Source organism: Rutidosis leptorrhynchoides, chromosome 10, assembly GCF_046630445.1.
Source record: "Rutidosis leptorrhynchoides isolate AG116_Rl617_1_P2 chromosome 10, CSIRO_AGI_Rlap_v1, whole genome shotgun sequence".
Classification (NCBI taxonomy): domain Eukaryota; kingdom Viridiplantae; phylum Streptophyta; class Magnoliopsida; order Asterales; family Asteraceae; genus Rutidosis; species Rutidosis leptorrhynchoides.
Window position 1 is genome coordinate 318008929 of NC_092342.1, and position 72089 is coordinate 318081017.

The 72089-nt window shown below is 32.9% G+C and overlaps 3 protein-coding genes across 5 annotated transcripts; 1 reads left to right on the forward strand and 2 right to left on the reverse strand.

Moving 5' to 3' along the window:
* Nucleotides 1–43259: 43259 nt before the first annotated feature.
* On the forward strand, nt 43260–45331 carry LOC139872084 (hydroxyphenylpyruvate reductase-like). Of its 3 annotated transcripts, none has more exons than XM_071859890.1 (4): nt 43293–43379; nt 43648–43851; nt 43964–44406; nt 44715–45331. In XM_071859890.1, the coding sequence occupies exons 2-4, from the start codon at nt 43713–43715 to the stop codon at nt 45231–45233; spliced, it is 1101 nt and encodes a 366-aa protein (XP_071715991.1). In that variant the 5' UTR covers nt 43293–43379; nt 43648–43712; the 3' UTR covers nt 45234–45331. The 3 variants fall into 3 exon arrangements, with proteins under 3 accessions (XP_071715994.1, XP_071715991.1, XP_071715993.1); XM_071859892.1 differs by having other exon boundaries at nt 43334–43379; nt 43691–43851; XM_071859893.1 differs by lacking the exon at nt 43648–43851 and having other exon boundaries at nt 43260–43379.
* A 597-nt stretch (nt 45332–45928) lies between these two features.
* LOC139872880 (glyoxylate/hydroxypyruvate/pyruvate reductase 2KGR-like) lies at nt 45929–48689 on the reverse strand. The gene is made up of 2 exons (XM_071860810.1): nt 48290–48689; nt 45929–46419 (listed from the first exon to the last, which is right to left on the reverse strand). The coding sequence occupies exons 1-2, from the start codon at nt 48687–48689 to the stop codon at nt 45929–45931; spliced, it is 891 nt and encodes a 296-aa protein (XP_071716911.1).
* A 1619-nt stretch (nt 48690–50308) lies between these two features.
* On the reverse strand, nt 50309–59725 carry LOC139871893 (glyoxylate/hydroxypyruvate/pyruvate reductase 2KGR-like). Its single transcript, XM_071859645.1, has 2 exons — nt 59208–59725; nt 50309–51004 (listed from the first exon to the last, which is right to left on the reverse strand). Exons 1-2 carry the CDS (start codon nt 59628–59630, stop codon nt 50486–50488), a joined length of 942 nt encoding a protein of 313 aa, XP_071715746.1. The 5' UTR covers nt 59631–59725; the 3' UTR covers nt 50309–50485.
* Between the last annotated feature and the right edge of the window lie 12364 nt (nt 59726–72089).

Sequence of the window (72089 nt, forward strand, 5' to 3'; positions counted from 1 at the left end):
CATTGAACAAGTGTAAGGTTGGCGTTGGATTCACGAACCTATATCAAGTGTATATATTAACACCTCTAATTGTAATCTAACATATTTATATATTAAAAATGTTATCTTAATAAATTATGTGTTTCATTAATAACTTAATTAAATGTGTTAGAAATTATATTAATATATATGATTATATTAAAATGTTTTTTTTTATATTATTAATACTTTACTTGGTAAAATGATATTAATAATAGGAAATTTGTAATATTTTTATAATACTAATAATAATAATAATAACTAATAGTATTGATAGTAAAAATAATGATAATGATATATAAAAATCTTGATAATGATAATATTAATAATAATAATAATAATAATAATAATAATAATAATAATAATAATAATAATAATAATAATAATAATAATAATAAGTTATTTTATAATAAAAATATAATATTGATATTAATACCTAATACTAATAATGAGTAATAATAATACTAATTATGATAAAAATAATAATTAATAATATTTTTACTAATAATGTTAATCTTAATAAAATGATAATTGTAATTAATAATAATGATAATATTAATACTTATATTCCTAATAATAATAATAAAGATAACTACCTCAAAGAATTTGGCCTAAAAATAATGCCCATGCCCGGGCTCGAACTCACGACCTCTCGCTCACCCGCAACACCTCAAGCCATCGCTCTGCTTCCCATTTTTCCATCCAAATTCGTAATTTAAACTTAACTAACATGTAGGAATCCGGTTTATCATCATCATCACAATATTATCATATAACATTATCGAATTCAATATCATACCCTTCATCACCCCCGCTATCATCATGGAATCATCTCGTCATCATAATACTTCACCATTATCATCATCTTATCTTCATAAACGTTTTCGCCATCTTATATTATATTATATCCCCATCATCATATTTACCATTATCATCACCTATCTATCTTCATCCTAACAACATCATCATCTATCATACAATCATTATCACGAAATCATTATTTCATGTATTATCATCATAACCCTTATCATCATAATCCTATGATTACGTCTACCACCCTAACCATCACCATTATCATGAATCAACACACTCATCGTCATTTACGTTCGTTTCATTTAATTAGTATAATAATTATTGAAGTCCTATCTAAAATCCAACTTCTAAGATAACCCACTGGATTATACTCGGCCCACTTAGATAAATTAATTGGCTCATGATAAAAAAAAAAATTTCGGTGTCTAGATTAACACGAAACAGAAGTGGACAACACCCAATAACATGTTTTTAATATAGATTGAACGATGGATTAAAGTTGTGGGGTTTTCTCCATCATACAGTGTCGACCAAGAGTAAAAGGGACCACAAACTTAACTTATTCTCTTGTCTTCCAATTTCCGTTATGGTTTTCAAGATAAAAGAAGCACTCGTGGCTCACTTTAGGGTGGGGTTTCGTGATTTGATCAAAAGGAGTAATACTTGAATCCGCTTTAATTGTTGGCCAAAACATAATACTTTAAGAATTACAGCTGGTTTCGAAAAGCATTATATATTATATAAGGCAAGTGAAATGTCCCGTTCTTATTGATTAAAAACGTTCCATATTAATTGATTTCGTTGCGAGGTTTTGACCTCTATATGAGACATTTTTCAAAGACTGCATTCATTTTAAAACAAACCATAACCTTTATTTCATCAATAAAGGTTTAAAAAGCTTTACATAGATTATCAAATAATGATAATCTAAAATATCATGTTTACACACGACCATTACATAATGGTTTACAATACAAATATGTTACAACAAAATAAGTTTCTTGAATGCAGTTTTTACACAATATCATACAAGCATGGACTCCAAATCTCGTCCTTATTTAAGTATGCGACAGCGAAAGCTCTTAATAATCACCTGAGAATAAACATACTTAAAACGTCAACAAAAATGTTGGTGAGTTATAGGTTTAACCTATATATATCAAATCATAATAATAGACCACAAGATTTCATATTTCAATACACATCCCATACATAGAGATAAAAATCATTCATATGGTGAACACCTGGTAACCGACATTAACAAGATGCATATATAAGAATATCCCCATCATTCCGGGACACCCTTCGGATATGATATAAATTTCGAAGTACTAAAGCATCCGGTACTTTGGATGGGGTTTGTTAGGCCCAATAGATCTATCTTTAGGATTCGCGTCAATTAGGGTGTCTGTTCCCTAATTCTTAGATTACTAGACTTAATAAAAAGGGGCATATTCGATTTCGATAATTCAACCATAGAATGTAGTTTCACTTACTTGTGTCTATTTTGTAAATCATTTATAAAACTGCATGTATTCTCATCCCAAAAATATTAGATTTTAAAAGTGGGACTATAACTCACTTTCACAGATTTTTACTTTGTCGAGAAGTAAGACTTGGCCACTGTTGATTCACGAACCTATAACAATATATACATGTATATTAAAGTATGTTCAAAATATATTTACAACACTTTTAATATATTTTGATGTTTTAAGTTTATTAAGTCAGCTGTCCTCGTTAATAACCTACAACTAGTTGTCCACAGTTAGATGTACAGAAATAAATCGATAAATATTATCTTGAATCAATCCATTACCCAGTGTATACGTATCTCAGTATTGATCACAACTCAAACTATATATATTTTGGAATCAACCTCAACCCTGTATAGCTAACTACAACATTCACATATAGAGTGTCTATGGTTGTTCCGAAATATATATAGATGTGTCGACATGATAGGTCGAAACATTGTATACGTGTCTATGGTATCTCAAGATTACATAATATACAATACAAGTTGATTAAGTTATGGTTGGAATAGATTTGTTACCAATTTTCACGTAGCTAAAATGAGAAAAATTATCCAATCATGTTTTACCCATAACTTCTTCATTTTAAATCCGTTTTGAGTGAATCAAATTGCTATGGTTTCATATTGAACTCTATTTTATGAATCTAAAAAGAAAAAGTATAGGTTTATAGTCGGAAAAATAAGTTACAAGTCATTTTTGTAAAGGTAGTCATTTCAGTCGAAAGAACGACGTCTAGATGACCATTTTAGAAAACATACTTCCACTTTTAGTTTAACCATAATTTTTGGATATAGTTTCATGTTCATAATAAAAATCATTTTCTCAGAATAACAACTTTTAAATCAAATTTTATCATAGTTTTTAATTAACTAACCCAAAACAGCCCGCGATGTTACTACGACGGCGTAAATCCGGTTTTACGGTATTTTTCGTGTTTCCAGGTTTTAAATCATTAAGTTAGCATATCATATAGATATAGAACATGTGTTTAGTTAATTTTAAAAGTCAAGTTAGAAGGATTAACTTTTGTTTGCGAACAAGTTTAGAATTAACTAAACTATGTTCTAGTGATTACGAGTTTAAACCTTCGAATAAGATAGTTTTATATATATGAATCGAATGATGTTATAAACATCATTACTACCTCAAGTTTAGTAGGTAAACCTACTGGAAGTGACAAGAAATGATCTAGCTTCAAAGGATCTTGGATGGCTTGAAAGTTCTTGAAGTAGGATCATGACACAAAAACAAGTTCAAGTAAGATTTTTACTCGAATTAAGATAGTTTATAGTTATAGAAATTGAATCAAAGTTTGAATATGAATATTACCTTGAATAAGAAAGATAACCTACTGTATATAACAAAGGTTTCTTGATCTTAGATGATTACTTGGAATGGATTAGAAAGCTTGGAAGTAAATTAGTAAACTTGAAGGGATTTTTGAAGTGTTCTTGAAGTGTTCTTCCTATGATGATTATAGCTTGGTTCTCGAAGTGATTTTTGATGAAGATGATGATTAACTACTGGAAAAATACGTTCATAATAGTGTGTGTGTTGAGAGAGAATTAGAAAGAGAATTGGAAGTGAAATGGAGTGAATGATGAGTGGTAATTGGTGAGTGGTGAGTGGGGTTAAAATGAGTTCTAGTTAGTTGACTAGCTCATGGTAGAAGTTAAAATTGATTAGTCATACATGACATAATCAAGAGTGGAATCCCATGCTAGTTCCTATTGGTATATACCCATAGTAAGTACGTTTTGAAGCTGTGTATAATACGGGTAAGAATACGACTAGAATTCTTGATGAAAGAAAAGAATGGGAAAGTAACTGTAACCATTTTCATTAAGTATGAGTGTTTTGATATATGTCTTGAAGTCTTCCAAAAGTATTTTAATACATCTAAATACACTACATGTATATACATTTTAACTGAGTCGTTAAGTCATCGTTAGTCATTACATGTAAGTGTTGTTTTGAAACCTTTAAGTTAACGATCTCAATTAATGTTGTTAACCCATTGTTTATTATATCTAATGAGATGTTAAATTATTATATTATCATGATATTATGATATATTAATATATCTTAATATGATATATATACATTTAAATGTCGTTACAACGATAATCGTTACATATATGTCTCGTTTCGAAATCCTTAAGTTAGTAGTCTTGTTTATATGTATATAACTCATTGTTAATATACTTATGGAGATACTTACTTATCATAATCTCATTTTAACCATATGTATATCCATATATATATCGTCATGTCGTTTTTACAAGTTTTAACGTTCGTGAATCGCCGGTCAACTTGGGTGGTCAATTGTCTATATGAAACATATTTCAATTAATCAAGCCTTAACAAGTTTGATTGCTTAACATGTTGGAAACATTTAATCATGTAAATATCAATCTCAATTAATATATATAAACATGGAAAAGTTCGGATCACTACAGTACCTACCCGTTAAATAAATTTCGTCCCGAAATTTTAAGCTGTTGAAGGTGTTGACGAATCTTCTGGAAATAGATTCGGGTATTTCTTCTTCATCTGATCTTCACACTCCCAGGTGAACTCGGGTCCTCTACGAGCATTCCATCGAACCTTAACAATTGGTATCTTGTTTTGCTTAAGTCTTTTAACCTCACGATCCATTATTTCGACGGGTTCTTCGATGAATTGGAGTTTTTCGTTGATTTGGATTTCATCTAACGGAATAGTGAGATCTTCTTTAGCAAAACATTTCTTCAAATTCGAGACGTGGAAAGTGTTATGTACAGCTGCGAGTTGTTGAGGTAACTCAAGTCGGTAAGCTACTGGTCCGACACGATCAATAATCTTGAATGGTCCAATATACCTTGGATTTAATTTCCCTCGTTTACCAAATCGAACAACGCCTTTCCAAGGTGCAACTTTAAGCATGACCATCTCTCCAATTTCAAATTCTATATCTTTTCTTTTAATGTCAGCGTAGCTCTTTTGTCGACTTTGGGCGGTTTTCAACCGTTGTTGAATTTGGATGATCTTCTCGGTAGTTTCTTGTATAATCTCCGGACCCGTAATCTGTCTATCCCCCACTTCACTCCAACAAATCGGAGACCTACACTTTCTACCATAAAGTGCTTCAAACGGCGCCATCTCAATGCTTGAATGGTAGCTGTTGTTGTAGGAAAATTCTGCTAACGGTAGATGTCGATCCCAACTGTTTCCGAAATCAATAACACATGCTCGTAGCATGTATTCAATCGTTTGTATCATCCTTTCGCTCTGCCCATTAGTTTGTGGATGATAGGCAGTACTCATGTCTAGACGAGTTCCTAATGCTTGCTGTAATGTCTGCCAAAATCTTGAAATAAATCTGCCATCCCTATCAGAGATAATAGAGATTGGTATTCCATGTCTGGAGACGACTTCCTTCAAATACAGTCGTGCTAACTTCTCCATCTTATCATCTTCTCTTATTAGCAGGAAGTGTACTGATTTGGTGAGACGATCAACTATTACCCAAATAGTATCAAAACCACTTGCAGTCCTTGGCAATTTAGTGATGAAATCCATGGTAATGTTTTCCCATTTCCATTCCGGGATTTCGGGTTGTTGAAGTAGACCTGATGGTTTCTGATGCTCAGCTTTGACCTTAGAACACGTCAAACATTCTCCTACGTATTTAGCAACATCGGCTTTCATACCCGGCTACCAAAAATGTTTCTTGAGATCCTTGTACATCTTCCCCGTTCTAGGATGTATTGAGTATCTGGTTTTATGAGCTTCTCTAAGTACCATTTCTCTCATATCTCCAAATTTTGGTACCCAAATCCTTTCAGCCCTATACCGGGTTCCGTCTTCCCGAATATTAAGATGCTTCTCCGATCCTTTGGGTATTTCATCCTTTAAATTTCCCTCTTTTAAAACTCCTTGTTGTGCCTCCTTTATTTGAGTAGTAATGTTATTATGAATCATTATATTCATAGATTTTACTCGAATGGGTTCTCTGTCCTTCCTGCTCAAGGCATCGGCTACCACATTTTCCTTCCCCGGGTGGTAACGAATCTCAAAGTCGTAATCATTCAATAATTCAATCCACCTACGCTGCCTCATATTCAGTTGTTTCTGATTAAATATGTGTTGAAGACTTTTGTGGTCGGTATATATAATACTTTTGACCCCATATAAGTAGTGCCTCCAAGTCTTTAATGCAAAAACAACCGCGCCTAATTCCAAATCATGCGTCGTATAATTTTGTTCATTGCATTAATACACAACTGAGACCTTGCTTTGATGCATCACAATAAATCACAAAATCATCATTCCCTTCAGGCAATGACAATATAGGTGCCGTATTTAGCTTTTTCTTCAATAACTGAAACGCTTTCTCTTGTTCATCATTCCATTCAAATTTCTTCCCTTTATGCGTTAATGCAGTCAAGGGTTTTGCTATTCTGGAAAAGTCTTGGATGAACCTTCTGTAGTAACCAGCTAGTCCTAAAAACTGGCGTATGTGTTTCGGAGTTTTTGGGGTTTCCCACTTTTCAACAGTTTCTATCTTTGCCGGATCCACCTTAATACCTTCTTTGTTCACTATGTGACCGAGGAATTGAACTTCTTCCAACCAAAATGCACACTTTGAAAACTTAGCGTACAATTCTTCCTTCCTCAATACTTCTAACACCTTTCTCAAATGTTCACCGTGTTCTTGGTCATTCTTTGAGTAAATAAGTATGTCATCAATGAAAACAATGACAAACTTGTCAAGGTATGGTCCACACACTCGGTTCATAAGGTCCATGAACACAGCTGGTGCATTAGTTAAACCAAACGGCATGACCATAAACTCGTAATGACCGTAACGTGTTCTGAAAGCAGTCTTTGGAATATCATCTTCTTTCACCCGCATTTGATGATACCCGGAACGTAAGTCAATCTTTGAATAAACAGACGAGCCTTGTAGTTGATCAAATAAGTCGTCAATTCTCGGTAGTGGGTAGCGGTTCTTGATGGTAAGTTTGTTCAACTCTCGGTAGTCGATACATAACCTGAATGTACCATCTTTCTTCTTGACAAACAAAACAGGAGCTCCCCACGGTGATGTGCTTGGTCGAATGAAACCACTCTCTAAAAGTTCTTGTAATTGGCTTTGCAGTTCTTTCATCTCGCTGGGTGCGAGTCTGTAAGGAGCACGAGCTATTGGTGCTGCTCCTGGTACAAGATCTATTTGAAATTCAACGGATCGATGTGGGGGTAATCCCGGCAATTCTTTCGGAAATACATCGGGAAATTCTTTTGCAATGGGAACATCATTGATGCTCTTTTCTTCAGTTTGTACTTTTTCGACGTGTGCTAGAACAGCATAGCAACCTTTTCTTATTAGTTTTTGTGCCTTCAAATTACTAATAAGATGTAGCTTCGTGTTGCCCTTTTCTCCGTACACCATTAAGGGTTTTCCTTTTTCTCGTATAATGCGAATTGCATTTTTGTAACAAACGATCTCTGCTTTCACTTCTTTCAACCAGTCCATACCGATTATCACATCAAAACTCCCTAACTCTACAGGTATCAAATCAATCTTAAATGTTTCGCTAACCAGTTTAATTTCTCGATTCCGACATATATTATCTGCTGAAATTAATTTACCATTTGCTAATTCGAGTAAAAATTTACTATCCAAAGGCGTCAATGGACAACTTAATTTAGCACAAAAATCTCTACTCATATAGCTTCTATCCGCACCCGAATCAAATAAAACGTAAGCAGATTTATTGTCAATAAGAAACGTACCCGTAACAAGCTCCGGGTCTTCATGTGCCTCTGCCGCATTAATATTGAAAACTCTTCCGCGGCCTTGTCCATTCGTGTTCTCCTGGTTCGGGCAATTTCTAATAATGTGGCCCGGTTTTCCACATTTATAACAAACTACATTGGCATAACTTGCTCCGACACTACTTGCTCCACCATTACTCGTTCCGACACCATTTGTTCCTTTCGTTCTATTAACCCCTGGTCCGTAGACCTCACACTTCGCCGCGCTATGACCATTTCTTTTACACTTGTTGCAAAATTTGGTGCAGAACCCCGAGTGATACTTTTCACACCTTTGGCATAGCTGCTTCTGATTATTGTTGTTGTTGCGGTTATTATTGTTGTTGGGATGATTGTTGTAGTTGCTGTTGTTGTTGTTGTTGTTGTTGTTGTTGTTGGGCCGTTTGTTGTAGTTGCGATTGATGTTGCGATTGTTGGGATAATTGTTGCGATTATTGTTGTAATTGCTGTTGTTGTTGTATTGGTGATTCTTATCACCGTTTTCCTCCCACTTTCTTTTGACTTGCTTCACATTGGCCTCTTCAGCAGTCTGTTCTTTAATTCTTTCTTCAATCTGGTTCACTAGTTTGTGAGCCATTCTACATGCCTGTTGTATGGAGGCGGGCTCGTGTAAACTTATATCTTCTTGGATTCTTTCCGGTAATCCTTTCACAAACGCGTCGATCTTCTCTTCCTCATCTTCGATTGCTCCCGGACACAATAGGCACAATTCTGTGAATCGTCTTTCGTACGTGGTAATATCAAATCCTTGGGTTCGTAACCCTCTAAGTTCTGTCTTGAGCTTATTGACCTCGGTTCTGGGACGGTACTTCTCGTTCATCAAGTGCTTGAATGCTGACCATGGTAGTGCGTACGCATCGTCATGTCCCACTTGCTCTAGATAGGTATTCCACCATGTTAACGCAGAACCTGTGAAGGTATGCGTAGCGTACTTCACTTTGTCCTCTTCAGTACACTTACTTATGGCAAACACCGATTCGACCTTCTCGGTCCACCGTTTCAATCCGATCGGTCCTTCGGTTCCATCAAATTCCAAAGGTTTGCAGGCAGTGAATTCTTTGTAGGTGCATCCTACACGATTTCCTGTACTGCTAGATCCAAGGTTATTGTTGGTATGTAGCGCAGCCTGTACTGCGGCTATGTTTGAAGCTAGAAAAGTATGAAATTCCTCTTCATTCATATTCACGGTGTGTCGAGTAGTCGGTGCCATTTCCTTCAAAATAGTCAAATGGAACAAGTTAATCATACAGAATATTAAGAGTAGTTAATAGTATTTCGTAGCATAATATGAACTCATTTATAAAAGCTTTTTCTTCATATTAGCGTTTTATAAGTTTAAATTCGGGTAGTACCTACCCGTTAAGTTCATACTTAGTAGCTAATATACAATTCAACTACTACAATTCTATATGAAAAACTGATTATAATAATATTTCGCGTTCAAACTTTTACACAATATTTTGCAAACTTACAATACCGCTTATTTTACATATAGCATGAAATATAGCACACAATAAATTTGATACAAGATGGTTGTGAAGATAATTCTAGCAAGTACACAAGTCGTTCAGCAAAGGCAATAAAGACACGTAATTCATACGTCCAGAAACAAGTCATGCATTCTGGTTTTACTAGGATTACTTCCCATCCTTGGTCTTGTGGAACATAACCGTTATGGCCGTTGATAAGACAGCGTGTTGTAACGTCGTCAAAGGGACGAGGGTTACGTAATGTCTAACAGTCCCGTAACTATCTAAAAACCTCAATTCTTACCCCAATTACCGACTTCGTCACTTGTGAGAACGTTTTGTTTAATAGTTGTAGCCCGATGTTCTTGTTCTCACTTTGGTGAGAAGCGAACATTACTAATCCGTAAGCATAACATGCTTCTTTATGTTGCATGTTAGCCGCTTTTTCTAAATCACGAAGTCCAATATTCGGATATATTGAGTCAAAATAATTTCTTAACCCATTGCGTAAAATAGCATTTGGGTTCCCCGCAATATATGCGTCAAAGTAAACACATCGTAACTTATGGATTTCCCAATGTGATATCCCCCATCTTTCGAACGAAAGCCTTTTATAAACCAAGGCATTCTTGGAACGTTCTTCGAATGTCTTACAAACTGATCTCGCCTTAAATAGTTGTGCCGAAGAATTCTGACCGACTCTAGACAAGATTTCATCAATCATGTCTCCGGGTAGGTCTCTTAAAATATTGGGTTGTCTATCCATTTTGTGTTTTTATACTGTAAAATAGACAAGAGTTAGATTCATAAAAAAAAATACTTATTAATACAAGCAATTTTTACATATATCATAAAGCATAAGCACACTATATTACTTATATTACACCACACGAATACAACTATCTTATTCCAACTCGCTTGTTTCTTCTTCTTCGGTTTTGGTTCGTTTTGCCAAGTTTCTAGGGATATATGATGTTCCCCTAATACGAGCCATCGTTATCCACATTGGTTTAGAAAAACCTGGTGGTTTAGAGGTTCCCGGGTCATTGTTACAACTTAAGGACTTCGGGGGTTGACGATACATATAAAGTTCATCGGGGTTGGAATTAGATTTCTCTATTTTTATGCCCTTTCCCTTATTATTTTCTTTTGCCTTTTTAAATTCAGTTGGGGTAATTTCTATAACATCATCGGAATTCTCGTCAAAATCCGATTCATCGGAGAATTGGTAATCCTCCCAATATTTTGCTTCCTTAGCGGAAACACCATTGACCATAATTAACCTTGGTCGGTTGGTTGAGGATTTTCTTTTACTTAACCGTTTTATTATTTCCCCCACCGGTTATGTTTCTTCATCCGGTTCCGATTCTTCTTCCGGTTCCGATTCTTCTTCTGGTTCCGACTCTTCTTCCGGTTCCTCTTCGGGAACTTGTGAATCAGTCCACGAATCATTCCAATTTACATTTGACTCTTCATTATTATTAGGTGAGTCAATGGGACTTGTTCTAGAGGTAGACATCTATCACATAATATCAAACGCGTTAAGAGATTAATATATCACATAATATTCACATGTTAAAAATATATAGTTTCCAACAAAATTTGTTAAGCAATCATTTTTCAAGTAAACACGGTCGAAGTCCAGACTCACTAATGCATCCTAACAAACTCGATAAGACACACTAATGCAAAATTTTGGTTCTCTAAGACCAACGCTCGGATACCAACTGAAATGTCCCGTTCTTATTGATTAAAAACGTTCCATATTAATTGATTTCGTTGCGAGGTTTTGACCTCTATATGAGACGTTTTTCAAAGACTGCATTCATTTTAAAACAAACCATAACCTTTATTTCATCAATAAAGGTTTAAAAAGCTTTATGTAGATTATCAAATAATGATGTCATAACCCGTCCTTAACCATAAGAACGTGTTAGATAACGTATGATTTCATTGCGAGGTATTGACCTCTATATGCGACATTTTTAAAAGAGAAACTGCATATATTGTACATTACAAACCATAACCATTATTTTTGTTACAAGCTTTAGACAATAAAAAGATGATTATCGTTTAGCGATAATCTTCGACTTACGAACTTTACAAATAATGATAACAACACGATTTCTAGTATATTTTACAACACAAATCCTCGGGTATGCAGTTTTATTTTTGACACAAATATGCGTACGCAAGATCCTGCTCAAATTCAACATAATGCAGCGGAAACTTCTAATTATCACCTGAGAATAAACATGTTTAAAACGTCAACATAAAGTTGGTGAGATATAGGTTTAGTGCCGGCAGCAATATATATATAGACCACAAGATTTCATATATAAACAGTTTAATAAAAATATTCTAAGTGGTTGAGCACTTGGTAACCATACTTAACAATTAATCACGTCGCATATTCCCTTTAATATGAAATCTTACTACACTGTACCAAGTGTAGTCACGAAACGAAGTACTGTGCAACCGTTGAATACTGGTCGTCCAGTCCGGTTGGGGTTGTCAAGCCCGATAGATCTATCAACAGGATTCGCGTTTACAATACCGCTGTAAATATTAGTTACCAAGCTACAGGGAAGTATGCCAGTGGTACAACTCAACGTAGAATATATATTTTTCAGTTACTTGTGTCCATAACGTAAAACATAAAATACATGTATTCTCATCCCGAAATATTTAGAGTTTAAAAGTGGGACTATATACTCACTGTTGTCTTGAAGATATATATAATTTGACTTGGTCTCCGGTTGATATCACGAACCTATCCATATATAATATATCAATACCTTTTCTTTTTAAACAAACGTCACATATATATACTTGTTATTCTTTTAATACTTTGAATAATTCCTTAGTCCGTAGTTAGCAGTTCGTTGTTAGTAATTCAATTTTAATGGTTCATTTTTAGATGTTTAATATACCCGCAATGAAATAAATAAAACCCCCAACGAAATAAATAAAACCCCATCGTATATGTATTGGTCGAGATTAATCTTGACCCATGGTACCGGTGTTGTCAAATGACGTGTTGCGTACATAAAGTACCGGTGTTGTCAAATGACGTGTTGCATACAATCATGGGATCTTATGATTAATCTTCTCGTGTTGTTTACGGGTGATCCTGAACCATATAAAATTGAATTATAAGTACATATATATAAAATATCATGTTAACTTAAAAAGATGTGATTTATTTAATTTTTTCCCAATTATTTTCGTGGCTAAACTAGTCTTGGATATCCGATTTTGTTTCGGTCATAGTTTCTTCGTTACAACTCCGTTTTCGTTGATTCAACTTGCCATCTCCTTGGATCGAGTCCCTCTTTAAGACTATGAACTGTAAATACCTTAGTTTGTATTCAAAATCACACGGCATAGGTCAAACTTTAGTGAAACTTATGAAGTTAATCATTTTCCATCATGTAAACAACCTCAAATGATTATTTTTCTAAAAATACTTATACTTTGAGTTAAATCATGAAATTTTTATGTGTTATCATATTCATAGTAAAAATCATTTTTCCAGAAAATAAACCTCCAATTCAAAGTTTAAGATGGTTTTTAATTATCCAACCCAAAACAGCCCCCGGTTGCACTCCGACGTCGTAAATTCAGTTTTTAAGGTGTTCTTTGAAAAACCAAGTTATACCTTGTTAAGTTAGCATATAATTAAGATATGTTACAGGTCTTGAAGTATTTTAAAAGTTAAGTTAGAAGGATCTATTTAGTTTGCGAACAAGTTTGAAATCATTCAAACTATGTTCTAGTTTATAAACTCTTATATATATAGCTTTAAATATATGAATTGAAAAAGAGTTGAAGTAGAGTTTTTACCTCAAGTTTAAAATGTAAAGTTGCTGGAAAGAAGTAGTAAAATAAAAGTTGAGAGAGTTCTTGCAAGTGTGTGTGAAAATTGGAAGTAAAATTTGGAAAATGAATGTGTAAAAATGAGTTAGAAATGGTGCTTATTTATAGGCTTGAAAATTTGGTTTTTAGTGAAAATATCTAAGATAAGTTAAAATTTATTATGTCATGAATGACATATTATTCCAATAATTGAAGATTTCTATTGGTATATACCAATAGTAAATACTTCTAGAAGCTGTGTATAGTACCCTAGATATACGTATAGGATTATTGAGGAAACGGAACGAGAATTCAAATATAACTATCTTTTGTAAATATACTTATATTGTTTTATGTATAAAAGCCCTTTAAAAATGATTAAATACATTACTTATACGATATATGTATAAACATTATAAATCATCAGTATTTATGTCAAATAACGTTACGTAGGTTATTGTTTTGAAAACTTAAGTTAGTAGTTTCAAAATATACTTATGACTTTTTGTTATTAATACAAAATGAGATATTAAAACATCCTTAGATCATGTTAAATATGTATGTATAATTATCATATATTGTATAGTTCGTGATATCATCGGTCAAACTAGACGGTCAAACGTTGTGTAAAACTCTTTTCAAAAACATAAGTCTCAACAATTTGGATTGCTTATCATGTTGGTAAGGTTTAATTTATGTAAATATTAATCTCATAAGTATAGAACGATCGGAAAAGTGCGGGTCGTTACAAATGATAATCTAAAATATCCTGTTTACACACGACCATTACATAATGGTTTACAATACAAATATGTTACAACAAAATAAGTTTCTTGAATGCAGTTTTTATACAATATCATACAAGCATGGACTCCAAATCTAGTCCTTATTTAAGTATGCGACAGCGGAAGCTCTTAATAATCACCTGAGAATAAACATGCTTAAAACGTCAACAAAAATGTTGGTGAGTTATAGGTTTAACCTATATATATCAAATCATAATAATAGACCACAAGATTTCATATTTCAATACACATCCCATACATAGAGATAAAAATCATTCATATGGTGAACACCTTGTAACCGACATTAACAAGATGCATATATAAGAATATCCCCATCATTCCGGGACACCCTTCGGATATGATATAAATTTCAAAGTACTAAAGCATCCGGTACTTTGGATGGGGTTTGTTAGGCCCAATAGATCTATCTTTAGGATTCGCGTCAATTAGGGTGTCTGTTCCCTAATTCTTAGATTACCAGACTTAATAAAAAGGGGCATATTCGATTTCGATAATTCAACCATAGAATGTAGTTTCACGTACTTGTGTCTATTTTGTAAATCATTTATAAAACCTGCATGTATTCTCATCCCAAAAATATTAGATTTTAAAAGTGGGACTATAACTCACTTTCACAGATTTTTACTTTGTCGAGAAGTAAGACTTGACCACTGTTGATTCACGAACCTATAACAATATATACATGTATATTAATGTATGTTCAAAATATATTTACAACACTTTTAATATATTTTGATGTTTTAAGTTTATTAAGTCAGCTGTCCTCGTTAGTAACCTACAACTAGTTGTCCACAGTTAGATGTACAGAAATAAATCGATAAATATTATCTTGAATCAATCCACGACCCAGTGTATACGTATCTCAGTATTGATCACAACTCAAACTATATATATTTTGGAATCAACCTCAACCCTGTATAGCTAACTCCAACATTCACATATAGAGTGTCTATGGTTGTTCCGAAATATATATAGATGTGTCGACATGATAGGTCGAAACATTGTATACGTGTCTATGGTATCTCAAGATTACATAATATACAATACAAGTTGATTAAGTTATGGTTGGAATAGATTTGTTACCAATTTTCACGTAGCTAAAATGAGAAAAATTATCCAATCTTGTTTTACCCATAACTTCTTCATTTTAAATCCGTTTTGAGTGAATCAAATTGCTATGGTTTCATATTGAACTCTATTTTATGAATCTAAACAGAAAAAGTATAGGTTTATAGTCGAAAAAATAAGTTACAAGTAGTTTTTGTAAAGGTAGTCATTTCAGTCGAAAGAACGACGTCTAGATGACCATTTTAGAAAACATACTTCCACTTTGAGTTTAACCATAATTTTTGGATATAGTTTCATGTTCATAATAAAAATCATTTTCTCAGAATAACAACTTTTAAATCAAAGTTTATCATAGTTTTTAATTAACTAACCCAAAACAGCCCGCGGTGTTACTACGACGGCGTAAATCCGGTTTTACGGTGTTTTTCGTGTTTCCAAGTTTTAAATCATTAAGTTAGCATATCATATAGATATAGAACATGTTTTTAGTTAATTTTAAAAGTCAAGTTAGAAGGATTAACTTTTGTTTGCGAACAAGTTTAGAATTAACTAAACTATGTTCTAGTGATTACGAGTTTAAACCTTCGAATAAGATAGTTTTATATATATGAATCGAATGATGTTATGAACATCATTACTACCTCAAGTTTAGTAGGTAAACCTACTGGAAGTGACAAGAAATGATCTAGCTTCAAAGGATCTTGGATGGCTTGAAAGTTCTTGAAGTAGGATCATGACACAAAAACAAGTTCAAGTAAGATTTTTACTCGAATTAATATAGTTTATAGTTATAGAAATTGAATCAAAGTTTGAATATGAATATTACCTTGAATAAGAAAGATAACCTACTGTATATAACAAAGGTTTCTTGATCTTAGATGATTACTTGGAATGGATTAGAAAGCTTGGAAGTAAATTAGTAAACTTGAAGGGATTTTTGAAGTGTTCTTGAAGTGTTCTTCCTATGATGATTATAGCTTGGTTCTTGAAGTGATTTTTGATGAAGATGATGATTAACTACTGGAAAAATACGTTCATAATAGTGTGTGTGTGTGTTGAGAGAGAATTAGAAAGAGAATTGGAAATGAAATGGAGTGAATGATGAGTGGTAATTGGTGAGTGGTGAGTGGGGTTAAAAGGAGTTCTAGTTAGTTGACTAGCTCATGGTAGAAGTTAAAATTGATTAGTCATACATGAAATAATCAATAGTGGAATCCCATGCTAGTTCCTATTGGTATATACCCATAGTAAGTACGTTTTGAAGCTGTGTATAATACGGGTAAGAATACGACTAGAATTCTTGATGAAAGAAAAGAATGGGAAAGTAACTGTAACCATTTTCGTTAAGTATGAGTGTTTTGATATATGTCTTGAAGTCTTCCAAAAGTATTTTAATACATCTAAATACACTACATGTATATACATTTTAACTGAGTCGTTAAGTCATCGTTAGTCGTTACATGTAAGTGTTGTTTTGAAACCTTTAAGTTAACGATCTCAATTAATGTTGTTAACCCATTGTTTATTATATCTAATGAGATGTTAAATTATTATATTATCATGATATTATGATATATTAATATATCTTAATATGATATATATACATTTAAATGTCGTTACAACGATAATCGTTACATATATGTCTCGTTTCGAAATCCTTAAGTTAGTAGTCTTGTTTATATGTATATAACTCATTGTTAATATACTTATGGAGATACTTACTAATCATAATCTCATATTAACCATATGTATATCCATATATATATCGTCATGTCGTTTTTACAAGTTTTAACGTTCGTGAATCGCCGGTCAACTTGGGTGGTCAATTGTCTATATGAAACATATTTCAATTAATCAAGACTTAACAAGTTTGATTGCTTAACATGTTGGAAACATTTAATCATGTAAATATCAATCTCAATTAATATATATAAACATGGAAAAGTTCGGGTCACTACAGCAAGTGGTTTTGGGTGGGATGTGGGATTCGAGCAAAAAGGCAATAGAATTATCAAACAACAATATATAGAAGTGGTTCTTGATTTGTGGCTCGAACAATATAGAAAGAATACGGCTGTAATAGTGATTTCTCATCATCATTGTTACCTTCACAGTTTCATCCTTAATACATAATAGAAACAGACACGTGCTGTAGCAGTAGTAGGAATAGTTGTAGGGTTGTTCGGTCCACAACAGATGCAAGAATCAGAAGTGCAGCAGGAGGTATTGGTGATGTTCACGATAGAAAAATAAAGAGAGAGAGAGAGAGAGATGAGAGAGAAGGGTAGTGACCGGTGGATTGATTAAAACAGAAAAGTCGAGCAGAAACAAAACAGTTCCCATGATTGTTTATGGTGGTTCTCGGTTGTTACAACAATCGAAGTGGTGGTTATGGTGATTTAGTGATGAAAGGGTTGGCGATTGTGAGGGTTTAAGGGTGGTGACGACGGGTTATGGTGGTGATGAGTGTTTGAGGTGGTTTGATGTAATTCACGATTGTAGTTTCGTTTTGGGATGTTCGAGGGTAATGTTGTTGTACCAAAACATAAACTGGAAGAACACTAAATGGCAAAACGATTATGGTGGTTACGAAGAAAAGAGATCAAGGGGTTGTGATCGTGTTTATAGGCGTGTGTTTAAATAAGAATGTATGTGCCTATGTATATGAGAAAGAGAGGATGAAAGTGATTATCTTTGATCTTGGTTCAATAGAAATCGAAACGGTTAGCAACAATAGAGATGATCGACTATGGGTTATTAGAACACATGTGTAAGTTGTATTTTGTGGTAATCTGTATTGAAGAAGAGAAGCAGAGTAAATGTGTGGAATTAATGGATATGTTTTCCTCGATGCATGGATATAGATGCATAATAAGTTAGATATAATATTACAACTATAAGAAACAAACACAGTAATCTATTAATGAATTCATAGTTGTCACTTATGTATATGTATATATAATATATAGGTAAAAGGTTAGACAGATTAGACACATAACAGAAAGATCTTAAATTTCAATTTGATACAGTAATCTCAAATAATTAATATCAATCAGTTACATGAATCGTGTAATATGCATAGTATTTCTACCGATAGTTTTAACGGACTATTATATCGTGCTCCGTTGTTCACTCAGCGGCGAATAAAAAGTCTTCAGAAAATTTTCATATTTTTATAATAATTATCTTTATTTATTTCAGTCATTATGGTATAAAATTCGATCATTAATTATTAAATAAAAATTACATCAACTGTCCCTCTCACTTTTGGGTAAAATATAAAAAGTGTTAAAATTTAATAACTAGATCCTAAATACATTTTTAGTAAGTCTAAAATTTATAGAACTCATTTTCAGATCACCATTAATTTTAAAATCATATAAGTTCATTTATAACTTGTTTATTATCAATCGAATGATATTTGAGTGTTACTATAATTTTCCAAATAAATTTGAAACTATACATATATATTCAATACACTTTATTTATATATATAAATACTTTTTAAATAATAATCATTATAATATCCTCTTTTTATTTTACTTTAAATAAATAAATTTTAGTAACAACAACATACAATATTTAAAATTGTAATTCCAATTATTAATTATATATATATATACACATATCAAGTTACAATTAATTGTTCGTGAATTATCGGGAATGGTCAAAGGGTAATTGATTACCTGAATATAATTTTTAAAATTTATGAGACTCAACATTACAGACTTTGCTTATCGTGTCTGAAACATATAAAGATTAAAGTTTAAATTTGGTCGGAAATTTCTGGGTCATCACACGTTATGACCATTGGCTAGGCAGCATGTTGTAATGTCGTCAAAAGGACGAGGGTTTCGTAATGTCCAATAGCCCCGTAATAATCTAAAAACCTTGTTTCTCACCCCAACTACTGAATCCGTCACTTGTGGGAAAGTTTTATTTAAAAGCTACAATCCGATGTTCTTTTTCTCACTTTGGTAAGAAGCGAACATCACTAACCCGTAAGCATAACATGCTTCTTTATGTTGCATGTTAGAAGCTCTTTCTAATTCACGAAATCCTATGTTGGGATATGTTGAGTCAAAATAGGTTCTTAACCCGTAGCGTAAAATTGCATTTGGGTTCCCCGCATTTAACGCTTTAAAGAAAATACGGCATAACTTAAAGTCTCCCCAATGTGACTTACCCCACCTATCAAAGGAAAGCCTTTTATAAACTAAGGCATTTCTGGAAAGTCTTTCAAATGTTTGACAAGTTAATTTCGCCATAACTAAATGTGCTGATGAATTTTGACCGACTCTAGACAAGATTTCCTCAATCATATCCTCTGGTAGGTCTTCTAAAATATTCGGTCGTCTACCCTTAACGTCCATTTTGTTTTTATACTGTAAAATAGACAAGGATTAGATTCGTAATAACAAACAATACAAGAAATTTTTACATAGAATATAAAAGTACAAGTACACTACAATACATTTATTACACAACATGCCCACACCCCTCTAATCTGAATCACTGGTTTATTCTTCTTCGGACTTGGTTCTTTTTCCTAATCTTCTAGGGATATATGATGTTCCTCTAATACGAGTCATCATTTTCCACATTGGTTTAGAAAAACCTGGTGGTTTAGAGGTTCCCGGGTTATTGTCACGATATTGAAAATATGGGTGTTGACAGTACATATAAAGTTCATCGGGGTCGGAATCAGATTTCTCTATTTTGATGCCTTTTCCCTTATTATTTTCTTTTGCCTCATTAAATTGGGTCGGGGTAATTTCTATAACATCATCAGAATCCTCATCAGGATCCGATTCATCGGAAAAATGGTAATTTTCCCAATATTTTGCTTCCTTAGCGGAAACACCATTGACCATTATTAACTTTGGTCCATTGGTTGAGGATTTTCTTTTATTTGACCGATTTTCTGTGGTTCCTACTATTCCCCCTCCGGAACCTCTTCTTCTTCTGGTTCCTCTTCTTCTGGTTCCTCTTCTTCCGGTTCCTCTTCTTCCAGTTCCGTTTCCTCTTCTTCCGGTTCTTCGGGAACTTGTGAATCTTGCCAATATATATTCGACTCTTCGTTATTATTAGGTGAGTCAATGGGATTTGTGCTAGAGGTAGACATCTATCACATAATATCAAATATGTTAAGAGATTAATATATCACATAATATTTACATGTTAATAATATATAGTTTCCAACAAAAATGTTAAGCAATCATTTTTAAAGAAAACACGGTCGAAGTCCAGACTCACTAATGCATCCTAACAAACTCGATAAGATACACTAATGCAAATTTTCTGGTTCTCTAAGACCAACGCTCGGATACCAACTGAAATGTCCCGTTCATATTGATTATAAACATTCCATATTAATTGATTTCGTTGCGAGGTTTTGACCTCTATATGAGACGTTTTTCAAAGACTGCATTCATTTTTAAAACAACCATAACCTTTATTTTATTAATAAAGGTTTTAAAAACATTACATAGATTATCAAATAATGATAATCTAAAATATACTGTTTACACACGACCATTACATAATGGTTTACAATAGAAATATATTACATCGACATATGTTTCTTGAATGCAGTTTTTACACAATAGCATACAAACATGGACTCCAAATCTTGTCCTTATTTTAGTATGCAACAGCGGAAGCTTTTAGTATTCACCTAAGAATAAACATGCTTTAAACGTCAACAAAAATGTTGGTGAGTTATAGGTTTAACATATATATATCAAATCGTAACAATAGACCACAAGATTTCATATTTCAATACACATCCCATACATAGAGATAAAAATCATTCATATGGTGAACACCTGGTAACTGACATTAACAAGATGCATATATAAGAATATCCCCATCATTCCGGAACACCCTTCGGATATGATATAAATTTCGAAGTACTAAAGCATCCGGTACTTTGGATGGGTTTTGTTAGGCCCAATAGATCTATCTTTAGGATTCGCGTCAATTAGTGTGTCTGTTCCCTAATTCTTAGATTACCAGACTTAATAAAAAGGGGCATATTCGATTTCGATAATTCAACCACAGAATGTAGTTTCACGTACTTGTGTCTATTTTGTAAATCATTTATAAAACCTGCATGTATTCTCATCCCAAAAATATTAGATTTTAAAAGTGGGACTATAACTCACTTTCACATATATTTCCTTCCTCGGAAATAAGACTTGGCCACGGATCGATTCACGAACCTATACAAATATGTACATATATATCAAAGTATGATCAAAATATAATTACAACCATTTTTATTATGTTTTAAAGATTTGAGTGTATTAAGTCAGTTGTCCTTGTTAGTAACCTACAACTAGTTGTCCACAGTTAGATGTACAGAAATAAATCGATATATATTATCTTGAATCAATCCATGACCCAGTGTATACACGTCTCAGACTAAATCACAACTCAAAGTATATATATTTTTGGAATTAACCTCAACCCTGTATAGCTAACTCCAACATTACTGCATATAGAGTGTCTATGGTTGTTCCAAATAATATATATACATGGGTCGATATGATATGTCAAAACATTTGCATACGTGTCTATGGTATCCCAAGATTACATAATATATTAGAATACATGTATAATACAATATAAGTTAGCTAGGATATGATTTGTATAGATTTGTTAAACATTTCCCGTAGCTAAAAAGATCAAAAATATCCAATCTTGTTTTACCCATAACTTCTTCATTTTAAATCCGTTTTGAGTGAATCAAATTGGTATGGTTTCATATTGGACTCTAATTTAAGAATCCAAACAGAAAAAGTATAGGTTTATAGTCGGAAATTTAAGTTACATGTCAATTACTAAAGAGGTAGTCATTTCCGTCGAAAGAACGACATCTTGATGACCATTTTGAAAAACATACTTTCACTTTGAGTTTAACCAAGATTTTTGGATATAGTTTCATGTTCATATGAAAAATCATTTTTCCAGAAGAACAACTTTTAAATCAAAGTTTATCATAGTTTTTAATTATCCAAACCAAAACAGCCCCCGGTTTCACTACGACGGCGTATATCCAATTTTATAGTGTTCATCGTGTTTCCAGGTTTTAAATCATTAAGTTAGCATATCATATAGATATAGAACATGTGTTTAGTTGATTTTAAAAGTCAAGTTAGAAGGATTAACTTTTTTTTGCGAACAAGTTTATAATTAACTAAACTATGTTCTAGTGATTACAAGTTTAAACCTTCGAATAAGATAGCTTTATATGTATGAATCGAATGATGTTATGAACATTATTACTACCTCAAGTTTTCTGGATAAAACTACTGGAAATGAGAAAAATGGATCTAGCTTCAAAGGATCCTCGGATGGCTTGAAAGTTCTTGAAGCAGAATCATGACACGAAAACAAGTTCAAGTAAGATTTTCACTCGAAATAAGATTGTTATAGTTGTAGAAATTGAATCAAAGTTTTAATATGAATATTACCTTGAATTAGAAAGATAACCTACTATAAATAACAAAGGTTCCTTGATCTTATATGATTACTTGAAATGGATTAGAAAGCTTGGAAGTAGACTTGCAAACTTGGAAGTATTCTTGATTTTTATGAAACTATACTTATGGAATTTATGAAGAACACTTAGAACTTGAAGATGGAACTTGAGAGAGATCAATTAGATGAAGAAAATTGAAGAATGAAAGTGTTTGTAGGTGTTTTTGGTCGTTGGTATATGGATTAGATATAAAGGATATGTAATTTTGTTTTCATGTAAATAAGTCATGAATGATTACTAATATTTTTGTAATTTTATGAGATATTTCATGCTAGTTGCCAAATGATGGTTCCCACATGTGTTAGGTGACTCACATAGGCTGCTAAGAGCTGATCATTGGAGTGTATTTACCAATAGTACATACATCTAAAAGCTGTGTATTGTACGAGTACGAATAAGGGTGCATACGAGTAGAATTGTTGATGAAACTGAACGAGGATGTAATTGTAAGCATTTTTGTTAAGTAGAAGTATTTTGATATGTGTCTTGAAGTCTTTCAAAAGTGTAAGAATACATATCAAAACACAACATGTATATACATTCTAATGGAGTCGTTAAGTCTTCGTTAGTCGTTACATGTAAGTGTTGTTTTGAAACCTTTAAGTTAACAATCTCAATTAATGTTGTTAATCCAATGTTTATTATATCAAATGAGATGTTAAATTATTATATTATCATGATATTATGATGTATAAATATCTCTTAATATGATATATACAATAAAATATCGTTACAACGATAATCGTTACATATAAGTCTCGTTTCGTAATTCTTGAGTTAGTAGTCTTGTTTTTACATATGTAGTTCATTGTTAACACACTTAATGATATATTTAAATATCATTTTATCATGTTAAATATAGTGTATCAATATCTTAATATGATACATATGTATTTAGTAGACGTTATCATAACGATAATCGTTATATATATATCATTTCGAGTTTCTTAACTTAGTAATCTCATTTCTTATGTATATCACACATTGTTAATATACTTAGTGAGATACTTACTCATCATAATCTTATGTCAACCATATATATATGTCTATATATACCACAACATGTAGTTTTTACAATTTTGTAACGTTCGTGAATCGCCGGTCAACTTGGGTGATCAATTGTCTATATGAAACTTATTTCATTTAATCAAGTCTTAACAAGTTTGATTGCTTAACACGTTGGAAACATTTAGTAATGTAAATATCAATCTCAATTAATATATATAAACATGGAAAAGTTTGGGTCACTACATAATTAAAGCTTGATTTATATCAAAGTTATAATATTTAAGATCGTGAAGTTGTTTTTTATAAACTTTGATCTGCTCTTTCAATTCATTTTTAACCTTAGTGGTCACATGGTCAGCATACCATTTTTCTTTCATCTCCGCATATGCCTTTGTTAAATTATCTATTGTTACCTTAGACTCAGCACATTTAACACATTCAATAATAGTAGATGGATCAGAAGATACCTGTTGAGTGTTATTTGATGAGGAAGTCTCAGCCATAAATGCAAAGTAATTTATCTTCTTCCCATCATCGAGCTCATCTTCTGATTCTGATGAGTCTGTAAGAAACTCTGATGTATCAGCATCTTTACCCAAATGAATCTGCTCAAGTCTGTCCCAAATATCCTTAGCTCTTGTCAAACCGGAAACCTTTTCAAGATCACTTTCTGATAAGCACATCTTCAGTAAATCTACTGCTTGCTTGTTCAATGCTTCAAAATCAGATTTATCCACTCCAGTATGATCAGCTTTATCTTCAACCTCTGATTCTGACTTCTCGTCCGAATCATCAACATCTGAACTTACACTCTCAAGATCTGAACCTTCACCCATAAGAACTAACATTTCCAATTCAGCAACAAACGTTTTACCCCATTTGTCTAGTTCCGTATCAGAATCAACCAATGTCTCTTCACTCTGATTAGCTTCTAGACTTTCTTCAAACACCGAGGTATCACTATAGTTATCCTTCCAACTGTTGAAGTAGTAGTCCTCTGACGATGTTGGTGAAATACTTCCAGATTCAGGTGTACGAGGAACTGAATCACGTGCCTTCTTGAATTTATCTTTAACCATCTTTTGAATCTTCTCTTTCCGAATGGTTCATGATAACTTTTCAGCTCTTTCAGCACGAGCAGTCAGCTTCTCAATTATACTTTGACCATTAACACAGTCTTCTTTTACTTCAGAAATCTTAGCCATGTTAGCTTTAGGTTGTTGATCATCAACATTCAATTTGATAGACCAATCATCATCGTCTCCATGAATGAAAACTAAAGCTTTATTCGGACCTTCAGCTGTTTCAGCTTCATTTACTTTATCAGTAATGTAAATCTCACGCTTTGTAGTTTGACTCTGAGAACTGTAGTTCTGATTCTTGAACGGATTACGATTACCCTGCTTCTTCTGTTTTGTGCACTATCTTGAAAAATGACCTAATTCTCCACAGTTGTAACAAGTAACAGAATTCATATCAAAACCCAGTTTTATATCTTTGGTCAGACTGATTGGTTTTCCAGTTCGCTCTTCGTAATCTCTAGCTCGTCTCATAAGATTTGCCATACCCCACATAATATCCATCTTTTCTGCTTCATCTTTATCAAGTTGATGATAATCTTCTATTGTTAGATGAATGTTACCCACACGACCATCAAGATAACTATCATAAGAATTAACAAGGCTTGACAACAAAGCTATATCTTCACTAATCTTTTCTTTTCCAGCTTTCCTCAAGTTCTCGATCTTAAGTGCAAACAGAACATCTGATGCAGTCGGTGTAGATGACTCTGTAGTATTAAAAGTAGGCTGTGATTGAGTATTGAGAGAACATGGTGAAACTTGTGGTGGATACGAAGGTTTTTGAAAAGGTGCATTGCTAACATTCAAACCATACATATTCTGATTGTTCGTAACAAAAGCTGTTTAAAATGGTGCATGAGCTGACTTAGGCGGTGTGTAACCATTTGGACAATACATTTTCGTGTCTTGAACTTGTTTAGACCTCTTGACTTTCTTTAACAACTATAGTTCTTCTTCCTGAAGTCTTGCAATAAACAAGTTCACTGTAGCAGTAGCTAGTTCTTCGCTGGTTTTCATAGTTAATACGAAATCATTCCATTCTAAAGGTAATGCTCTAGCTAGACATGTAACTTTGTCTTTTTCAGCAATGGTCATATCATGCTTGTGTAATTCAGCTAGCAAGTGACGATATCTTTTAACCAATTCTGTAATAGACTCTCCAACTTGCCAGTGAAAACGATCAAACTCAGCTTTCAATTCCAAACCCTTTCTAGTTCTGTAAGATGTATTTCCTTCGTTAAAAGTACGAACCGCTTCCCATATCTTGAATGAGTTATCATGACACAGAAATTGATGGAAAATCAGACCATCAAGAGCACTTGTAAAGTTACAGTACATCTTCTTTTCCAAGTTATACTCTTCACGTTCTTCCGAAGGCATGTTATGTAACGTATACAATTCATTTGTAACAGGTGAACGCGGCCATTGAAATTCAATTTCAATGTACTTCCAAAGCTTCGTGTCCTGACCATCAGACCAAATCTTAAATCTCGACTTCCAAGTAGAATAGTTATCCATACTCATTAACCTCAGACATTTTGTACCACTTCCTGATTCACTCTCAGCAAGGAGTAATCGTTGAGTCATATTCGTAATGCTCTGAACTAACGGTGCAGCCAACGTGTAATTGTTTGAATTAAACATCTTGAAAACTTTTACCAAAGGTAAACCGTGCGGTTCAGGATATCAAATGTACGTGTGACAGTATCAACCGTACGTGTCACAACCTCAAGCGTACGTGTCACCACTTAATCAAAAGAACCAATCACTAAGTCTCAAACGTGCGAGTTGTGATGACCCGGGAATTTCTGACCAAATTTAAACTTGAATCTTATTTGATTTCTATACGATAAGCAAAGTCTGTAATGTTGAGTCTCAAAAACTTTTGAACTTTGTTCATGTAATAATTTAAACCTTTGACGATTCCCGACGATTCACGAACAATTGTGTGTAAATAAATATGTAAATATAAATGTAAGTATATATATAATAATAATTGGAAAGAATAAAATATAATATAAACATTAAAATTAAATATGTAAAATAAGATACAAAAACTATTAAGTGTAATTTAAAATGAATCTATAGATAGATATAAGATATTATTATTTTCATATGTATATTGTAATATATATAATCGATATATGATATTATAAATAATAGATAGTTGTTAAGTATTACATAGTTAACAAGATATATAGTTGTTATGTATTACATAGTTAACAAGATATAATATTAACACATAAAACTTACTTATAAATTAAAAATATAATTGCTATATCACATACAGTAAAGTAAAAATTAATAGTAATATCAGTATTAATAATATTATTATATAAACATGAAAATTGTTATGTAGAGTTGTTATAATATTATCATTATCAATTTTATTAATATCATTATAATTAGTAGTCTTATTAGTATTATTAATATTGTTATCATTTTTATTATCATTATTATTAAACTTATTGAAATTATCTTTATTGTTATTATTACTATCATCATATTATTATTATTAATTTAAATTTTATTATTATTATTATTATCTTATAAATGATATTATGAATGTTATCATTAATTATTATCAATTTTAAATATCATCATTATTAGTATTATTTTAGTATTATTTTTATAAGTATTATTACTACCAGAAATTAGTTATTTTTTTCATTTATACTATTATTATTAGTATCTTTGATTTTAATCAATAAAATTATAATTATTAATTATTAATTCATTATTTACTAATATCTTTAAAAAAAATCGTGTACATAGAACTGGAAAAGCAGAGTTTGTTTCAAGTCCCTTTCCAACTATAGAGGATTGTTGAATTCGTACCATTAAGATTCCATCTTCACATATAAATCCAATTTCTTTTAGAGATCTCTTTCTCTTTTATTTTTTTATTTATATTCTGTACCCGATTTTGATTTCTGTCGATTTTTTTTCAATGATATAAGTAATTTGATTAATTCATGTTGTAGAGAGAAAAACCCATTCAATTATTCCACCAGTATTATTATTTATCAAAAAAAAAATTATTTAACTGGAACGAAGAACAATGAACACCCCTATTTGTGTTCATTTTATTCAGCAGCCAAAATCCAATTTTTTTTCAAAATGTAAAAATGCAGAAGGTTTCCAAATCATGTCGTGAGTCTTTCTTCAAAATCTCAGGTTTAATTTCTCCATATCAAGTACGAATTTTTGAAGTCAAAGTGTGTGTAATAGAAAGTCAAACTCTGTTCTTCAAACAAATTGAAGATTTATAAAATGTTTCTGTTGAAATTAACAATTGAGAAAGTTTCTAATGATTCTTTGAAACAAAATTCGTGTAGAAACCTTTGTCTAAAACTTCCTAAAAATCGAAATTAGAATTTGGGTTTATTTTTATTTTTTACGAACGAACAGCTGCAATATTGTTTATATTTTTTTTTCATTTTATTTATTCTCTCAATTCAATTAATAACAATTAATTGTTTTCTGTTTTGTATACTGAGTCCAAGAATCGTTTTGTTATAAAGGGTTTAATTATTTGGTTCGTTTATGAATGATGAAGAAGAAGGAATATGAAACAGAAATAATACAGATTAAGTATAATACAGTTGAGAGATTAAACAGAAAAGAGAGGGACAGAGGGACGGTTAGGTTGCTAGCGGGGGAGCGAGAGGTCACGGGTTCGAGCCCGGTTCAAGGCAGTATATTTTTTAAGGGCTTGATTCTTGGAGGTAGTCACATATTTATTACTCCGTATTATTATTATTTTTATTATCATATTTATTATTATCACTATTATAATTGTTATATTATTATTGTTATTATAATTATAATTATAATTATTATTGTAAATGTCGATGATAATATTATGATACAAAAATAAATATGAGATTACTATGATAATTAATATTAAATTGTAATATGAAGATGAATTTATAATATGAGTACGATTGTGAATAGAAGACATGTATGAAAAATTGATTATAAATATATGTATGTACATATGATAAGCAATATAATTAGTATATTAAATTATAATATAATCTGAAATATTATGATAAGATAGCTTGAAAAGTAAGACTGCAATGATTAAAAATATACATAGATATATAGAAAACTCACAAAGGTTTAAACTTTAATGTACGTATTAATATGAACCTACTATTAATATATAACGACTAATATAACTTTAAGTTGTAAACATTAGATACAAAATATATTACGACTATAAATGAGAATTATATATATATATATAAATATATATATATGAATAAACATATTTATATATAAAATACATAAAAAAAAATTTGGATAAAACCAATGCTATTATAATTATCTAGTAATATAACATTTTGTATAGATATACTAGAACTATATAATGTATTAATAAGTATTTAACAAATTGATATTATTAATTTTTTTTAATACAAATATTAATTTAAATATATACTAAATATATTTAATTTATCTATTAATATAACACACAATTTATTTACTAAAATAACAAGTATGTTATTATTAATAATATATATAAACTTGTTCGATTACGATTATATGTTTTAATATATATATATATATATATATATATATATATATATATATATATATATATATATATATATATATATATATATATATATATATATATATATATATATATATATATATATATATATGAATAATCTAGGTTCGTGAATCCGAGGCCAACCCTGCATTTGTTCAATATCGTAATATGTATTTTTACTACAAAATATATTAGGTGAGTTTCATTTGCTCCCTTTTTAATTGCTTTTGCATTATATATTTTTGGGCTGAGAATACATGCGCTGTTTTATAAATGTTTGACGAAATAGACACAAAAACTAATCCCATTTTTAAAACTCTTTAAATGTTTTGGGATGAATAAATGAACTTTTTGATTTACAACATAGTTCCGTCAAAAACTAAATTCTATGTAGAGTTGTATCAACAAATATTTTTGGTTACACCTCAGGCTGTGGAATAGAACTATAGATTACTATATGCTGTTTAGCATGGATTATTATATGCTGTTTAGCATTGATTTTAAATTCTAAGCTGAGTTGTATCATTAAATATTTTTGTTACACCTCAATGTAGAATAATTTTATAAAATGTTTTATAAATCTATTGGGCCTAACGAACCCCATCCAAAGTACCGGATGCTTTAGTACTTCGATGTTGTTTTTATCATGTCCGAAGGATTTCCCAGAATGATAGGGGATATTCTTATATGCATCTTGTTAATGTCTGTTACCAGGTGTTCAATCCATATAAATGATATTTTTGTCTCTATGCATGGGACGTATATTTATGAAAATGAAAATCTTGTGGTCTATTAAAATGATGGAAATGAATGATTATGATAAACTAATGAACTCACCAACCTTTTGGTTGACACTTTAAAGCATGTTTATTCTCAGGTACGAAAGAAATCTTCCGCTGTGCATTTGCTCACTTTAGAAATATTACTTGGAGTCATTCATGACATATTTCAAAAGACGTTGCATTCGAGTCGTTGAGTTCATCAAGATTATTATTAAGTCAATTATAGTTGGATATATTATAAAATGGTATGCATGTCGTCAACATTCGATGTAAATGAAAGGTTGTCTTTTAAAAACGAATGCAATGTTTGTAAAATGTATCATATAGAGGTCAAGTACCACGCGATGTAACCAACTATTGTGAATCATTTGTAATCGATATGGACATTGTCCGGATGGATTAGGACGTGTCATGAAAGTTGGTATCAGAGCGGTGGTCTTAGCTAACCAGGTCTGCATTAGTGTGTATAACTGATAAGTCGTTAGGATGCATTAGTGAGTCTGGACTTCGACCGTGTCTGCATGTCAAAAGTTTTGCTTATCATTTCGTGTCGAAAACAACCTGTTTATCATTCCTAGTCTAGACACATCTTACTGCATTGATTGCATAAATAGTGTATAGACAAATTCATATCTTAGCATATACGTTACTGTAAACTTTGCCTGGCAACTTCCGTAGATTCCTCCGTAACTTATGGGATTTTAGTATTATATATGCATATGTAAATTATGTATTTCAGGGTACTAATCTATATCCTATAATCTATTTCTTATCGAAAATCCTTCACTGGATCGTACGAGATGAATCCCTCAACCAGTTCGAATTCCTCAGATTCCGACAGCTATTTCGATATGGAGTTTCACCTAAGCTCCGAAAGCAGTGTCACCAGAATGAATCAACCAATTCATTTGATGGGTTCGTAGCCTACTTAATCGATGGAGACGAGAAGAAGGCCATCATTTTCACCCACCAACCTGCACTCTTGATAAAGAACCTGAAGCACTTACAGGCGAACCCATTCGAAACACCATTTTCACACTCATTTCCAGATTATCTCTCCATGATTACATTCTATCTAAAATTCTAAACCTTATTCATCCATTCATTCCGACCGACAATCATCCCGGAATAATAGAAGAAGTCAACGAGCTTCCCGTTCAAGTAATCAATTTAGAAAACATGGTTCAAAACTTACCAGCTTCAGCAATATCACCGGCACCAATATTACCATCAACAACCCAAGTCTCAACATCACATGTCTCAACATCTCATTCTGTACTTCAAGTATAATCATCGTTCTACATGACGTTCTACATCATTTATTTTCGTTCGACATGGCGATTATGTAATCTCTAATGTTTTAGAGATTATATATATTCTTGTTCTAACGGTAAACCAAATGAGTTTAATATCATATTAACTCAATGAATCCATGATTACATCTGAAGAAAATATATATGTATATATGTTTTCATAAAGATTGTAATTAAAAATTCTTTAGTACAAAGTGTTAATTGTGAAAATATTTTAACGGGTAGGTAATACCCAAGGAATATTCAGATTTCACATTAATAAGTTACAATGTACATTCTTCGAAGCTGATTTAACAGTCATTTACTATCCTACTTACATCCACCGATATACAAATCCGTTCACCACAGAATAATCATTTTCATTCAATTTCATATTTGGATTTTGACCTATCAGAATCCAACAAGTGGCATAATGAAGAAAACATTGGACAAAAATAAAATTTGTTAGAAACAAACAAATTAACTATGAGAAATTTTGTTAAGAATCCACGCTAACTGTTTCCAGCTAACTATTCCTAGCTAACTGATTACATTTTATTTATCGCAATTTATTTATCGCAATTTAATTATCGTAATTTTATTTATCGTCATTTAATTTCTGTTATTTACTTTACGCACTTTATTTATCATCATTTAATTTCTGTTATTTATTTTACGCACTTTAAATATCGGGACACGTATACAAGGTTTTGACATATCATATCGACGCATATATATTATATATATATATATATATATATATATATATATATATATATATATATATATATATATATATATATATATATATATATATATATATATATATATATATATATATATATATTATTTGGAATAACCATAGACACTCTATATGCAGTAATGATCGAGTTCTCTATACAGGGTTGAGGTTGATTCTACAATAATATATATACTTTGAGTTGTGATCAATTCTGAGACATGTACACGGGTCACGATGCGTAATGATTAATTCGAATATTATATATTTAACTATATATGAATTATTGAATTGCTAACTGTGGACTATCAACTGAGGACTACCAACATTGGACAATTAAAATGAATTAAAATATTGATTATAACATATGAAACTAAACAATTCTTCAAGTTTGCCACTTGATTTCATCTTAAACCTCATTCGTATCTTGACAATTACAATCTGCGTTCAAACCTTTCATGATTCTTAAAAACACCTCAATCGAGAGGATGAACCAACCGCACTTCATTTACGGAAGAAAAGATTGATGCATATAGTGTTGCACCTGAAAAACACTCGGAACCTGAGTAAACGTTTAACACATAGCTGTGCTAATTCCTTTATTGTTATTATTACCGAAAATAACTTTGCAACTCCTGATCGAGATAGCCAGTTTTGTCACAGCTCCAGCAAATCAATTTCGACCTTTCAGTCGGACTAGCCTTACTATAACCTTGATATATATGCATGCTCTTTTATTGTTACCGGGGAACCTTTTATATTCCACCATATTACCAGCAGATATACCAGCAACCTCGTCGCTCCTTGGTTTAAATCCCTCCGACAAATCACTATATTTATCTATTGAAGTCTCATCATGTACTCATCCGCATCTTGTAACAAGAATTGCCATACCAATTATCGGGAATCAACAAATCTGTATTGTGAGTCTCGCAACGGTTCCACATCAACAGTTATATGTATCCATATAACATTTATCTTTTAGAACTATGATCTTCCATTCTAAAATTCTGAAAAGCACCCAGTCTGCGAATTAATGCTCTGAATTTTGAAAAGTTGAATGAAGCAACAAAAACTGTAAATGACCTCAACAGCCAAAAGATGATGATAAAGAATTGTATGTTGGCATAGCTTAGAAAAAGTTGAAAATGAAAAACTGATTGAGCAAACTACGAAGGAGTCTCTGAACAAATCACAATGACTAAACTTGTACATTAAGAATCCTGATGATTCTGTTTTTGATGAAATCTTTAGCGAATACCTTGCTTCTGACTCCAAACTCTTGCGGACAAATTTTGTTCACCATCCTTCGATATTAGAAATTCCAAGATATCATCGTATCTTTCATTATAAATATCCTCTATATTTTTGAAGATATTTTCATAAGTATTCTTATCTGAAATCATTAATCTCTTCGTGCTATCAGTGTTACATCATATAGAAACTGTTAGTTTCTATATTCTGTAAACTTTCGAGCTTAAAATATGAATGCTATTGAAGTAATGTTGGGAACGCTCGATAGAAAATTTGGTCCACTTAAACAGATTGAGCTAATCATGAAGGAGACCAAGGACAAATACAAGTACCAAACCCTATATTCAAAGAATCCAAGTAATCCTGGATCCGTTGAAATCTTTAGAGAATATCTTGCTCCGAAGTCATGTTAAAATCTTGCGGAAAATTTTTCTTCATCAACCTTTGAACTTAGAAATTCCAAAATATCATCATAAATATCTTCGATATTTCTGAAGATATTTTCATATATATTCTCGTCCGAAATTATTTATCTCTTCGTGCTATTTATATTACATCATAAAGGAAACTACCTTAGTTTCTAAATTTCTTTAAAAAAAATCGAGTTTGAATTATGAATGATTTTGAAGTAGTGTTGGAAATTGATGCATGAGTTAGTATAATATAATGACACTTGATCAACGTGATTATATTACAGTAAGTCATGCTGAGTTTCTAATGGGACATGATGATTCACAGATCATAACATCATCATGTGCCATGTTACATAACTCTTTCATTCTACTTAACTTCTGAACAAATCAAGAAAATGTATTCTTGATGGTTCTATCTTCAGTGATCTTGATAAATTTGAAAATCAAATCGTGCTATCACGTTCCTTCCTGCTTAGAACATTATAATTATTCGAAACACTATATCTACAAATTCTGGACCATTATTCGCTTGACTTGAAGTCGGGAAGAGAAAACAAAAGCATAGAGCTCCAAAATATAAGAGAAAATATAAAGCCCAATAACAACACGGAAATTACAAACCGTGTATATCAATGTTTATCGCAACATAAAGACACGGGAGAATTAAAAACACTATAACCTAAGGGCTAAGTAGAAGAAAACAGATTCCTCCGGTGGAAGTTGGAAAAGGAGAATGATTGTTGCGACAGTAAGGATAAGGACAAGGATTAGAACTGGATTAAGCATTTTCACAATCTTTTGGATGTATGAAATAAGAAAGAAAGTATAGGAATGGTGAGAATAATGGAATGGAAAAGTTTAATTTATAATGGGAATATCAGACGGAATAATCGTGGCAAATCACCGTATTTAATTATAGAGATCTTAATTTCCTTATTCGCCGAAGAATCAAATCTTTTAGATTTCAAAGATTTTCTTTAAATCCCTTGAATTCCGGAATTCAACCCTGACTACGTCAAAAGTTAAGATGCACCTCATTTTCAAAATTCAACCAAGACAACGTCAAAAGTTAAAACGAAACTTCATTTAGTCATTTCACGCTTTTGTGATAGCTTCATTCGTGCTCTTCGAATAATCGAATTATTTTATCTGTATTATTCAATAATGATAAAACTCTATTTATCAGCTCATATTCGTCAGGGAAACATATTTATTGCTAGCCATGACGACCTCACTCAAATTTCGGGATGAAATTTCTTTAACAGGTAGGTACTGTGATGACCCGGGAATTTCCGACCAAATTTAAACCTGAATCTTATTTGATTTCGATACGATAAGCAAAGTCTGTAATGTTGAGTCTCAAAAACTTTTGAACTTTGTTCATGTAATAATTTAAACCTTTGACGATTCCCGACGATTCACGAACAATTGTGTGTAAATAAATATGTAAATATAAATGTAAGTATATATATAATAATAATTGAAAAGAATAAAATATAATATAAACATTAAAATTAAATATGTAAAATAAGATACAAAAACTATTAAGTGTAATTTAAAATGAATCTATAGATAGATATATGATATTATTATTTTCATATGTATATTGTAATATATATAATCGATATATGATATTATAAATAATAGATAGTTGTTAAGTATTACATAGTTAACAAGATATATAGTTATTATGTATTACATAGTTAACAAGATATAATATTAACATATAAAACTTATTATAAATTAAAAATATAATTGCTATATCACATACAGTAAAGTAAAAATTAATAGTAATATCAGTATTAATAATATTATTATATAAACATGAAAATTGTTATGTAGAGTTGTTATAATATTATCATTATCAATTTTATTAATAACATTAATATCATTATAATTAGTAGTCTTATTAGTATTATTAATATTATTATCATTTTTATTATCATTATTATTAAACTTATTGAAATTATCTTTATTGTTATTATTACTATCATCATATTATTATTATTAATTTAAATTGTATTATTATTATTATCTTATAAATGATATTATGAATGTTATCATTAATTATTATCAATTTTAAATATCATCATTATTAGTATTATTTTAGTATTATTTTTATAAGTATTATTACTACCAGAAATTAGTTATTTTTTTCATTTATACTATTATTATTAGTATCTTTGATTTTAATCAATAAAATTATAATTATTAATTATTAATTCATTATTTACTAATATCTTTAAAAAAAATCGTGTACATAGAACTGGAAAAGCAGAGTTTGTTTCAAGTCCCTTTCCAACTATAGAGGATTGTTGAATTCGTACCATTAAGATTCCATCTTCACAGATAAATCCAATTTCTTTTAGAGATCTCTTTCTCTTTTTTTTTTTTTATTTATATTCTGTACCCGATTTTGATTTCTGTCGATTTTTTTTCAATGATATAAGTAATTTGATTAATTCATGTTGTAGAGAGAAAAACCCATTCAATTATTCCACCAGTATTATTATTTATCAAATTTTTTTTTATTTAACTGGAACGAAGAACAATGAACACCCCTGTTTGTGTTCATTTTATTCAGCAGCCAAAATCCAATTTTTTTTCAAAATGTAAAAATGCAGAAGGTTTCCAAATCATGTCGTGAGTCTTTCTTCAAAATCTCAGGTTTAATTTCTCCATATCAAGTACGAATTTTTGAAGTCAAAGTATGTGTAATAGAAAGTCAAACTCTGTTCTTCAAACAAATTGAAGATTTATAAAATGTTTCTGTTGAAGTTAACAATTGAGAAAGTTTCTAATGATTCTTTGAAACAAAATTCGTGTAGAAACCTTTGTCTAAAACTTCCAAAAGTCGAAATTAGAGTTTGGGTTTATTTTTTTTACGAACGAACATCTGCAATATTGTTTATATTTTTTTCATTTTATTTATTCTCTCAAATCAATTAATAACAATTAATTGTTTTCTGTTTTGTATACTGAGTCCAAGAATCGTTTTGTTATAAATGGTTTAATTATTTGGTTCGTTTATGAATGATGAAGAAGAAGGAATATGAAACAGAAATAATACAGATTAAGTATAATACAGTTGAGAGATTAAATATAAAAGAGAGGGACAGAGGGACGGTTAGGTTGCTAGCGGGGGAGCGAGAGGTCACGGGTTCGAGCCCGGTTCAAGGCAGTATATTTTTTAAGGGCTTGATTCTTGGAGGTAATCACATATTTATTATTATTTTTATTTTTATTATCATATTTATTATTATCACTGTTATAATTGTTATATTATTATTGTTATTATTATTATTATAATTATTATTGTAAATGTCGATGATAATATTATGATACAAAAATAAATAAGAGATTAGTATGATAATTAATATTAAATTGTAATATGAAGATGAATTTATAATATGAGTACGATTGTGAATAGAAGACATGTATGAAAAATTGATTATAAATATATGTATGTACATATGATAAGCAATATAATTAGTATATAAAATTATAATATAATCTGAAATATTATGATAAGATAGCTTGAAAAGTAAGACTACAATGATTAAAAATATACATAGATATATAGAAAACTCACAAAGGTTTAAACTTTAATGTACGTATTAATATGAACCTACTATTAATATATAACGACTAATATAACTTTAAGTTGTAAACATTAGATACAAAATATATTACAACTATAAATAAGAATTATATATATATATATATATATATATATATATATATATATATATATATATATATATATGAATAAACATATTTATATATAAAATACATAAAAAAAATTTGGATAAAACCTATGCTATTATAATTATCTAGTAATATAACATTTTGTATAGATATACTAGAACTATATAATGTATTAATAAGTATTTAACAAATTGATATTATTAATTTTTTTATACAAATATTAATTTAAATACATACTAAATATATTTAATTTATCTATTAATATAACACACAATTTATTTACTAAAATAACAAGTATATTATTATTAATAATATATATAAACTTGTTCGATTACGATTATATGTTTTAATATATATATGAATAATCTAGGTTCGTGAATCCGAGGCCAACCCTGCATTTGTTCAATATCGTAATATGTATTTTTACTACAAAATACATTAGGTGAGTTTCATTTGCTCTCTTTTTAATTGCTTTTGCATTATATATTTTTGGGCTGAGAATACATGCGCTGTTTTATAAATGTTTGACGAAATAGACACAAAAACTAATCCCATTTTTAAAACTCTTTAAATGTTTTGGGATGAATAAATGAGCTTTTTGATTTACAAAATAGTTCCATCAAAAACTAAATTCTATGTAGAGTTGTATCAACAAATATTTTTGGTTACCTCAGGCTGTGTAATAGAACTATAGATTACTATATGCTGTTTAGCATGGATTATTATATGCTGTTTAGCATTGATTTTAAATTCTAAGCTGAGTTGTATCATTAAATATTTTTGTTACACCTCAATGTAAAATAATTTTATAAAATGTTTTATAAATCTATTGGGCCTAACGAACCCCATCCAAAGTACCGGATGCTTTAGTACTTCGATGTTGTTTTTATCATGTACGAAGGTTTTCCCGGAATGATAGGGGATATTCTTATATGCATCTTGTTAATGTCGGTTACCAGGTGTTCAATCCATATAAATGATATTTTGTCTCTATGCATGGGACGTATATTTATGAAAATGAAAATCTTGTGGTCTATTAAAATGATGAAAATGAATGATTATGATAAACTAATGAACTCACCAACCTTTTGGTTGACACTTTAAAGCATGTTTATTCTCAGGTAGAAAGAAATCTTCCGCTGTGCATTTGCTCACTTTTGAGATATTACTTGGAGTCATTCATGACATATTTCAAAAGACGTTGCATTCGAGTCGTTGAGTTCATTAAGATTATTATTAAGTCAATTATAGTTGGATATATTATGAAATGGTATGCATGTCGTCAACATTCGATGTAAATGAAAGGTTGTCTTTTAAAAATGAATGCAATGTTTGTAAAATGTATCATATAGAGGTCAAGTACCTCGCGATGTAACCAACTATTGTGAATCGTTTGTAATCGATATGGACATTGTCCGGATGGATTAGGACGGGTCATGAAACGAGTGATGATCATGCGTGTGATTACTCATACGTTTCACAGTCAACTGCTTGATCACCCGTGTGATCAGACTATTGTCACTTAACCTCAAAAGGTTATGCTAAACCGTGCGTGTGAGTTCACGAGTGACAGTCAACCGTCTGGTCAACCGTACGTGTGATTAAAATCTTTGACCCACTCGTGTGAGCTGCTGTTCAGCTCAAATCACTCAAAAACCCTAGAAATTGATGTTAAACCTCAATTTCTTCGTCCAAAAGTTGGATTAGCACTAAACTAACATAAACACACTCTCTAATGACAATTACATACGTAAAAATGATTCTTTTTTGATTAAAATCACTTTTAACTCAAAAACCCAAAATAATAAACTCATTAATCACCAAAAATCACTAGATGATGTTGAAATCACAACCAACGCTCTGATACCAATGATGAAACATGACTAGGAACTTCGAAATCAACAGGTTTAATTCGCACAAAGGCGGAATTAGTGAATCAAACCATAACTAGTGAATATGAGGAGATTTTTGGGATTAAATTAGTCAAACCACAATAAGGATTGGATTTGTGTGATTAGATTAATGCCTAGAGCTATCATTCACTACTGGAGTGATTTGGGTTGAGAGAGAATTGGATTAGGGTTACCAGATCTGAGTGGTGTGTGTGTGTATGTGAGAGGCTTAACCTAAAATGAAGAACATAACACTTATATACCTCTGCTGTTGACTCACCCGTACGAGTCATCCATCACACGTACGAGTTGGCTTCATCAGCCGTACGGGTGATTACTCACTCGTGTCTTCTCATTTAGGTTATAATTGTGACTTAGCCCAGCATCAACTGTGCGTATGAGCCTGTCAGCCATACGAGTGAGACTTCACTCGCACATCTGACTAAGTCTAACAAAGTCAAACATCCATATCGCGTTCTTGCAGTATCTATAACCACATACAAACACAGATAGGATAATAACGAGCGATCATGGTATCCCATAAACTGAAGTACCTGCAATGGACGTGGGTTAGATGTCTAGGGACTTACATAAAATGCATCAACAATATCTCAGTACGAGATTGGCGGAGTTTTTCCCGATGTGAGAGATTGAGCAAGTTTTAGTGCTCGAATTTGCAGATTTGACAAATTGCGGATGACGATTTAGTGTTAAAGACGATTCATTGAGAAGAATTGCCTAGATAAGTTGGAAGAGAACTTGATAACTTCACGTGTGTTAAGCGATCGTGGTAGATTTTGAATGATGTGTGCATTGCATGTCTCGGAATGCGTGCAAGTGTGTATTTGGTATGTAGGAATAATCTTCGAGTTTATGATAATTGTGGTAGAAGTTGGTTTGGAACGTATGTTTGAGGACCATCGAGTGTGGCTCCGATCGATTAAGTGACGAGGATCACGAGGACGTGATCAATTCTAAGTGGGGGAGAGTTGTAAGACCCTAATATTGATTGTACATAGAGTATTTATGGTGTACTTAGATGGGTGAAGCGTGGAATGGATTATTAAACTGGCAGACTGTTCTGACCTCTGTGCGCGCTGCGCAAGGTCAAGGGTGCGCGCCGCACACCCCATCTGGGACAGTTTTCCTGTTTCGTTTTAATTAGAGTTTAATGAGGGTCTTTTTGGTCTTTTCACTTAAGGACGGATCTGAGAGCTTATCAGCTGGTTTGGATCCAATTTTTCATCACTTTCACATCCATTCAACACTCTCATCCATTCTTAGAGAGAGAGAGAGAGTTCTAGAGAGAGAATTGGGGTTTTGGAGAAGAAGAAGCTCGAATTGATCAACATCTCGAGTGTTAAAGTTGTTCACCTCGTTCCTAGCTATGTTTTGGTTGTTGTGGTAAGTTCTAACTCCGAATTTCTTTGTTTGATTTTGATATTCAAGTTAGGGTTAGAACTTAAATTGTTGATAAACCCATTTAAACTCATGAAGTGAGTTTAGTGTTGCTAGTAATCGGGTTTATTGTTGTTGTTGGTAGGTTTTGGGTTAGAAACCGACTTGGCCATGATTTAGGTCTTGGAATTGAGTTTAATCACTAGGTTTGGTGATTATGGAAGTGTTGGAACCCATTTTAGTATAGTTGAAAGACTAATTTTGAATTGAGTCAAAATTAGGGTTTATGGGTGATTTTGAGAATGATAAGTGTTTAACACTTGTGTTTGGGTTTGATTGGCGTATTAGGACCATTTTCACTTGTGTTAGTGATTATTGCTTAGTTTGGGCGCGGTTTGTGCTTGGAAGTGCAATTGGTCGAAATTGCACTAAGTGCCGTTTTGAGATGGTTTGTAAATTCACTCTAAGTGTGTTACTTGTATTGCGATTTTGGAATATGTACACTCCATCGACGAGTTGCGGATTATTCAGTTGCATTCATCAAGGCGACAAGGTGAGTGTTAATATCCTATGTGCATATGTATGTGTAGGATGGGTGCGGGTCGGGTGAAGTGGTTCTCGGTTATAGAGCCCACTTCACATATAGGTGGATTTGATGGACTTGTGTAATAGGTCCAATTGGCACGGTTGTGCGTTTTGATTGACCACCTTTGGCGAGGTGCACACTTTGTGTGTACATTATCACATATGCTTGTGATGTGGATTATACAACCCCAATGGCGAAAGGTTGGTATTGAGTTATGATTGGAGAAGTGGATCACGTGTGGATGCGGATTCACGATGACTAGTGTAGTTCGGTCATCTTATAGAGGTAGTGATCTCGTGTGGTTGCGGATTTACTAAGGATCATGTAGTTCGGCCAACCTAGATGTTGTTGTGGTAATGAAGATAGTAGTCTCGTGTGGATGCGGATTTACTATGGCTCGTGTAGTTCGGCCAATCTTCATTGTGGTAATTGACTTTTGGTATTGGATTAAGGGGTTAACCTTGGGCGTCGTACGCTTTATTGTTATATATATATCGTCGTATCGTTGTGATGTAGCTAACCCTCCGGGTGTAGCTTGTTGGAGTTGTTCATATCGTCGTTGGTGAACTTACTTGTTGATTATTAACTTGTTATATAGCGGTTGAATGGTATGCTTAGTTTGCCTTATACGTGGATGCTCCGGTATGTGTTAATTAATTATTTGTGTGGCGTGTCCATTTTATACATATATATGTATGTAGTATATTCTCACTCACTAAGCGTTAGCTTACCCTCTCGTTGTTTATTTTTTTTTATAGAATTATTTGTGTGGCGTGTCCATTTTATACATATATATGTATGTAGTATATTCTCACTCACTAAGCGTTAGCTTACCCTCTCGTTGTTTATTTTTTTTTATAGATTCGCATGGAGGCGGTGGCTCGGATAAGCGTGGAGACTAGTGGACTCGCGTAGGTTGCTTTAGAAGACGTGCTTTTGAATTGATTAGGATTGGGTAGCGTATCCCCAATCACCATGCTCGGTCTTTATTTTGTGTTAAAAATGATGTGGTCGTAAACTTGTATTTTTTATGAAAGTCGTAAAACGGCCGATGTGGGCTCGGTGTCGTAAAACTCATTTTATTATTGAAACGTGTTAGTTTTAACTAATATTAAATGTTGTGAAAACCGTTTCGTCTAAAAGTGTCGGGAAGTGGGAGATCTTTAATCAAAATTTGGAAAATCCGGATAGAACCTGATGGGCTCTGTGCGCGCCGCGCACAGCAAGGGTTGCGCGCCGCGCACCCTTCTGTTATGAAAAAAAATAAAAATTTGCGTATTCGGTTGGATAACGGGTTGGGTCGTTACATATTGCAATCAGCGTCCCTCAATTTGTTAATACGTTTTAGAATTCTTTTTTTTTTTCAAAAGTTTGCATACAAAATTTCTGCGTATAAATTCCGTTAAAATTGTCTGTGGGGATTAACGGACATTTTTAGCGAAATTTAGACGAAAAGACTCTTATAGCAAATTTTGAAAAACAAATGTAATAAAAAAGAACTTGATGGATGCTGATTTCAATGTCTGTATAAATGAAGGACTAAAAAGCAAAAAAGTCTTTTCTTTTTTATTTATATTAGTCTGTTCATCATGAAATTGATTTTTAACGATTTTTTTAATAATTGAAATACAACCACAGCTAAACGCTGTATAAAAGACAACTGACGAAAATTATACGATCATATATACTCACTCCGTAGCACAAGTGCATCCTTCTGTGTATCTGCGAGTAAGACTTCAATATTTATAAAGCATTAATTTCGTTTTTTAGGGTTTTTTTTAATCTCAGTGGTCGGGTTTGATAACGATATCCTTCTCTGTTATCATTTGCAATTTTAGCTATGATTTTGTTCGATTAGGCTTTCTAATTCAGTTTATCTGGTCCAATTTACGATATTAGGTTTCCAATTTGAGTAATCTACAGCAACTTGTATTGACATTATGTTGTCCCTGATTGATTGATAGTAACTGATAAGATAAAATTTTACCTATTACAGCTCCAATCAAAACATTTGTTCATTCATTGTTTCATGTTTTAAGATCTCAATATTTGAAATTAAAAATGGAAGCCAATGGTGAAGCAAAATTAGGTGGCTTATTGGATGCAATCCAGCCTCCTCGTCTTGAAGATGCAGGTCTTGAGGACTGTGCGCTTGCACCGGACTCCATACAAGAAGCCTTCCTGAAGGCTTCAAACTTAGGTGGCTTATAGGATCTCAATTTACTATTTATTGAATTAATTTTATAAAATAATATATTTTAATTACCAAACACTATGCTGAGACACACTAAATGAGTTGTGAAAAATCTTAGCCAAACAGCCAACCAATACCATGGAGCCCAGGGGCGTACTAATGACGTATCCAATGTCTTCATACCTCCAGCAACAACTCGATAACCGCTTCAATGTCTTCTATTTATGGAACATTACCAACCGAGTCGAGTTCTTTAACGAGAATTCGGGTTCAATTCGGGCCGTTGTTGGAGACACGAACGTAGGTGCCAACCGGGAACTAATCGACTCGTTACCGGCTCTTGAGATCGTATCGACTTTCAGTGTGGGGTTAGACAAGATTGATTTGGAGTATTGTAAGAAGAAAGGCATTAAGGTTACGAATACACCTGATGTGTTGACTGATGATGTGGCTGATTTAGCAATCGGATTGATATTAGCTACTTCCAGACGGATTTGCGAGTGTGATCGTTATGTTAAGGCCGGATTATGGAAGAAAGGTGATTTCAGATTGACTACTAAGGTTTGATTTCTTTATTTATTCGAATTTCATATGATAATAGCAAATGATATATGTAATTGCACATGTAAACATCAGTAACTTCTTAAGAAATTCAATGACACCGTAGGGTTTTGGGTCAAAAATATCAACCGGTTAAACGGATAAGGTTTTCGTGTTCATGTACTCGAGAAGAATGTACTTTTTTACTATGATGTACGTACTCTAATCGGGTTAAACAGTTGTCATTAATGCTTAACTAATCATATCAAATTTTATTAATTATGTATAGCTATTCTCTTGACTAGGTTTTCATTTTGTGATCATTGCAGTTCAGTGGTAAGAAAGTTGGAATCATAGGTTTAGGAAGAATCGGTACAGCAATTGCTAAAAGAGCCGAGGCATTCAACTGTACTGTTAGTTACTATTCAAGATCACAAAAACCGGAATCAAAATACAACTACTTTCCCAGTGTCGTTGAATTAGCTTCAAATAGTGACATTCTGGTTGTGGCATGTGCACTAACAGAAGAAACACGTCACATTGTGAATCGTGAAGTTATCAACGCACTAGGTCCGGATGGACTACTTATTAACATTGGCAGGGGCCCACACGTAGATGAACGTGAATTGGTGTATGCTCTTGTTGAAGGTCGGTTAGGTGGTGCGGGTCTTGATGTGTTTGAGAATGAACCGAATGTGCCTGAGGAGCTTTTTGGTCTTGATAATGTGGTCCTTGTGGCTCATGTTGGGAGTGCTACTGTGGAGACCGGAAAAGCAATGGCTGATCTTGTTGTTCGCAACTTAGAGGCTCATTTTTCGAATAAGCCACTGTTAACTCCAGTGGTTTAGGTATGATTTTGATAACTGAAAGTGATGATATTTGTTAATTTCACTTGTTTATAATTTTCTATTAACTTCGCTGGAATTGGAGATCCAGTTTCTTGATATTTTATGTTTATTTTGCACCGGTAAAGTAGTTGGACCGGGTTTTCCTCCTGGACAGCAGTTAGGGGCGGGTTATGCAACTGCGGGAGATGAACGTGTGGGTGGTTTAGTTCCCCTGGGTGATCCGAACTGCTGTTAAAAAAAAAAAAAAATTAACTAAATAACTAGCATAGAAGATATATTAGCAGTCTGCTCCGTATTGTAAGTTTGAAATTTTACCAGATTCATCCGAGTAATCTTTAGTTCAAAATTTTACTTTAATGATAAGTATAACACTTAACGCAACAAATTTCCACACTTTATTAATCATAACAATAACAAGTACCTTGTTCTTATTTTGTTAACCAGTCATTACAATTTAATTTGCATTTAATATTATCATAAGACATAATATAGTAATATATACTTATGTCAATCAACAATGCTATGCTATGTTCTGTTTCAATATTATTACAGTACTATTTGTTACAGAATACATGAATATACATAGTAGTAAGAAACTATACATAATTTAAAGCTGCTATATAATAAAGAAAAGATTAAAAAAAAAAAGGTTTACCGTACGGTTTACATCTTAGAAATCATGACCATACACAAATTTAAATCACTGGAGTTAAAAAAGGCTTATTTAAAAAGTGAGCCTCTAGGTTCCCAATAACAATATCAGCCATTGCGTTTCGTGTCTGGACAGTGCCAGTCACGACATGCGGTAACAAGACTACATTATCAAGACTAAACAGCTCCTCAGACACATTTGGTTCATTCTCAAACACATCAAGACCAGCACCAGCTAACCGACCTTCAATAAGAGCAGATACCAATTCTGGTTCATCTACGTGTGACCCCCTGCCAATGTTAATGAGAAAGCCATTAGGACCTAACGCATTGATAACATCACGATTAACAATGTGATGGGTTTCTTCTGTTAGCGCACATGACACAACCAAAATGTCACAATTTGAAGCCAATTCAACGACACCGGAAAAGTAGTTGTATTTTGATTCTGGTTTACGTAATCTCGAGTAGTAACTGATGGGACAGTTGAATGCTTCAGCTCTCTTTGCAATTGCTGCGCCGATTCTGCCCAAACCTATGATTCCAACTTTTTTGCCACTAAACTGCAAAGATCACTAAGCAATAAGGACTAGATGAATGCATTGTTCCTAAATTCCTAATCAGCATTGAGTAATGTGAAATCCTTTAAATTACGATTAATTTTTTGCAGGTTTGATATTGTTTTAATGGGTTAACTTAGTAACTAGTAAGCCATTGTCTTATTAAAGAACCAACCATATCTCTTGGTCGAAGGTACATCTAATTTTCTTTGTATTATTCTATAGATTTTAACTCTCCATTATATTGCCTAGTTTATAAACATTACCATAAATTTTTTCTAGAGGTGAATATCTTCTTATGTAGATATTGACTTGATTTTACTCTTTTGTTTTATAGAGGTGAATATCTTCTTATGTAGATATTGACTTGATTTTACTCTTTTGTTACACCAATTTTATAATTTTTAACGGCAGACCTTAGGAGTCACTGACGGGGGATGAACGCAATGTCGACACCCCCCACCCGATCATTTCCTTGGTACGAATCATTACAATCCTATCGCCCCTCAGGAGGAAACCCCCACGACGAATCCATACGGGCATCGCGTGTTGTAAAACCCCTCAGGTGAAGCCCGAACGCAAGACGTCCGCAACCTCCGAGGCCCATGAAATAGGCGGGTAACAACAGAGGAAATTTTGCAGCGAGTGAAAGTCGAACCCTTGACCGCCCATATGAGAAGGCAAATCACTACCACTACGCCAACTCCTTGTTGTTTGTTACACCAATTGTTTTATTGTTCTATACATTATAGTAACTGTAAAACAAGAGATCAACAAAACTATATGATTTTGCAAATTTAGAGAGAAAATCAATCCGTAGTAGATTTTAACTCTCCATTATATTGCCTACTTTAAGTTGGTGATATTAGTGTCATCTAATAATCTAGGTAGTTGTAATATACTAGAAAACAATGGTAATCAAGTTATACTTAATAACGGGTCATTAGAGTGTGAAGTGCATACATAAGAGTTAACTTTATACTGTCATTGATATAGCAGGGGTTAAAGGGGGTCGCATCCGGTGGCGATTCCAGGATTATAATCCAGTGGGGTTTCGAAAATTTTTTCAGTAAAAATTATATTTGAATACTATTTTTGTGGTATTTACCTTAACAAAAAAATTACAAATTCGAAAAATATATGAGGTTCGAGTAGTTAAATTTAGTACGATCCTGTACAATTAAAAAGAAAAACTATAAATCTGACAAATATATGGGGTCCTCCAATTAAATTTAGTGGTGTCCTATACAATTTAACGGGAATTTTCTACTAAAAATTTTCAAACTAGTGGTGTCCCGTGACCCTACGGGCTTACACTTACATTCGCATCTGGTCGCACCCCCTTGCAGGGGAAAGGCCCGATCCAAACGATATTTTACTATACATGTTTGCTGAAAGTTGCGTCCAAACGAACTTTCCCGCCAAACGTCATGACCTTTCGGTTAACAACCATTCCCGCCAAAAGTTGTACCCTTTCAAATGCATTATCTTGCTGGTTGCTTTCATTTGGAATACAGCAACACCAAACACATTCTCTGATATTTATGATTTGTGATTTTATTGCCAAAACACAGATTGATTTTCTTTTATTATCCTTATAAGGATTTGTGAATTTTGGCAATTGTGGGTTGAAATACTTTATAGCGAGTGTTTACAATATTTAAGCACCAATCAAGATTATTTGTTTCATACCTAGTTACTAAAAGTTTGGAAACATTACCATAAGTTTTTCTAGAGGTGAATATCTGCTTATGTAGACATTGACTTATTACACCAATTATGTACTGTAAAACAAGGGACAAAACTATATAATATTTAGAGAATAAATCAAACCTTAGTAGTCACCTTTGTTCCACAACCCAGCCTTAACATACCCATCACATTCACAAATCTTTCTCAACAAAGCTAATATCAATCCGATTGCCACGTCAGCAACATCATCAGTCAAAACATCAGGTGTATTAGTAACTCTAATCCCCTTTTTCTTACAATACTCCAAATCAACCTTGTCTAATCCTCCACTGCAACTTGCTACGATCTCCAAACCCGGCAATGAGTCAATCAATTCTTGGTTGGCACCAATATTCGTGTTTACTGCAGCTGCTCGGATAGAACTAGCATTGTTTTTGAAGAAGTCTTTCTGGTCTGGAAAATTCCACAAACGGAAGAGATTGAAGCGGCTATCGAGTTGTTCTTCGAGGTAAGGATTCATGGGGAATGTCATTAATACACCCATGGCTTCCATGATCCAACTAATCTATGATCCACTTGAGTTTATTGTTCCGACGAACAATTTGAAACGAAACGGTGGTATCTTTGATTTTTTTTTGGGTAAAGGGGACAAAAGTCAGGTAACAATCATATATAATAAAAAAAAAAATGGATACAAAGGTCTGATGAATACTTCAACTACTGGGGTGGGGTTTTTAGTGTACCACTCAAACTTCAATATAAAATTCTAACAACCTTTTAAATAAATGGTTAAAGCTACTTCGAATACTTTCTCAAATTTCCAGATTTAATACTTTCTCAAATGTCCAGATTTAAGTTATATACTCATTTTTCTCTCACTGTCGGCCATATACTTTCAAAAAGTGTATTAATATAAACGATTATACCTTTTAACCTTCAACCAAAAAGTTAATGACGTGTCATCATATCTATAGTTTACATTATACATATATATATATATATATATATATATATATATATATATATATATATATATATATATATATATATATATATATATATATATATATATATATATATAGCCTATATTGGAACAAAAGAGAAACTATATTTAGTTCACATCACCTTTAAAAAAAACAAAAAATGACACGTAATTATTTTGACCGGTTGTACCGCTAACTGGTAATCAATTGTTGACATGAGAACACTTTTTAAAGTATATAGCCGACAGTGAGACAAAAAATGGTATATAGCCTACATTGGGACATTTTAGAAAGTATAATAGCCTATTTGTAGCTTTAACCCTTGAATAAACAAACCCAGGTTGCCACCCACTCCCATATATGAATAAAGAAATCATCTTTATACTTGCTGTAATCTGAATATAGCTCATAATTCATTTGACTTGCGAGATTCAAACAACCCAAAACCTTTACAGTTTTATTCTAGATCCTCTTTCTTAGGTGGTAACCTAGACCCATATGCCTCCATTTCTCATATTCATAGTATTCCTCCTTTTGCCTTATGTTAACCCATAATGTCCTGAATACATAGAGCCAAACATAACAGACAAACTCTAAACCTATTATGATTGTGCTCAAAGATTGATGTAGAATCCAGTTATCATTCAAAATATGTGAATGATCATGACCATGGTAGACTAGCACATGCATAAATTTCATCAACTGCTGCCAAAATACCCAAACGTACAAAGTCTAATCCTGTCTTTTCTTAAATCCAAGTTAAACTTGAACATTGCCATTTTACCTCTAAAAGAAAAGGTTAGCCCAAAAGACAACTTGGGAAAAAGGTGAAGTTTTTTTTTTTTTTTTTTTTTTTTTTTTTTTTGAACGGCGATATCGACATCGAATACTCTCATTTGTCACCCACACACACGTTAGGAGGAAACCCAATTCGCGACGATGTTGACAGTACCATCGAATGTTGGGAAAACCCCCCAGAGACCTTTTCAAATCGCATTGATGTTGACAGTACCATCAAAGGTTGAAAACTCCCTGCTTGGAGTGTGAATTGAACCTGCTTGGTATCTAAAGAGACTATTCAACTGATACACATAACATTTCAATTTAGATACCATATACGCTTGTTAACAAATTCAAGCTTTGAACTTTCAGAATAGAGATTCAAACGTTGTTTTAAAACAAAAATGAGTGCTTCAATATATTGTCTGCGTATTTATTACTTTTCAATGTAGGTGCATGAAATATACAAGGGAATGAAGAGGAATATAAAGCTGCTAATATAAGCAGACTACAAAACAATCACAAGCATCACCAAATGGTTTACATATTCAAATCATCATCTAATCAATCAATTAATCAATCATATTCAAACCACTGGAGTTATAAGTGGCTTGTTGTTAAAATAAGCCTCTAGGTTTCCAATCACAAGATCAGCCATCGCGTTACGGGTTTCCACAGTACCACTCCCAACATGTGGCAACAGGACTACATTATCAAGACCAAACAGTTCCTCGGGCACATGTGGTTCATTCTCAAACACATCAAGACCTGCACCTGCAATCCTGCCTTCAACAAGAGCAGACACCAGTTCACGTTCATCTACGTGTGGGCCCCTGCCAATGTTGATGAGAAAGCCCTTGGGACCTAGCGCATCAATGACTTCACGGTTAATAATGTGTCTGGTTTCTTCTGTTAACGGACAAGCCACAATCAGAATCTGACAATCAGAAGCTAATTCAACAACGCTAGGAAAGTACTTGTATTTTGATCCTGGTTTCTCTGATCTGGAATAGTAACTGATCGGACAGTTGAATGCTTCGGCTCTCTTTGCAATTGCAGTGCCAATTCTGCCCAAACCAATGATTCCAACTTTCTTGCCGCTGAACTGCGAGTATCACAGATAAAAAATGAAATACAGTTGTGGGGTTTTTTAGGTGGGCCAGGTTATCTAAGATAACAAATCAACCGATTTGTTATAATTACGTGGTCAGCCACAAATGCATAATAAGGAAACGAATGGGAACATAGTTCAGTAGGCAAGGCCCAAAGTTTTAGGCTATGGGAATTGAACTATGAACGTATGGACTCTGTCATCTAGTATTGGCGCATTTTTGCACATATGGAATCAGGATTTCTAGTTCTGTTGAAACAGGTCAGCCCATCCATTTCAAAGTAACTTCTTTTACTACTAAATTTATCAATGGTTAGCACTCACTCAGTCACTATTATGCAGACTATAAGCAGTCTGATGCAAGTTTTAGGTAACTTCAGTAAAAAAAATTAGAGACATTCTCAAATCTCACTACCATTCACAGTATCTATGCTAGCTTAATATATTTTAGCACAATACAATACAATAAATGAATTCATCATATGCCCTTTCCTATGTGTATGCATGTATGTTATATCATTCTTAGGGTGCGTTTGTTTACCTCTTAATTGAATGGTTCAGTGATGTCAGCATTCAGCCCGTTTGTTTCTGACCTCTGAATGATATATGGTGCTTAATAGTTCAGCATTCTGAGCACCCAAATTTTATGTAATATTATCTTAAAATTATATTAAGTGTTATAATATATAAATATATATATATATATATATATATATATATATATATATATATATATATATATATAAATGGATAGTCAATTATTGATACACAAAAGTAATATTATTGTATTACCTAAACTTGTGATATTTTTGCTATAAATAGTCATGAATGCAAGCATTAAACTTGCACCATTTCTCACACTTACAAAGTGTTTCTTTCTTTCTCTCCATTATCATCTTTGTTCTTACACTTCATTATTAGTATTCTTAATCAAGAATCAAATCACTAAAGGTAGTTATAAGCCTACTGAATTATAACATCAAGAATCAAACCACTAAAGGTAGTTATAAGCCTACTGAATTATAACACGTTATCAGCACGATAATCTTAATACTAATTATGGTTGGCTCTGCCACCTAAATGATATATGGTCGGTTATACCACCTGAATAATATATGGTCGACACTGTCGTCTAATTATCATTTATGTTGCTAACATTTATATTTCAATTATCTAACATTTATATGGCCGACACTGTCGCCTAATTATCATTTATGTTACTAACATTTATATTTCTATTATCTAACATTTATATGGCCGACAATGTCGCCTAATTATCATTTATGTTTACTAATATTTATATTTATGTTATATAACATTTATTAATGATTGCTTACATATGGTCGACACTGTCACCTACTTATCATTTATGTTATATTAAATTTATGTTTAATGTTTATATACTTATGAATATAAAGTGACTATAATTTATCATGTTGTTTGTTTTAATAGAAAATGTCGAATCTGGAAAAGCTTAAATTTACTCCTTTAGAATCAACCGGAAACTACATGCCATGGGTTATAAAAGTAAAAATGCATCTTAAATCAATGGGCATTCTTGAAGCCATAAATGAAAACAACACTTGTTCTGAAAAAGAACAAGCAACGGCATGTTGCTTTATTCATCAACATATTGATGAATGCTTACAAAATAATTATGTGACTGTAGAAGATCCCCATATTTTATGGGAAGGTCTCAAAAGCAGATTCAATAATCAAAGAGAAATTTTACTTCCAGCTGCTATGGAACAATGGAGAACATTAAGGTTCCAAGACTTTAAGAAAGTAAATGAATATAGCTCAGCTCTGTATAAGACATGTTCACAACTTAAATTCTGTGGACATGAAATAAGTGATGCAGACATGATGGAGAAAACTTTCTCCACAATGAATGCTGCAAACATCACAGTGCAAAAAAATTTGAGAATGCTAAAGTTCAAAACATATCCTGAACTTAATTCATATCTCTTAGTTGCAGAGCAAAATGATGAGCTATTAATGAAAAATCAGCAATCCCGTCCTACTGGTACACTTGCAATCCCTGAAGCAAATACTGCAAATAATTATAAACAGGGACAAGGACGCGGGCAAGGTCGTGGTTATAATAACCATCACCATCATCATGCCAAAAGCCATAACTATGGTAGAAACCATCCTTATGGTAATGGTAATGGGCGAGGACGTGGTCGTGGCCGTGGTGGTCAAAGAAATAATAATCCACGAAAATATAAATATCAACTACAAAACAAGCCTACTAAACAAGATGTTGAAGAAAATTCTTCTAAAAATTCTGAAGAATCTTGCTACAGATGTGGTAGAATGGGCCACTGGGCTAATACTTGCCGAACATCTAAACATCTTGTTAAGATGTATCAGGATTCGCTGAAAGATAAAGAAAAGGAAGTAAACTTTGTGGATAACGTCGATCCAACAGTCACTGAGAAACCATCTGATTTATATGAAGATTTCTTGAATGTTTAAGTTGTGTGTCTTTCGAAAAATAAACGATTTAATATCGTCTGTCTTTGTCATTATGTTTGCTAAATGTTTCAGTACTATCTATTTGCGTGTAAAATATTGTGTAATATTAATGTACTCACTATTTATTTCTTATATATGAAGTTCAATATGAATTTTGCTGGAATACAACATCAATCAAGTGGTGGAGATCTCTGTATAACAGACAGTGGAACTACACACACTGTACTTAAATCCGAGAAATATTTTATTGATCTAAAACCAACGGAAGGAACTATACATACAATATCAGGACCTGCTAACTTGATAAAAGGGATAGGAAAGGCAAATTTCATACTACCAAATGGTACAAAATTTTTAATAAATGATGCCTTATTTTCTCCCAAGTCAAGCAGAAATTTATTGAGTTTCTCCGACATATACCTTAACGGGTATGATTATCAGTCAGTGACAACAGAAAATGAGAAATATATAAGTATCACTGACAAAAGTCATGTGGTTGAAAAACTGCCAAGACTTAGTTCTGGATTACATTATACACATATAAATGTACCAGAAATACATATGGTAGTTAACGAAAAATATATTGATCCTGGTGTATTCAGTTTATGGCATAACAGATTAGGCCATCCAGGATCAACAATGATGAAAAGAATTATTGAATGTACTCATGGACATCCACTAAAGGATAGAAAAATCCATCATGATACAATGGTTCCATGTACATCTTGCTCTCTTGGAAAATTGATAACTAGACCCTCACCACTTAAGGTTGAGAAAGAATCACCAATGTTTCTTGAAAGAATTCAAGGTGATATATGTGGACCAATTCATCCACCATGTGGACCATTTGGATATTTCATGGTTCTAATAGACGCATCTAGCAGATGGTCTCATGTTTGTCTGTTATCAAGCCGTAATGTGGCATTTGCAAAATTTCTTACCCAAATTATTAAATTGAGAGCTCATTTTCCTGATTACACCATTAAAAGGGTGAGACTTGATAATGCTGGTGAATTTACATCTCAAGCATTTAATGACTATTGCATGTCTATAGGAATTGTTGTTGAACATTCTGTTGCTCATGTGCATACACAAAATGGTTTAGCCGAGTCATTGATTAAACGTTTACAGTTAATCGCTAGACCATTGATAATGAGAACAAAACTCCCTGTATCTATATGGGGTCATGCAATTTTACATGCTGCTGCATTGATTCGCATCAGACCAAGTGCAAGTCATAAATATTCCCCCCTACAACTTGCTTTTGGTCAAGAGCCAAATATTTCCCATCTTAGAACATTTGGTTGTGCAGTGTATGTTCCAATTGCGACACCACAACGTACAAAAATGGGTCCTCAAAGGAGGTTGGGAATATATGTTGGATATGAAACATCTTCAATATTAAGGTATATTGAACCTATGACAGGTGACGTTTTTACAGCACGTTTTGCTGATTGTCATTTTAATGAAACATTGTTCCCTAGATTAGGGGGAGAAATGAAAAATAAAGAAAATGATGTTTCATGGTGTGAACCTCAATTAAAGTATCTTGATCCTCGCACAAAAGAATGCGAGACAAAAGTTCAAAAGATAATGCATATACAAGAACTTGCAAATCAATTGCCTGATGCATTTACAGATACAAAAACGGTGACAAAATCATATATACCAGCAGTAAATACTCCAGCTCGAATTGAAATTCCAAAAGCTGGCAATAACGTCACTCATGAATCTTTGCCACGTCAGAAATGTGGAAGACCAATTGGTTCAAAGGATAAAAATCCTCGAAAAAGAAAATCAGCTGATAATGAAGTAAAAGAAAGTGTTCAAGAAGAACCACAAATCAGTACTCCTACTTCAGAGGAGATTGATGATGTCAATACAGAAATTGCAATCAATTATGCATATTCAAAAATATTATGGAACCGAAATGAAATGAAAAATCTTGATGAGAAATTTTCATTTAATGTTGCATATGACATCATGAATAATGATGATGATCCAGAACCAACATCTATGGTTGAATGTCAAATAGACATGATTGGGCTCAATGAAAAGAAGCAATACGAGCTGAATTAGAATCACTCAATAAAAGAAAAGTTTTCGGATCCATCATTCTCACTCCTAAAGATGTGAAACCTGTAGGATACAGATGGATTTTTGTCCGAAAAAGAAATGAGAAAAATGAAGTTACAAGGTATAAAGCTAGACTTGTAGCTCAAGGTTTTTCTCAAAGACCGGGAATTGATTATGAAGAAACTTATTCCCCTGTTATGGATGCAATTACTTTTGGATGCAATTACTTTTAGAAATGCATCTCATGAATGTTGTGACTGCTTACCTATATGAATCACTTGATAGTGATATATATATGAAGATACCTGAAGGATTTAAGGTACCAGAAGCATCAAATGCAAAACTCAAAGAAATGTATTCGATTAAATTACAAAGATCTTTATATGGGTTAAAACAATCGGGACGTATGTGGTATAACCGATTAAGTGATTACTTGATAAGCAAAGGGTATACAAATAACCTTACTTGCCCTTGTGTTTTCATTAAGAAAACAACATCCGGATATGTGATCATAGCTGTTTATGTTGATGATCTTAACATCATAGGTACAAATAAAGAGATCTATGAAGCCATTCAACTTCTAAAGAAAGAATTTGAAATGAAAGATCTCGGAAAAACCAAGTATTGCCTTGGTTTACAAATTGAGCATATGCCTAATGGTTTACTTGTACATCAAACAATATATACTGAAAAGATTTTGAAACGTTTCAATATGGACAAGGCAAAACCATTAAGTACTCCTATGGTTGTTAGATCACTCAATGTTGAAACTGATCCATTTCGTCCATGTGAAGATCATGAAGATATTCTTGGACCAGAAGTACCATATCTTAGTGCAATTGGAGCTCTTATGTATCTTACAAATTGTACAAGACCTGACATTTCTTTTGCAGTTAATTTGTTGGCAAGGTTCAGCTCTGCTCCTACCAAAAGACACTGGAATGGGATCAAACACATATTTCGATACCTTCGAAGAACTACTGATTTAGGATTATTTTATTCTAACGAATCAAAACAAGATTTGGTTGGTTATGCTGATGCAGGTTATTTATCTGATCCACATAAAGCTAAATCTCAAACTGGATATGTATTCCTAAATGGAGATACTGCAATATCATGGCGTTCTCAAAAACAAACACTTGTTGCTACATCATCAAATCATGCCGAAGTGATTGCATTACATGAAGCTACTCGGGAATGTTTTTGGTTGAGATCAATGACACAAATCATTACTGATTCTTGTGGACTAGAACGCGATAAAAGTCCAACAATTATCTATGAAGATAATGCAGCTTGCATAGCACAGATGAAAGAAGGGTATATCAAAAGTGACCGAACCAAACACATACCTCCTAGATTCTTCTCATACACTCAAAATCTCATTAAGGACAACGAGATTGAAATGAGATATGTTCAATCCAGCAAAAACTCTGCTGATCTTTTCACGAAAGCACTTCCAACTGCTATTTTCAGAACACACGTTCATAACATTGGCATGAGACATGTTCAAAAGATGTAACAACCGAAGCGATGTCTACTTGAGGGGGAGTCAACTCCATGCTGCACTCTTTTTCCCTTAGCTAAAGTTTTTCCCACTGGGTTTTCTTTAGCAAGGTTTTTAACGAGGCAGTAACTTACAGTTGATCTTCAACAAACAAAATTGCTATCCAAGGGGGAGTGTTATAATATATAAATATATATATATATAAATGGATAGTCAATTATTGATACACAAAAGTAATATTATTGTATTACCTAAACTTGTGATATTTTTGCTATAAATAGCCATGAATGCAAGCATTAAACTTGCACCATTTCTCACACTTACAAAGTGTTTCTTTCTTTCTCTCCATTATCATCTTTGTTCTTACACTTCATTATTAGTATTCTTAATCAAGAATCAAATCACTAAAGGTAGTTATAAGCCTACTGAATTATAACATCAAGAATCAAACCACTAAAGGTAGTTATAAGCCTACTGAATTATAACATTAAGAACACTTGTTAAACAACTATTTTGTCATTTTTATTCATGTCAAAGGTTAATGAGGTAGTTTTACGTCATTCGCATTATTAGTTCAGAAATGATTATCAAACGTGTTATTTGTCATTCAGAACCTTTGAATCATTCAGATTATGAACCATTCAGCGCTAAATCATTTATGTTTTATCAAACGCACCCTTAATTCAACTAGTAACTTATAATCGGAAATGCGCCTTAGGGTGCGTTTGATAAAACTGAATGATTTAGCGCTGAATGGTTCAGAATCTGAATGATTCAAAGCCTCTGAATAAAGTTTGTTCTGAATGAAAATAAGCTGTTTGATAATCATTTAGAATGAATGATATAAATTGAATAAAATTACCTTATCAAAGTGTAACATGAATAAAATATTCAATATATTTGTTAGTTAAGTGTTCATGATATGATTTGAGAAGAAAATAACAGAAAATTTATGCTCTTAATGGTTAAGAGAGTGTTTCATCTCTGAATGGTTCAGCCATGGTTGTAAAACTCGGCCGAGTAATCGGCGATTACTCAGTTGGAAGAACAAAACGAGTAATCGGTGTCTAACTCGTCCAATTACTAGGTCAACGCCGGTCAACGCCGGTCAAACAGTGGTCAACGGCGTCGGAAAACTAAGATCTTGCCTGAAACGTGAAAAGATGAGGAAGGAAAACAGGAGGCGACTACGGATTTGTATGGTTTCAAAACCGGCGAATCGTTGTTGCCCATCGGAATCTTCGAACTCCGGATTTGTGTTGTTAACGTCGATCTGAACGATTCCAGTAGCTCGTGTCGATCTGAATGATTTGAAACCAGACCCTTGTAGATCTGAACGATTTAAAAACCAAATGAAACTTGTTTATCTTCTTTCTTTTTAAGGGAGGAAAGAGATAGACTTGCTTTTAAATCCAGAAACTTTCAGAAAAGAGAAATGGAGCGTGTATCTATCTCTCTTCACATCCAGAAGGAGTATATTATTATTTTTAATTTACATTTAAACCCCCTGAACTTTAGTTGTTATAGATTTCAACACTTTAAGAGTTCTAAGTTCAGTTTTTCTTTCAATTTCATTATCAAATAAATACAACTCTAACCCTTTCAATTAAAACAAATATTTAGATGTAACTAAACTTTATATATTTAACATATATATATATATATATATATATATATATATATATATATATATATATATATATATATATATATATATATAAAATACTTGGTTATAGCTAATATATATATTATATATCTATAATATATTAAAATATTTATTTATATTAGAAAAGTCAACAAAAGTCAACATCCGAGTACTCCTCCGAGTTCTCCCCGAGTCGCCGATTACTCCTCAAAAACCTCCGGCCGAGTACTCCCCGAGTCGCGAGTTTAACAACCTTGGGTTCAGCACTGAATTCTGAACCATTCAGCACCATATGTCATTCAGAGGTCAGAAACAAACGCACTGAATGCTGAATGGTTCAGCATTCAGCACTGAACCATTCCATTAAGAGGCAAACAAACGCACCCTTAATCTATCACAATGTATAATCAGCAGCATGAATCAAAAAACAACACAAGTACATAACATTACCATATCAAATATATTTAGAATAGTTGGGTTTAGAATCAAACCTTAGTAGTCAACTTGAAGTCACCTTTCTTCCACAATCCATTTCTAACATACCTATCACACTCACAAATCTGTCTCAACGTAGCTAATATCAATCCAATTGCTAAATCAGCCACGTCCTCAGTCAACACATCAGGTGTATTCGTAACCCTAATTCCTTTCTCCTTACAATACCCTAAATCAACCTTATCTAACCCTACGCTGTAGCTCGATACGATCTCCAACGCCGGTAACGAGTCGATTAATTCGCGGTCCGCGCCGATATTAGCGTTTCCGACAACGGCTCGGATTGAACCGGCGTTTTGTTTGAAGAATTCGGTTTTTTGAGATACGTTCCATAATCGGAACAAATTGAACCGCTTATCGAGCTGTTGTTCGAGGTAAGTGGAGGTTGGATACGTCATCAGTACGCCGATGGCTTCCATGATTGGTGGTTGGTTTGTTAACTAGCTAGTATCGGAAGGATTCTGGTTCACTAGTAGTGTAGAAGATTAACTGTGTTGGGCTAAAGTGAACCTTTTTATTTTCAGACAATTATTCATTATTAGACAAGTCATACCGGAGTCCCTCTCAAAAGTCTCAAAAGTAGAGAAAGTCATCCATCTCTCTATTCGACGGATAGAGAAATTGTTTTCGAATGAACATCCAGCCAATAAGTAGGAAATTCTTTTTAGAAAAATAATAAAATTGAGACGCCATGAAAATTGTAAAATCAAATTTTCATGAGTTCTAAATTCTGCCTGAAATTTAATTAAGACTCTAAGAGTCAGTTAAGTCGTCAATAAATCGACGTTTGCGTATGGCAGATATAAACCATTTTATTATTTGAGGTGTGGTTGGTTAATAATAAGTCCAAAGAACTAAATAAAAATACACAACAACGAAAACCGTAATTGACAAATATTTAGAATGACAAAAATAACCCGAGTATAATAATAGGGTGAACACTATTTGCATGTTTTCAAATGATTTATAAATACGTTGAGGTTCAATACAAAATTAAAAAAAAAATACAAAATCAACTAATGTGCATAGAAATACATTTGTACACAATGGTGCACATTAACAATATATGTATTTGTGCACAAAAATACACTTGTGTACAATGGTGGCATTACAAAAGTTCTGTGTTAAACGTTTGACTTGTAGGATAATGACTAAAAACTGTTTGGCTGATATAAACCCTTGTATTGATTAACTGTTAAGGGGGTGTTTGGATTAGCGTTTTAAAAATTAATTATGCATTTTAAATAATCAGAATTAGATAATTAGCTGTATTAAAAGGCGGTTTTGATAAATGATGTTTGAATTTGATTATGTTGTTTGATATCGCAATAATCATAATCTATTTTTTAAGTGTTTGGCAAAACATGATTACTTGATAAGTTAATATGCAAAATTACTAATAGGGGCATTCTTTTAAAATAATTAAGTATACAAATATACGGTGTATATATTTTACTTTTATAAATTTCAACAAAATGTTTTTATGATTAAGTAAAGTTAACGTCATATTACGTAAAGTTAACGTCATGTTAACGTCAAGTTAACGTCATGTTACGTAAAATTAATGTCATCTTACGTAAAGTTAACATCATTTTAACGTAAAGTTAACGTCATGCTAACACGTTAACTTGACGTTAACATAACGTTAACTTGACGTTAACTTTACGTAACATGACGTTAACTTGACGTTAACATGACGTTATCTTGACGTTAACATGACGTTAACTTTACGTAACATGACGTTAACTTGACGTTAACATAACGTTATCTTGACGTTAACATGACATTAACTTAAAGTTAACATGACGTTAACGTGACGTTAGCTTTACGTAACATGACGTTAGCTTTACGTAAGATGACGTTAACATGACGTTAACTTGACGTTAACATGAAATTTAACTTGACATTAACTTGACATTAAATTGACGTTAACTTGACGTTAACTTTACGTAAAATGACGTTAAGAGGACGTAAACCTTATGTTAACTTGACGTTAACATGACGTTAACTTGACGTTAACATAACGTTAACTTTACGTAACATGACGTGAACATGATGTTAAATTGAAGTTAACATGACGTTAACGTGACGTTAATGTGACGTTAGCTTTACGTAACATGACGTTAACTTGACGTTAGCTTTACGTAACATGACCTTAACATGACGTTAACATGACGTTAACTTGACATTAACATTACATTAACATGACGTTAACTTGACGTTAACTTTATATAACATGACGTTAACTTAACGTTAACATGACGTTAACTTAAACGTAACATGACGTTAACTTGACGTTAGCTTTACGTAACATGACGTTAACTTGACATTAACTTGAGGTTAATATGACGTTAACATGACGTTAACTTGACGTTAGCTTTATGTAACATGACGTTAACATGACGTTAACTTGACGTTAACATGACGTTTACTTACGTTAACTTGACGTTAACATGATGTCAGTTTTACGTAACATGACGTTAGTTTTACGTAACATGACGTTAACATGACGTTAACATGACGTTAACTTTACGTAACATGACGTTAACTTGACGTAACTTGACGTTAACTTGACGTTAAAATGACGTTAACTTGACGTTAACTTTATGTAACATGACGTTCATTTGATATTAACTTTACGTGACATGACATTAACTTGACGTTAACATGACGTTAACTTGATGTTAACTTTACGTTAACTTGACGTTAACTTTACGTAACATGACGTTTAGCTTTACGTAACATGACATAAACTTGACGTTAATAGGACGTTAACTTGATGTTAACATGAAGTTAACTTGACGTTAACTTGACGTTAGCTTTACGTAACATTACGTTAAGTTGACGTTAAATTGACGTGAACTTGACGTTAGCTTTACGTAACATGACGTTAACATGACGTTAACTTGACGTTAACTTTACGTAACATGACGTTAACATGCCGTTAACTTGACGTTAACCTGACGTAACATGCCGTTAACTTTACGTAACTTGACGTTAACATGACGTTAACATGGCGTTAACTTGACGTTAACTTTACGTTAACTTGACGTTGACATAACTTTAACTTGACTTTAACTTTACGTAACATGATGTTAACTTGACGTTAACTTCACGTTAACATGACGTTAACTTTACGTAACATGACGTTAATTTGACGTTAACTTGACGTTAACTTTACGTAACATGACGTTAACTTGAAGTTAACATAACGTTATCTTGACGTTAACATGACGTTAACTTGTAGTTAACATGACGTTAACGTGACGTTAGCTTTACGTAACATGACATTAACTTGACGTTAGCTTTACGTAAGATGACGTTAACATGACGTTAACTTGACGTTAACATGACGTTAACTTGAAATTTAACTTTGCGTTAAATTGACGTTAAATTGACGTTAACATGACGTTAACATGGCGTTAACTTTAGGTAACATGACGTTAACTTGACGTTAGCTTTACGTAACATGACGTTAACTTGACGTTAGCTTGGCATTAGCTTTACCTAACATGATGTTAACTTGACGTTAGCTTTACGTAACATGACGTTAACTTGACGTTAACTGGTCGTAACATGACTGATATGACTACAACGGACGGTTTTATTTGTGCGGTGTCGTTAGGTCGCAGGACGTCCGGTTCGGTGAAACAATGTAGCAGACAGATGTTTCTTATTTAATTTATATTGTGCGGGGCCTAAATTTACTTTTAACTTTCTGATGTAGAAGGTGTAAGTTAACATAGGGTCGTGTTTTTGAATGGTTTAACGAATTGAAGATCAAGTGGATAGTTGTCTTTTATTTAAATTACCTGGATAGAGGATAGTAGTTGGTTTAAGCTAAAGTCCTAATTGCGGGAAGGTAAATAAAGTGGGAGGATGTCCGGAGTGTGCAGATCAAGGAAATGTTGACCAAGATATTAGTTTGGGCTAGGGAAAGGTAATTATGTTGATATTAAAGCTTATGATTGAAGTGGTGTAGATCTGGTTGGATGAGCCAATTACACAGACCTACTTATCCCTAGACTCTCAGAGTTCTCGTTGAGTAGTGAAAAATATGTCATGTGGTTGTATAATTGAAATGTGACTATACCTCGGCGGTTATCCTTGGTAAAGCACTAGGTTTATCAGTGGGTTGGGTTCTAATCCTAACCCTCGTTATCAGTTTGGTTAACTGAATAACAACGTGCCGTGTTGATTGAACACTGATCACAAACGGAAGGAGTCCGTCGGGTTAAGTTGACAAAACCTTAAATGAAAACTAACAACCATTTCATCATACTAGTGAGATCAAACCAAGACAAACATTATACAGCATTAAAGTTGATACACTGAAAGCAAAGCAGATAGAAACCTAACAGGTACCTAAACAGTTGATATGAATTAATCCTAGAGCAACAATCAAACAAGAACATGCAATAGGTTTGGGTCATACAGTCAAGGCACTAGCTAGATCTTAACAGCTCCTAAGAGGTCTCTTTGGAATAGTTAATAGGCATACTAGGTCATTCATGTCTCAATTCCTAAGTTTCGTGTCCTAAAAGCGCATTTAATGCCTCTCGGGAACTCCGGCCATTCCGAGTTCATAGAATCTTCGAATACAATATAACCAGGGATCTTAATCCTATGAAGTATCTAAGTTCATATAGATGGACAAGTCCTGATCACAACCTAGGTTGGTCAATCCTTAAGATGCTAGCATACAAATCTATCAGACTTCCTAGTTCAGCATAATAACAATAACCGTACTAATTTAACTTAATCACGCTAACCCAAACTTCTATCATGGCAACATACAGATTAATTAAGCTATCATGGCAATATCGGAACGCATTATTAAACATAAAAGTTTTAGAATACATGTTTAATACAAAAGACAAGTGTTTCGGATAAAAATCTGAAAAGGCTGAAGAAATCTGCCCGAGATCACAGGGACTCGCCGGGATATCCTCCGAAAAATAAAAGCCAAGCTAGCTACTACTAAAAACTAACTAAAACTTGAAAAAATAAAATGAATTGTAAATTGAGTGTGTGTTGAAATGGATGGAGATAGCCCTTTAAATAGACTTGGATTTTGCCTGCAAATGGCTGGCAGGCCGTTTGGCAAGCCGTTTGGCAGGCAGTTTGCAGGGCAAGCTGTTTGCAGGGGCCGTTTGCCAGGGCAAGCCGTTTGCAGGGGCCGTTTGATCTCGCCATTTGGCAGGCCATTTCTGAGCCAGGCAGGCCGTTTGGCAAGCCGTTTGGTCCGCCTGGTCAGCTGATTTTCACTGGATCGTAACTTGATTTCTTGTCTTTCACCGTTTTCGCTCTAGATTCTTCGTTTTAGCTCCGTTTTACTTGATTCTTTTTGCATCGCCTTTGTAATTACTTAATCTACAAAATCAACTGACAAAGCGATTATTTTTGCGATAAAGTTTGGAACTTTATGGGTTTTAGGGCTCAATATCGGGGTAAAAACGTGACTTTTTGGCCGATATCAAATACCCCACACTTAGCTTTGCTTGTCCTCAAGAAAATAGCGGGAATATAAGGATCTTTCTAATAGATTTTCCCTCGCCTATCCTCAAACCTTTTATTAGGCCTTCATCAGAAGTCATCACATCTTTCGAAAGTATTAGAAAAAGTTTCAAACTTTGATGGTTTTAGTCGCTAGGTTCCGATTGCGTCCATAGTGAAAAAGGCATACTTTCCAACTCTCAGATGTAGAGTATACATGACCAGGCTTCTTACTAGCGGATCACTCATATCACTCAAATGTTTAGGGTTCCCTAATCTAGTTGTATTGTCGCTCAGAAGCCAGTCGTGTAACAGTTCTCATCATAGGATTGGTAAAGCATCGATATCTCCACCGGTTAAGTAAGGACGACACTGATCTTCTTCCTAGGCATTCTTTCAAGAGGAAGACGGGTTATAGGGTTTGGAAATTTTTATGGATTGGTGAAAGGTATTCAGATCTTTTAATTTTCAGAGAGAATTGATAGATTTTGATTCTTCAGAGTATCCTTTTTGGATAGGGAACGACTTAAATTCCGTAAGAGTTTCCTTCGGAAGATGCGGATTTTGCTAAGACTTTGTCTAGAATTTTCTCGGCTCTTTCGGTAAGTCTTCTTTGGGAAACTTCTCGGGTTTTTCTTACTTTCATTAGAGACTTTGCTCTTTCATATATATATATATATATATATATATATATATATATATATATATATATATATATATATATATATATATATATATATAGCATACCCTTTCTTCATAACTTTTGTCATTCGTTCCTGGTGCCAGAGAGGAAGTGATAATCCACTGAAAATAGGTCTTTGACCTATCAAAAACAATCAGGGGTTCGGAATCTTTCAACAAGTGCTTTTGAAGCGAATTTGATCGATCTACCTCTTCATTAATCTCTGGATCTTTTTGATAAATGGAAAGGGAATGAAGGTGAATGGGTAGTGTATTTTGGGAGTATATTTGGGGTGAATATTTCCGATTCATCAACTCTTTATGTGAGTTGGTCGATTTAAATTGTGTGAAGTGGAAACGAAAACGGATGGCTTTTTGTCTTCTCTATTCAGAATTATTTCGGAAGGAGTATCGCTCCTACACCACGTATGGAACTTACTAACCATTGGCCTTGAAACGAATGTCAAAACCAAGTTCTAATTTGAACCGTACACCGGCACGCTCATCAATTGAATTGACAAAGTACTGTAGATTTGATGGATCGTACAGATACTTTGGGTCCAAAAGTCCTCACTTTTTGGGAGTAGGGGTCGTGCTTGGTCATGCGTTGCCTTTAACATATTTCGTCGAAATAAATCTTTTGACGTAAATCATGAGTTTTTTAGCTTAATCGTTCCGTTCTAGTAAATGTTTCGAAAACTGATTTTTAGCAATTTTATAGAATCTTTTGGGTAAAACGAGGTAAGATTTTTTCAAAATTACCTACATATTCCTTGCTAGTCACTTTTAGACAAAAGAATTTTTCAAAAATTTGGCGTTTTTACGGTTACTTGTCCTTAAACCTTTACCCAATACCCCACACTTAGAGGAACATTGTCCCTAATGTTCTCTGGAATAGAATATTTTAATATTTTAAGGACAGTGCCTCTAGAATCTCTGAGTTTGGTGCGGGGATGACTCCACACTTAGAGATTTTAGTGCGAGATAATTGAAAGAGATTTGAGGAAAGATTACTTTCCTACGGTTAGGTTATTCTCCTAGTGTTGTGCTTTCTACGGTCAGGGTCTCCTAATGCTGGAAAGGATCAGTCTCTTCGATAAAATTCTGCATGAAGAAAAAAAAGAGAAAGTCAGCATTTCCAATATATATAACTTTTCATACAATGCTTTTAAAAAAAGATAAAACTAAAATTAATTAAAGTAAGGTAGTCTACGGAATACTATCCTGGCCAATGTGCTGAGCTGTGTCTGCGAAGTATCCATTAAGTCCGAAGAGATCATCGTCTTCCTCAAGGGTCGGCAAATACTCTAATGGTTGTCCTACATCCAGTTCGGGGCTCAGAAGCGTGTCTAGATAAAGGTCCGATGGCAACCCCAGATGTGATAAGCTCGGAAATGGCTCTTCATCGGGAATGTTCCTGGTAATCTCAAAAACCTGAGCCATGGGTGGCTCTACTGAGATGGGCACTGTCACTAAGTGGTAGCCCTCTAGTAGCTCACGAACAGGGATCGTCTCCATGACTAGGGGAGGTAAAACGGCTAGCATAGGTGGCGTGATGGGAGCAGCATGAGTCGGAACGGCGGCTGAGGCAACTGAACGGACTGAGACTGGAGTGAAGTGCCTGGGGGTGGCTTGTCGTGTAGAAGGGACACGGCGTGCTAGCCTGAACGACGAAGGGCCCAGAGTACTCTTGTGTGACGGCCCGGGAATTTCCGACCAAATTTAAACTTGATTTTATTATGATTCTGACACGATAAGCAAAGTCTGTAATGTTGAGTCTCGAAAGTTTTGAACTATCTCATATATCCATTTAACCCTTGACAATTTCCGACGATTCACGAACGATTGTTGTAACTAGATATATATATATTTATATGTAAAAATGAAATCATATAGAATATACAATTGGGATAATGTTTGTTGATATGATAAACCCATTTGGCATATTACATTAAGAGGATACATATATATGCATATAATAATATGAAATATTATATATTGTAAATTGTTAGAATTAATTATGTATAATAATAATAATAATAATATAAATAATTATTATTATTTAAAAAGTATATATATATATATATATATATATATATATATATATATATATATATATATATATATATATATATATATATATATATATATATATATATATATATATATATATATATATATATATATATATATATATATAGGATTTCGAATATATTTAGTAAACGACGGTAACGCTCAATTGTGAATCAATTGATAATGAACGAGTTAAAAAGAAACTTATGTGATTTTAAAATAAACGGTGATCCGAAAATGAGTTAGATAAATTATAGGCTTGTTAAAAATATATTTAGGAACTATTTGTTGAATTTTAAAAAAATTTTATATTTTACTTGGGGTTGGGAGTGAATAATTAATGAAAATTTTATTTAATAATTAATGACTAAATTTTATACCATAATGACTAAAATGAATAAATATATTTAATATAAAAATTTAGGATTTTTTCGAATACTTTTATTCGCCACTAAGTAACAACGGAGTACGAAATAATAGTCCGTGAAAACTGTCGGTAACTAAACTCCAATTCGATGGCTATACTGCTGGAGATATATTCTGAATTCTGAATTTATGCAACTTATTACTGTTCCCTTTTAATTAAATATTGGGTTGGTGTTGTCTTGTGGTCTTCTCACCACTATCTTAATATCTTACGGAGTAATAATATAAATATATGATATATGTATTTTAATCCTACAAGCCACTTGAAAACACATTTTTCTTTCTGCATTTTTTTGTTCTCTTTGTTTCTAATCACCACTTACACTGCACAAACACCCATTTTTCCTTCAATCTCAAATAATGTATCTACATCTTCTCAACAACTTTATAACTTGTCCAATGATCTTCACAACCATCAACCATCAACCATCACTAGACCTTTATCCATCACCTTCTTTGTTGATTCGTTCGAACCATCCCCCACCATAACCCGACCATCCTACAAGCTCACCATTGTTAACCGTCATCACAATCACATGAACAACCACCACCATCGTGAACCTCCAACCCTCGTCACATTAATATCACCATCTTCATTAAACCACAACTACAATTATTCTGGTTCTACTTTATCATTTTGCACTAGTTGTTTTCATAACTTCTGTTTCGAATTATAACCAAACCGCCACCCGTTTCTGGTTTCTATTTCGGTCTCAAACAAACTGTGCATAACCATCAACCATCATCTTCTTATTTCTTACTTGCATCACAACCGAACCAACCACCCTCAAAAAGGCTGCATAATACTTACTGTTTCTGTTGTATTTCGCGAACCCACAAACCAACAAGCAACCCACTCGCCATTTTTTTTTGTATTTTTTTTCTTTTCTTTTTCTGTAAACTTAAAAATGTTTATGCTACTGCCAGCACGTTCCTGTTACAAATGAAAACGGCTCGAAGATCACCTTTCTATTCGATTATTGACTACGGCTGCCAACGCCTTCTGTTTCTATTCCAACCACTGCAAACCACCATCATAAGCCGCCATTTTCTACCAAAACAACCATAGTGATCCTGCTACATCAATTTTCTGTTTTAGTCAAACAACACAAATCAAAACCACTTATTGCTATGACGGCCGTTTTGTTTCAAGCTTGAATCAAAACCAAAAGTCGATTTATTTGCTGCTACTGTACATTTCTGATTTGCAGGTCACCTGAAACTCAAACACTACAAATCATCATCATCTTATTCGATTACTATTATCAAACCCACCAAGAACATCATAAATTATTGCTCGTATTCGAATAAATAGGTATATAAAAAAAATAAAGAGGGATTTAAGAAATTAAGAGAATATCATTGAATCGATTACTTACTCGAATCAATTGATGAACCGATTTCATGATTAGATCGATGATGATAATTTGATTACACGCTGTTGTGTTTAATCCTTTTTCTAGTTCAAACGACACTAACCGAACACCAATTTCTACAAAGTGCTGCTCCTCTGTTCGCGAATTGTTTCAGTTGCCTTCTCCCACTTCTAATCGATTGAATTGTGAACCAGTGACCTAGATCGTTTGATTTGTGGCTGCTCTATTTTTTTTTTGGGCCGATCATCACACTCACCCATCAATTTAACTTGGGCCACATACACCTAAATGGGATTGCAACTTGGGTTCTTTCTTTATATGTTAATGGACTTCCAAATTCCAATTATTATAAAAGGTATAATGTTTATTGTTATTGCTAATATTATTAATATTATTATTATGACTAATATCATTATAATTAGTGTTATTATGGTTATAGTATTATAATTATTACAATTGATATGAATATTATTATTATTAAAATAAGTATTATTATTATTATCACTAATACTATTATTAAAATTATCACTAATAATATCATTAGTATTATCATTATTATTATTATTATTATCATTATTATTATTATTTTTAACATTAATATCATTATTTTTAACATTAATATTATTATTTTTAACATTATTATTATTATTATTATTATCATTTTTCTTACTACTAGTATCATTATTATTATTATTATTATAACTATATTATTATTATTATCAATACTACTATTAATATTATTATTATTACAATAAAAATTAGTTATATAAAAATATATTTAACAAAAACTATATTAATATTCTTATAATAAATATTAATTATTTATTTAAAAGCATATAAAATAAATATATTAATTAAGTTATTAACAAAACATATAATTTATTAAGATAACATTTATATCACTAATAATATATAAATTTGTTCGATTACAATTATATGAGTTAATATATATATAAATGATATAGGTTCGTGAATCTGAGGCAAACCCTGCATTGTTCAGTTTCGTCGTATGAATATTTTTACTACAAAATATCGTATAGTGAGTTCATTTGCTCCCTTTTTCTCTTTATATTTTTGGGACTGAGAATACATGCGCTGTTTTTACAACTGCTTTATTAAATGCTTTTGAAATATATTTTAAACCGAGAATACATGAAATGCTTTTATAAATGTTTGACGAGATAGACACAAGCAAAACATTCCTCGAATGAATTATTATACAGACAGAAGTTCTGTTGATTATTATTGAATTAGGTGGACATGATAATTGCCACCAACTGATGAATATATTTTCCCCTGATTATTATTACTTGGTAACCTAAGAATTAGAATCGGGTATGGCCCTAATTCACGCGAATCCTAAAGGTAGCTACCGGGTTTAACACCCCCACCCAGAATGTTCACTAGACGGAAGAGCTAGTGGGCGTGGTGTTTAGTACTTCGAAGTTTATATAGTATACAGACGAGACGTTCTATTTTGGGGATATTATTGATGCGCATTATATGTTAAGGTCGGTTACCATGTTGAGTAATAAAATCGAAATGAATGTTATGTATCGAGAGAATGATTTTTATACACATGTTATGTGTATTAGTTTTGTGCACGAGATATGTGCACGATTATTTAAAAATCGCGAGGCAACCTACGGGGGAGAAAAGGATACGAACCTACTCTACTAAGCATTATGAAAAATGGTTTCGTACACGAGATAGGTGTACTGTATTTGAATCTTGTGGTCTATCAAAATGATGAATTTTATTATTTATAATAAACTTATGAACTCACCAACCTTTTGGTTGACACTTTAAATCATGTTTATTCTCAGGTATTAAGGAAATCTTCCGCTGTGCATTTGCTCATTTTAAAGATATTACTTGGAGTCATTCATGGCATATTTCAAAAGACGTTGCATTCGAGTCATTGAGTTCATCAAGATTGATAATAAGTCATTCATAGTTTAGATATATTATGAGATAGTATGCATGCCTGTCAACTTTCGCTGTGATGAAAGGTTGTCTTTTAAAAACGAATGCAATGTTTGAAAAATGTATCATATAGAGGTCAAATACCTCGCGATGTAATCATATGTTATTGTATTCGTCCTTATGGATTAGGACGAGTCGTCTCATCTTGGGCATTCCTTCACGATGAAGGTACGCTCTGAAAGCTCGGTAAAGTCTCTGCTGGTCTCTAAGTACTGCCCAAGTAATATCTGGATCGTTCAATGTGGCTCCATAACGAATCACAGTCTGCGGCTCACGTGTCTCTGGTAACTCTGGAAACTCAGCTGGTCTAGAAGCTAAACGTCAGGAGCGTCGCACTGGAGGGGCTGGTGGTGCCGTACTAATGTCCTCCCCAACACTCTCAAAGATCATACGTCTTGGACCTAAATGTCCTGTGGATGGCCTAAACTGATCTGTGCTGCTCTCCGATAGGTAGACTCGGGGAGTCCTCCTCCTGCGAACTGGAATGCAATAAGAAGCTCATGAGCTTGGCATTTTGCCTGAATACATTCAACAAACTTGTAAGTACTAAGTGCAAGTATGGCGCTTAGGGTTAGTGCACAGAGATAGTATATTTGTAGACTGAAAATTGATATGACCGAAACGGACGGTTTTATTTGTGCGGTGTCGTTAGGTCGTAACACGTCAGTGTCAGCCACCAAGAGGGGGTAAGGGTTTTATTATTTATATTTAGCTGGGGTTTCCTAGCTATAACTCACCTACTTGTCTTCCTTTTAACGAGTAAGTGGTAGATATAACTCAGGTTCATATTTTTGTATGTTTGTTCAATAATGTGGGATAAAAGTGCCTATATAGTTAACC

What these genes read in the sequence shown, in the direction of transcription:
- LOC139872084 (XM_071859890.1), top strand. Translation starts at nt 43,713, where the DNA reads ATGGAAGCCAATGGTGAAGCAAAATTAGGTGGCTTATTGGATGCAATC. An exon ending in CCTGAAGGCTTCAAACTTAG is followed by an intron (nt 43,852 to 43,963) that starts GTGGCTTATAGG and finishes GAAAAATCTTAG; the next exon opens with CCAAACAGCCAACCAATACC. An exon ending in ATTTCAGATTGACTACTAAG is followed by an intron (nt 44,407 to 44,714) that starts GTTTGATTTCTT and finishes TGATCATTGCAG; the next exon opens with TTCAGTGGTAAGAAAGTTGG.
- LOC139872880 (XM_071860810.1), bottom strand. Translation starts at nt 48,689, where the DNA reads ATGGAAGCCATGGGTGTATTAATGACATTCCCCATGAATCCTTACCTC. An exon ending in GGCTGGGTTGTGGAACAAAG is followed by an intron (nt 46,420 to 48,289) that starts GTGACTACTAAG and finishes TTGGAATCATAG; the next exon opens with GTTTGGGCAGAATCGGCGCA.
- LOC139871893 (XM_071859645.1), bottom strand. Translation starts at nt 59,630, where the DNA reads ATGGAAGCCATCGGCGTACTGATGACGTATCCAACCTCCACTTACCTC. An exon ending in ACTTCAAGTTGACTACTAAG is followed by an intron (nt 51,005 to 59,207) that starts GTTTGATTCTAA and finishes TGATACTCGCAG; the next exon opens with TTCAGCGGCAAGAAAGTTGG.